Source organism: Triticum urartu, chromosome 2A, assembly GCF_056163025.1.
Source record: "Triticum urartu cultivar PI428250 chromosome 2A, HENAU_Tu73, whole genome shotgun sequence".
NCBI lineage: Eukaryota > Viridiplantae > Streptophyta > Magnoliopsida > Poales > Poaceae > Triticum > Triticum urartu.
Genome location: NC_141874.1, coordinates 722,920,039 through 722,992,127, shown reverse-complemented (window position 1 = coordinate 722,992,127; position 72,089 = coordinate 722,920,039). Strand labels below are relative to the sequence as shown.

General features: G+C 47.3%; 3 protein-coding genes across 3 annotated transcripts; all 3 read right to left on the bottom strand.

The window, feature by feature from the left end:
* Window positions 1–53,981: 53,981 nt before the first annotated feature.
* Window positions 53,982–55,295, bottom strand: LOC125540110 (uncharacterized). Its single transcript, XM_048703698.2, has one exon. It carries the CDS (start codon window positions 55,209–55,211, stop codon window positions 54,249–54,251), a length of 963 nt encoding a protein of 320 aa, XP_048559655.1. The 5' UTR covers window positions 55,212–55,295; the 3' UTR covers window positions 53,982–54,248.
* Window positions 55,296–59,891: 4,596 nt separating this feature from the next.
* LOC125534342 (putative lipid-binding protein AIR1) lies at window positions 59,892–60,517 on the bottom strand. Its single transcript, XM_048697593.2, has one exon. It carries the CDS (start codon window positions 60,465–60,467, stop codon window positions 60,072–60,074), a length of 396 nt encoding a protein of 131 aa, XP_048553550.1. The 5' UTR covers window positions 60,468–60,517; the 3' UTR covers window positions 59,892–60,071.
* Window positions 60,518–61,545: 1,028 nt separating this feature from the next.
* LOC125540109 (alpha/beta-Hydrolases superfamily protein) lies at window positions 61,546–65,980 on the bottom strand. The gene is made up of 11 exons (XM_048703697.2): window positions 65,546–65,980; window positions 65,383–65,458; window positions 64,913–64,998; window positions 64,369–64,462; window positions 64,210–64,286; window positions 63,997–64,124; window positions 63,516–63,587; window positions 63,216–63,286; window positions 62,567–62,642; window positions 62,225–62,368; window positions 61,546–61,915 (listed from the first exon to the last, which is right to left on the bottom strand). The coding sequence occupies exons 1-11, from the start codon at window positions 65,861–65,863 to the stop codon at window positions 61,873–61,875; spliced, it is 1,185 nt and encodes a 394-aa protein (XP_048559654.1). The 5' UTR covers window positions 65,864–65,980; the 3' UTR covers window positions 61,546–61,872.
* Between the last annotated feature and the right edge of the window lie 6,109 nt (window positions 65,981–72,089).

The window sequence follows — 72,089 nt, the reverse complement described above, 5'->3', positions numbered from 1 at the left end:
TCGAATCAAGAAGAAAATGCGGTGATTAGTGTAGAACCTCTTTGGTGGCGCCGATTAGGCCTCAGCTTCATCTGAGTAAACGGTGATGATGATGCTCTTACGGTGGTGCAGGTGAAGACGGTGGTGTGGGAATGGAGGTGGCGCGAAAGACGAGGGGAACGTTGGGGCAACTCCTTGGAGGTGGAGGACGGGGTGGCTGAACCGGCGGGACTATGAGATCGACGACGGATCCTCATCCGGTACGGTGGAGGAGGGACGTCGAGGTGTTGCTATGGACGACGTCGTTAGGGAAGAGGCTCCGGCTGGGTGGCGGACGGAGGAGGGTGTGGGGCTTCCCGGGTTTTCGCCGCCTCGGTGTACGAATGGGTGGGCGGATGGGATGGGAGTGGGGAACCATGGCTTAGGGACGCGCTTGTCCGAAATGTGGGGTAAGTTATGAAATTACCCCCACCGATTTGAGCTAGGCGGTTCTTTCGGTTCAAGGGTATGGGAATTTTGCGTGTCGGGATTTCACAGGAGGTGGGATTTTCCGCACGCGTTGTAATTTTGGAATAGCAATCCGCGGGTTGAGATGGAGGGAGTTGTCGGAGCACAACGAGACAAAGATATATCTTAAATATTTCGGGGTAACAAAGCATGGGTTGAAGAGGCGGGAGTTCCGCAGCACGATTGAGAGAGACGCTAGCTTGAAATTTCGGCATAACAAGGCGCGGCTTGAAATTTTGGGAGAACAAGCTTAACGTGAAGCCCAAAAAAAGAAAATTTGCACCTCATCACTAGAGAATGCTATGTCCCGTTTTACTATATTACTAGAAATGCATTCAAATACAAAAAAAGAAACAAAAAAATTAAGGACAACAAACATAACGTGTACTGTACCAAAACAATTTGCACTTCCCTCAACAATAAAAAAAGAATGTCTGTTGTCTAGCATATGGACTAAATTTGAGTACATTTTCCCTGTTCGAATGGGATTGTACTTGGCTTAGTTATACAACCATCTAAATATTATCTTCACAACACATGACATGAATATAGGAGAAGTAAATTCCTATATAAATACGAACTACATGTACATACGATCTCAAATTCAAATATATGTATAGATTTTATGTTGAATTCAAATCATAGTACATGTATGCTCTAGCTAGATGTTCGGAATCTAAACCATGTATGATATACTACATACAATGTGTTTAACAAGCACAACACACACACACACACAAACACCATTTAGACTAGTAATTAAGGTACACGTGCATTGCACGCATGAGATTTGGCAACCAAATTATGAATAAATACCACATTATAGCATGTGAGCTTTGAGTCATATATGCATGATGTAGATGTTTGTTTAATTCTTATAGTTCATTTCATTCAAAATCATCTAGTTTTTATAAGAAAGCTAATCTATTTTAAGATTCATGGAATTGTGCGTTGTCAGGCATAAAGTAAAAACAAATCATGGCAAATCATGTAGAAAAACATTTGGGCAATTATGATAAGGAAGATTATAGAACAAAGAAGAAGTGCTTGTGTTTTGAGGTTTGTGCATTATGCTTAAGTTCAACCATGGAATCTTCTAGATTGTACATGTGGCAAAATCTGGTGGAATCTAGATGATATCCAACGGCCGGTTGTGCTCAAATTTGCAATCTCTGCACCATCGGATTGGCCTCATCCAACGACCATCTTTCAAAGTAAAAGTTATCCGCACACTATATAAAAAATATATAATATAATATATATAGGGGTATAGATATAGATATGTGATGCGAAAGCCACCCATTATCTCCAATTAGAATAGTGTGTCCATGCACGGATGCAATGTGGCAAAATGATGTCTGCCATCAATATCTCAAATACAAATCAGTCTGACCTTGTTCAATGTGTATACAGTACAACATGCTTGTTTCCAAACCACACCGTGCATATCTCAGTTATTTTCATGCATGCACGGGTTTCAAACATCATGATCTCTTATTCAAATATTTGGATTCTAATTTACATTGATTATGACATCACCTAGTCTTTTACACCCACACAGTCATCTTCTCTTTATAATTGTACCACTAACTTCCTCTCGTGCATGCATGCACACACACTACCAGTCGGCATTATCCATCGCACACATGCAATCTTTTTCTTCAGGTCGGTCTCCCATGCATGCACACACACATACACCTCCCCCTCCCCATCATATCGAGCATTCTTTATCTCTCACGTGCATGCGCAACGATCGATGTTCCTCGATGCGTGTGTATATATAGCTAGGTCTTTCACAGTTTTCCACACAAATCGATCAATCTATATATCTAGTGAGGTCTCACCCTCTTTCCCATGTCCACATCGATCAATCTATACCTCTCTATATAGTATTACATAGCTAATACACCCACATTAATTATATATCCAACGCCCCCCTCTCATCATCCATGCCTCCGCTTCATCTCTCAGACGCGCGCATAGTGGCGAAGTAGGGGCAGCAAGGGCCCTGCCCCCTAACATCACTATATATCGAGGCTAATATGAATGTGATCATTAGACAATTGCTGGTAAAATGGTTTGAGTTGATGAATTGGCCCTCCTAGTAAAGGATTAGCAATGCTTGCCCCCTAGCTCATTTATTTTTCGTGGCTCCACCACTGCGCGCAACAGCGCACGTTCTCACCCCCTCTCTTCAAATTTCAATCTCGCACTTGTGCACTCCTTCATAGTCTCCCTCCAGTTGGCCCCTCGCACCATCTTCTAGCCCCCCACCGGATTTTGCCACATGTACAATCTAGCAGACTCCATGGTTAAACTTAAGCATAATGCACAAACCTCAAAACACAAGTGCTTCTCCTTTGTTCTAGAATCTTCCGTATCATAACTGCCCAAACTTTTTTTCTAGTTGAATTGCCATTATTTGATTCTACTTTATGCTTTACAATGCACAATTCCATGAATCATAAAATAGATTGAGGGCTTCTTTGATTCAAAGGATTCTCTAAGGAATTTTGGAGGATTCTAATCCCTTAGGAATTTTTCCTATCTTGGTTGTTTGATTCATAGGTTTGTAAACCATAGAAATTTTTCCATAGGATTCATTTGCACTAGATTTCATAGGAAACATCCCATCCACTCAAACCACTTTGAAAGAATCCTACATTTTTTTCTATGCACAATCAAACACTCGTACAATCCTGTAGGATTCAAGACGACATTCCACTCTAATCCCATGGTTTTCCTATTCCCGCGTTTTGGAAATCCTACGAATCAAAGAGGCCCTAGCTTTTTATAAAAACTAATTTATTTTGAATGAGATGAACTATAAAAATTAAACGAAGTCTACATCAGGCATATATGACTCAGAGCTTACATGCTATAGTGTGGTATTTATTCATAATTTGGTTGCCAAATTTGATGCGTGCAATACACGTGTACCTTACTAGTACTTCGAGTATGTGCAAACACGTAAATTAGAATTCCAATGGCACGCTACACAGTGTCTCTCTTAAAGTTCATGAAGCTACGTGGCACATGTGGAGGCGTTGTCGTGACCTCCTTGTGTGGATTGATCACAGTGACATGTTGCTGCTTCCAGAAGAATGTACTCATCCTCTCTGAGCCACACTGGCGGTACATGCACGAAGTGAAGATGTGCACGCACACCACGCACGCACTCATTCCCTCGCACGCACACGCGGGTACAAGGGGCGACGCATTTTTGTACAAAGATCCACCCCATGTTATAATTTGACACGTGTAAAGTCCTTCATTTCATTGATGGTCAATTAATACAGTGCATGCAAATTGAGTGGATGTGAGGGCGGAAGAAAGACATTACTACTTCACTACGCGCATGCGAGTAGTTAAATCATGGGGTGCCAGTACTTCCTTTGGCCTCCTTCATATTTTGTGCCAATTTTTGACCATATTTGTAAGTAACATAATATTTATGCTTGTCATAAAAAGTGGCACAAAAAAGGGGGCCAATAAACCAGGACGCATGCAGCATGATCAATTTTTGCCAGGGCTACTGTTGGTGGCCTTTGTATTTAAATATGGACAGAGTGGAGTAGTACTATCTTTATCTTAGCCTCGTAGGGCTCTCCCGGCGCCTAAGCTCGCCTCCCCGCCTCGCCCACCGGATCCCGCCATGGATAATTCCTTAGATCCCAGGATCCCGCGGGCTGCCCTCTCGTTGTGACCCGCAGCACTGCCACCTTTGAGCGAAACCCACATGTGTTTTAGAGGGGATCCATTGCTCTGGAATCACAGATCAGTGGCGCTAGAGGACATGCCAGGGCTGCGTTTCAGGTGGTGGGTAGCAAGGGCAAGTCAGATCGAGGAAGCGTCGCATCGATTGGAGAGAAGTTCCAAGGAGCTGCGCCTGGTGCAGCACAAGGCGGAGGCGCAAGTCGGTCTCAGGGGAGAGATGCTGAGGTATGTTAGCATCTGGCAGCGTCGCATTGATTTCGAGCTAGGGCTAATGGCAGAGATCATATTCACGAAGTCGACTGCGGAGGAAAGAACGCGCATGCCTGCGCAATGGCATGAGCAGCCGGTGCAAATATTCAAATGGGCGGTAGGAGAAGCCAAATCTCGGGACCAGTTGCGGTGGCGCCGCTGGGCATGCATCGTAGGAGAGGTGAGCTGCCCTCCTTCCCCGCCAACGATGCAGTGACCTAGTCAGTTGCTACTGAAGTGAACTTGCAACGCTATGTCTATTTGCAACCTTGACAATCACTCCATCTATATGTATTGTTTTCCTGTAAAAAAATACTTGGTCATTTGGAAAAAGATGGTAATTTATTTATCACTAGTTTTAGAATGCTTGGTCGTGGCAATCAACCGAAGACACAACCAGAAGTCTCCATCACGTAAGTACTTTACGTTCGGTCGGACCCACGTCTCACCGAAGGGACACACATCGGCTTGGTCTGACATGTACGACCGGTTACATCACTGACTTGTGCGACCACATTTGAGCAGTGTAGTACTCCCTCTCTCTCAGTTTACAAGTCTTGCACGTGTACCTAGGTCCTTAATTTCACCAACTTAATAAGAGGCATACATTACGAAAAATATATCATTACAAACTTCAAATATTCTATTTTTTAATGATATAATTTTTATGTTAAACAATTTATGTTCTACTAAACTCATCGGGAGTACTTGAAATTTATGTTCCACTAAACTCATCTGGAGCCATTTCGGGCCTCGAAACCAAAACCATCAATTAATCTTTACCTTGTTCCCGTCACATTCCAAAGTACTAGTGCTACAATTAAGTGCAAGCCTGCTCACACCTACCACTGCGTACCAATCCTGAACGTGTTCCCACTATGCAGGTTTTAGTACTAGTGCTAGTACTTAGGTTATAAAAAGGGGAACTACCTAACCGAAAATTACTCTACCTTCCTCCTCATAAGTCCTCCTTCTTCGTCCGTCCTTGCCATGGCCAGTGTGTAGAGCTCTAGGTCGAGAACTATCCGAACTACTCATAACAAGGGAGCGGGAACTAAGGCTGCGGAAAAAAAAAGAGGGCTTGCCGCCACGCAGAGACCTCAAAAGATCTCTCACGGGAAGGCGATGGCTCCCAGGAGCGCCCTAGCTGCGGAGGTGAACATGCCGAGCTGGCGGCGCTGGAGTCGTTATCCCTCGACGGCATGCCCGATCATCTCAATAAGCACCTCAATAAGCAGAAGGAGTTCATCAACGACTTGGTGGAGCTGCTGAAGGAGAGCCTCGACGACATGCCCACTTAGCTCAATGAGCAGGGGGAGTTGACCGCTAGCTTAGTGATGCTGCTGAAGAAGAGCATTGCCTCGGAGAAGAAGGCTACCAGCGAAATCCTGCAACTTCAGGAGGACAAGGCGAAGCTCTGCCACGAGCTCGACCTGCTGAAGGAGGAGAACGCTGGCTGGAAGAAGCTGCATGAGAATAGTAGTTCCTCGATGAAGATGCTGCAGGCCCTCGTCATGGAACAGAAGGAGGAGTTGGCGAAGCTCCGCATCGAGCACCCGGCTGCTGTCAAGGTATGTAATGCGGCCGTGGAAGAGATGATTAAGGCTCGCATCGGGAAATCCCGCGTCATGGACACAATGAAGAAGATGGCGGAGGAGACGCGCAAGGAGACCGACGTCGTGGAGGCGATGAAGAAGCAGTTACGACTCCGTGGCCAGCAACCCTTCATGTAGTGAGAGCAGCGCCCCAGACTTGCGTGTGCGTCTTCCTTCTTTTTTTGGGGGTGATAATCTTCCTTCTTCTTTTGCTCATGTGTTTCTTCTTTTTCTTCGGGTGTTTCGCCACACGTGTCACCTTCTCGGCGAGGCATGAATAGAACAATGCTAAAAATGAGATGACTAGCAAATTAGATCATTCTTTATCTCCAATAGAACAATGCCTCTTGCTAGTAATATATAATAAGAGTATAGAGTAGAGGATATGGTACTGGGTTGCCGTGTTTCATGCTCCTCCATCGTACTCCAGTGGAAAACTTGAGTATACCGCATGGTTCTTTGCTCCTCCTCAAGTCATTGGCACATTTATATGAGTAGTCAAATCACAAGGCCCCGCCTTCCAGCAGTAATGAGCCATCAAATCACAAAGGCCCTCGCCTCTCTTGAAATCGACCTAGCTAGACTACCCCGTCCTCTAGCCTTTTAGAAAATATATAATTTTGTACAGTAGTAGGATCGATGGATTGCCCCATGGAGCAAAACTAACAAGATGAAATTAAATAAAAAAGGTGGTACATATAGAGAGCGCTCGTCGCCAAATTATGCATATAGTACTATTTAAAAAGCTAGTACGTGCTTAAATGGGGTGCTAAATTCTATTAAACAAATTAGCATACCTATTTAATTCTTGGGTTCTTATTATTTATGCCACTAGTTTGTGTATTACTACTTAGTTTTTCCATTAGAAGTTACAACTACTCAAAAATGCCATCGATCCATGAGATGCCTGTTCAGAAATGCAATTAGATATCCAAAAAATGTCATCGTTAAGTTAGATGTTTGCTCAAAAATGATATTAGACATTGTGATTTTCACGTCAAAACTGTTGACCATGTTACCTGACAAAATAAGCCGATTCTCACAATGATAAGTGTGGCCCCGGTTGTCAGGAGTAACCAAGCAAACAATTTTACAGGAAAATAAGAACACTGTTGGGGTCAAGTAGGTCCCACACTTTATTTTATTGTAGTGAGATAGAGGGAGAGCTGGCATGTTGGTCCATCAGTATTTATGTCATTATAACATGCCAGAAGAGATTTGAGTCACAATAACGGTGTCCAGCAAAACACACCCCTCAAATAAAACTAAGGATCCTGAAATTCTTTGACAAAACTAAGCCCCCTGAAATTCTTTGACAACTAAACTGCTGGCTATATGATGTTGGCCATATATATTGTACGTATATAATGTGAAGAAATGAGTGGTAGTCATAGTACTATACCAAGTAAAAGATGAACTGTAAGAAATACTACTATGTACGTACTGAGGAGTTAAAGTAACAAGAAGAAGACAACATAGTTCTGTTGGGGGCTCAGCACAACACACCCCTCAAATAAAACTAAGCACACCAGAAATTAAACTAAGCAACTAATCCGGTAGACACTGCATTAGAACCACCATGAGCAACGACACTGCCACCTTCCTCGGAGTCCTCGTCCACATCCTCGACTTCGTCCTTGTCCCTCTTGCTCTTGGCCGATACTTCTTTGCTTGGACCGCACACTTGGCTCTTGCTCCTCATCCAACCCTTGTAGATACTGAAACAATGGTAGCCATCCATTGCAGCGCAGTGGATGTGGTCTATATCTAGTACATTCCAATGCCATGCATGATGAAATGTGTGTGGAGGTTTCTTCAGTTTACCGTACGAAGGATGAACCATGGCTCCTGCTAGGGTCAGCATTGAAGGCTTATCACGGGAGGACACCAGCCCATTCTTCTGGAGGTCAATGGGGTTGCCTACAACGAGGCCTATCCGACCCAAGATTTCCTTGTCGTTCCCAAAGTCTACAGTAACGAATTTGACTAGGCCACCTTTGAGAAACTTCTTAAATTCCTCGCACTCAATGTCGGCATGGCATATGTCGTAGACCAAGCATAAGTCATGCACGCAAACCTGGATCACGGCGGGCTTCTTCTTCTCTGCATCCTTTAGATTCTTCTCGCTTCCCAGGACTGTGTTGTACTCAACATCTAGCCCAGCGACCCACTCATCATTTGAGTTTTCGAACATGCGTCTGAAGCGAGCAAGGCATCCTTTCACCATTGCGAAAGAACAGGTGTAGATGATGTCGAACTCATCGCCGGTGATGGTTCTAACCTTGTACTCACCGTCGATCATGGAGATTTGGGACGCCATGGATTTGGGAGGAGGGTTAGGATTAGTGGAACTGCCGTAATGTGAAAGGACGGGGCGACTAGGAGCGAACTGTTGTAATGTTAAAGGACGTCCGGGGACGAGTACGAGCGAGAACTTCCAGTGGTTTTTGTCAAAATGCTGAGTGGGGCATGCGAACGGGAGGCTAGTGGCTTGCCTGGGGGATAAATGGATTCATGCACAGTACTATGGGGGCCCAATTAGATGTCATGTCTACTTGACACCCAATTAAATGGCTTTTGATGTCATGTCAAGCATCGGGAAAATTACAGGTGATACGAAGCTTCCGAGAGCCCTTGGATCTGAGATCGAACGGTTGCATGGCGTGATTCTAGACCTATGGGTGAATATCCTATCCTGGAGGGTTATTCTGCAAATTTTCAGCAACTTAGCGTGCGACCGTTCGATCTCAGATCCAAGGGCTGCCAGCAGCCCGTATCATGGTCACGCCTACCATGACCGTCGCCTCGCTCGCGCGGTCGCGCCCTTGGAGATTTAACATGGTGCGTTAGGCTATCTGATGTTGGCATGTCATTCATAGTCATCACTTAGTCACTCATACTACAACAAGGTTAGCTATAAGGTTTGCTGTAAGAGTATTTTTTGTTTACTTCTCTCTATCTATTTCTTTGTAGTATTTACTGCATTTGCCAAGGAGTGACCTCTTCCAATGAAATGGTGCTTAGATGAGGTGCTATGGGCATTAAATGGCTTAGCAACTCAAGTCCCCAATGCATAGGTGCTTAGTTTTTTCTTGCTAAGTTGGCTTCATCTAGGTACACGCGCTTAGCACCGTTTCTTCCTGGGGTCACCAAACTAGTCTCTCTCTTCTTAATTAACTTGCCACATCAGACTTTATGCCTATGTGGTAGGCTTAGCACCTATAGGATCAAGTACAATAGTGGGCTATAAGCCCGCTTTACATGGCATTTTTGTATATGTGGGGGAAAGAGGCAAGGAAAAAGTGGAGGAGTGGGCTCTCAAGCAAGAGCCAGCCTCTACATGGTGGAGCATCGGGAGAGGCACCTGTATGGAGGTGGTCAGGAATCGGGAGACTCACGCCGGTCGTAGCACCGCTGTTAAAATGATAATGGCAAGTCAAATCACCGGGCCCCACCTGTCCAGCAGTAACTCGCTCATCTTCTCGTGTCTCTATCGAACTGACTAGGCAGAACTGCCCCACCTACCACACGGGAAAAGCCCCACCCTCGAATTTTAAATAGTACGGTATACTAATTTTGTATCCATGGATTGCGCCATGGAGCAAAGCCTTAAGAAAACGGTGGTACACATTCACGGAGTACAGTATACAGCATGCCCGTCGAGTTCGCGTCGCACCCCAGACGGTCGATTAGTCTGGCACGCCGCTCTCCGAATGGAACGCATGTCATATTGCGTTTGCACACACATGTGGGACCGCAATTGAGAACCGACCATAGGCACACTCCCCGGCCCCGCAAGTCGGGTGAGTTAATAGAAGAGAGAGACGAGCGATAGTACTAGGGAAGTGTTGTACAGACGTTGGTGCCTGGACGATTCCTGCATGACACAGAAGATCAGTTCATCCATGCATGTGACCAGACTCCAGCAAACACGATGGATTGGCTATCGTCTACATATCATGCAGGCTCTGTTGTACAGGGCTGTAGTTCTGGTGAGAAATCTAAAAAAAGGTTTCTTGTCATCTCACAAAATTAGGTGTCATGTGCTTCGGATCACTGCAAGGGTTAAACAACGACAATTGAGTTCCTCCAAGGCGCTAGTCATGGGGGCCACATGCACGAAGACTACTCAGTTGCCATCTATGTCAAGCCGGCTATGTTAATTAGGGCATCTATCGATGGACCCCTTTTCTATGAGTTTATCTTTAATTTGAGCTTTGATCCTCGTCTAGTTTTTCCGTCGGGATTCATGTTGTCTCCTTTGGGCAGTGAGGTTATGGTTTCTTGTCATGTTATAATCTGGTGCTTCCGATCAAAATGAGGACAACTGCGCCTCCGGGGCACATGCATGAAGACAGTCATTGATGAGGTCAAGCCGGCTCTGGTAGACAAAAGAAAACTAGTAGTACTCCATTGTATAGGAAGGAGCCTCCGCGCTTGCTTGCTAGTGTTCCTCTCTTCACACTGTCTCATCCTCTCAAGATCTAAGCACGACAGCGGTGGCCACACACACTCTCTCTCCTCTCTGCTCACTGCTGGTCACAGATACAGCCGGATCCTCTCCGCCGGGGAAGGTGAGAAGGTGCAACATTCACGCGGTTGTCCTTGACGACGGCTCTTACCCCTTGTCGTTCTCTCCCAAGCACCGCTGGCTAGGGAGGTCCTCCGACCCCTTCTTCCTCACTGCCGTAGTGTGGGCAGATCCGGCCTCCCGCCTCCCACCTAGCAACATCCCGGCGACCCTCAGGTATAACTTCCTTTGAAACCGGCCTTGCTCTACTTCTCGAGCTCCTAACATCGCTGCATTGGTATCTTTTACTATTTGAATCTAGGACTTGGTCGAAAGAGGAAATAATGGGGGCGAAAAATAGCAGAGACTGGCTATCCAACTGGTCTCTAGGTCCAATAGGGAAATAAAAGGAAATGCAGCACAAACTCAATATAAACCCGATCTATTGGTTGAAAAAGGAAAGAAAGTGGGGACTGTGGGACAAGTCAACAGAGAAGGTCCAACACTAGATTTGCTAGCCTCACACAGTATAAGGTGGCTATACCGAACAAAAATGGGACCAACCCAGATATCTTGTTCTGATGTTTGTTGCCCCGAGCCACTCTTATGTAATGCCACTGGTAAAATGTAGCAGTCACACTACTAAAAGTAAGGTCACATTAAACCAATGTTGCTGGTAAAATGAAGCAATGGCACCATTAAAGTAATGTCGTATTTAACGGTTGTCATAGTTAATCCTAATACCCACACTAATATCTAGCAATGTTGCTGCTTTAGAAATTGCTACTGTCCTTGTAGGATTGCCATTCAGATAAGGAACATGCTTCTTTTCATTTGATGTATGTTTCATCACTTGTTTTTCACCCTCCTTTCCACATTTTTTGTGCAAACAAAGACATACATTTCACGCTTGATCTTAGTTGAACTGGACAAATGATATCCAAATTATAGTTGAACATTCCAGGAGCTTCACAACCAACCTTGATGTTGCTCAATTTTATTGCAACTAATGAAGAAGAAGCTCTATGGATTTCGTTTTCTGATGGAAATGGAACCGGGTCTGGAGCCCTTTTCTTAAAAAAATGAAGAAGAAGTTGCTAGCTCATGGGACATTGCTTCATTTTAGGTGAACTGCACCAAAAGGTCCCATGAATTGAATCATCCATGTTGGTGACTGGTGTCATCCCTTCTACGATGGCGTTGACTACAGACATGGTTCCCATCACGAGGTATGTTCCTTTTTGGTCTGACCATTTGCCAAAGATCCTGCATGTTGAGTCTGCTCTTGTGCTACTGTTTTGGCACTGCCATGATAAAGCAGTAATGTTATTATTTTGCACCTTAATCTAGTGGCACTATTAATTTGAGGAAATGTTTTGGCACCGCTAGTGGCACTGACTTTTTTTATATATCGAAAGAGGGGGTTTCCTCCGATTTCATTAAAGAAATCCAACCATAGAGAACCATTATCCGACAACATCTCAGTGTAAACGGGCAGTTATGCAACTACTACTAGAACGGACTGAGTACTAGCAGGAGACAAGTTCACCACATAAGCTAGGCAGGTAGGGGGACGCAGCACCAGCTCGACCAAGTTTGGATTACAACCCAAATGCTACCACAGAAACATCAAAGAGGAAGATAGGGACTGAAAGAGCCAGCTTCAGCATCCCAGTCTAAGCACCCCCGGCCTCCATCCTTGCGACGCACGGTACACCTCGTTTGCCACCTGCTCGACCCTAGTGTCACTGATAAAATGAAGTAATAATACAATTAAAATAGAGCGAGTGTCCTCTCTATCATTTCATTTCCAATGTAGATAAAGAAAGTGCTTCTCTTTGTTAGTATATGTTTCATCAACTAGTCCCATTGTTAATGTTTAAGCGTTTCTGCAAACTGGGGTGCTTAATTTTAGTTGATCTACACAAAAATAGAGATTGGAATGTCTAATGGCCCCTCCTTGTACTACCGTTGTACACTGATGTTCATCACTGGCAGAAGGTGTATCGGGGAGACTTGGGTCGATTTCCAGTATGAGGCATACCGTATGGGGTGTCGCAGGGCCCATCTCGCCCTCGCAGCATGGCATACTATGATACTATCGCAATATTTTCTTCTATTTATTAGTGTATGTTTCAGCAACTAGTGCCACTATAATGTAACCACGCCTTTTCATTGTCTGTGCTAACAGGGTTATTCAGCTGCATTTTGGTGGAACTGCACAAATGTACAGATGGAACTGACATATATGCAGATTGCGAGGTGCCAAGTAAACATTATCGACACCAACCTTAGTCCATCTAAGCATTGGCATCCACCACCATCAGTGGGATGTGTGGCGCTCACTGTGGACAGATCTTTCTCGGCAGCAAATCCTCTAACCAAATACTAGTAGCTTAGACTTCAAAAAATAATACTAGTGGCCTATATTGGCAGTTTTCTAGGGGTGTACTCTTTTCTGAAAGAAGCACCAATCTATTTTTCTTTATTTGTACACAGTGTCACAACTTTGACCCAAAGGTCCAGAGCTATTTTACGATGATTGACGTAGTAGTCGGAGACTAATTGTAAGCATGCTTTTTATTAGCTGTCACACTAATTGTAAGCATGAGCAGATGGAAGATTAGGTTAGTGCAAAGCTTACCTTAAATCCTACTGACACCGTTGAAACAAGGCGAGCATTAAGGGAACTGTGGAGAACGGTGGGGAAGCGACGTCGCGCCATCCGGCCTCCTCTTGCGGTGGGAGAACGAATAATCGTGTGGCTTCGGCTGGCTCTGCACCCTGATGAATGGCACACCGTACTCGATCGATTTGTTATCCTCTGGGTGCTCGACCTTCGACATGTACGCCCACCACCTTTGCCTGACTTTCGCCTCGGGAGAATCCGTCTGCTCCATCGCCCAAAGGAGATACTCGATGAACTCGAAGGACTGCGGCGTGACTGCCGCCGAGGAGTGCATCGCCGCCCTCATCGCCGCCGTTTCGCTCTTTCGCATACATTGCCACATGGCCCTCACCGTCCTCGAAATCTCCCACTTAATGTCAAACCAAGTAAGGATCTCCTTCAACCTGGCTAACTTTGCCTGGTCACCACCGGTGACCTGCCTGATTCGCTGCTGCATCCTCTCCATAGATGTCCTTCTGAGTGGTCCAGTGCTAGCTTTGGAAGATGGGAGGAGAGAGGAGGTGGTTTTGCAATGGAGATGATGGAGAGGAGAGGAGTTGGTTTTGGAATGGAGAAGAGGGAGAGGAGCGTGCGGTAGCGATTTAGGATTGGACGAGAGGGCCGGCGTGCTATGACTGGATCAAAATCAAAATCAATTTACCCTTCAATTAAGAAAGCGACCCCACATTAACTAGTCTCCCTTTTATTCTGGGTCATAATTGACCATGATTTTCACAAATAAAATATATGTTATACGTTGCAAAAATAATATAATTTGAAAGTACATTCAGATACGAACCAAATGATACAATTTTTGGTGACATGCATTCACATTTTTCTTGTCAAATACAATACGTGGTCAAACTTTGACCCGAAATATGCAAAACAAAAAAATACTTCCAAGACCAGTGCCGCTCCTCTCCTCTTAAACCACCGCCGCTCCTCTCCTGTTCCAATCTAAATCCAGTGCCGCTCCTCTCCTCTTCCATTTCAAAACCACCGCCCCTCCTCTCCCATTCCAATCCAAAACCAGCATCGCTCCTCTCCCATTCTAATCCAAAACCAGCGGTGCTCCTCTCCTCTTCCATTCAAAAACCACCGCCGGCGAGTGAAGGTGATGTGGAGAAGTAGATTGATGGAGGAGTGCAACTGATACGTGAGGATCACATACGGCGACCCTGTGAAGCTAGCTAGGATGTTGGAGATACAGTCTTGGTTTGACAACAAGGACCAACTAGCGGCGACGGCGACGTCCATGGCCAAATATCTGCAATAGAGCAAAAAGGCGGCGATACTCCCGAAGGGAGTCGCGCGGGAGTACATAGAGTTGCTCCTCTGGGACATGGAGCAAACAGATTCACCGAATCCGATCGTGAGGGAGCGGTGGTGGGAGTATCGATCCCAGATGGAGCATCCACCAGAGATTGAACGATCAAGCATCTACAAGGTGCCATTTGTGAGGGTGTCGTGCCAGAGCGAGCCGGTGGAGTCTTCGTCGAACGAACCTAGCTACAAGAGGAGAAAAGCAGTTGCCCCGATGATGCTTCCCCGTCTCATGGGGCGGCTGTCTACCGCCGAGGAATAGGAGGGGACTGCCCCCCCCCCCCCCGCAGCCCAATAGTCGGGCAGGTTGTGAATTGTTAGGAGGAGCTTAGGGTTGTTAGTATTTGCAGGTTGTGAATTGTGTTTTGTGTTGTGTATTTTGAGAGTACTTTCAGATATGAATGTCTTTTGAATTTCAGATTTGCAGTATTGAGCATATGAAGTATTTTATGAATTCTAGAGATCTATTTTTAGCACTTAAAAATGTAGTTTCATCGGAGTATAAAAGTGCAGACAATGTGATTCTTAGAGAAGAAACTACAAGTTTCAGTTTCAGATAAGAAACTGCAAGTACAGTTTCAGATAAGAAACTGCAACTTTCAGAGGCAGAGCATGTATATTAACACGGCCTTCTCAAGTAGGGTTAACATCATGTTCGAAGTTTTATTCATGGTTGAAAATGGAACTACCAGCCAGTTAACATCATGCCGATCAACATTCATGCATAGCACATCTTCATAAGATGCATAGTCAAAAAGATATGCTATTTTCAAAATGCCCACACAATGTCGAGTGTGTGAAAACAGAGAAAATGAGGGACAAAGTTTTGGCAAGTGTTAGACGTGGTGTGCGTAGATGACAATGGGGACCCACTTGTCAATAATGGTAGAGGCAAAAAAAATTGGAGATATTTTCCCTCCATCAGGTGGAATCGAACCCTGGCGGAACAGCTGTCGGGTAGTGTCACTTGGCCACTGGGCTAGTTCACTACTTTCGTTACAAATAAGGCATTGCCTTGGGTGGTCCGATCACCTCCTGCGCCTTTATGCGCTCGCCGCGGTGCCGTTGTCTGCCATTGTGAACATGCTGAACAAATGAGAGGAATCTGGAGAGGACTGTACGTGGAGAGGCGGACAGTCGGGACCCACCAGGTCTATGGCCGTACGCAAGCAAGTGCCTCATCAAAATAAACTTCCTCCTAATGCTATACTGACATTGGGGCCCACGGGTTTGTCAACATAGTTATATTTTTTAGGTGCTTCAACGTAGGAGATAAATTCACAACGAAGCTATGGAGCTGGCGGGTAGAATCACTTATTATCACTGGGGCAGCAAGTATCCGTTGGGTTTTGAGCTGCCCCGTCTAGGCTTTCTTTTTAACATGCGCAACCCATGACATGCCGGTTTGTATTTTTTTAGGGCAGTCATGTATCGACCGGCGTATGGACCTCCCATCCGAGGTTTTATTTTTCCTGAAACATCGGCAGCCTAATTTATGTTTTTTTTTTGAAGAAAACGCAGAGGTCTGTTCTATTTTTCTATATAAGAATAGGAATGCCTCGTCTAACTTTTGTTTCCCTTCTAACTATATAATATATATTTAAATTATTTTATATGTTATTATATATTATTGTTATTGTCATCATATATTTAACAGAAACTTACATATGTAAGAAAACAATATCCCACATCTTATTAACTTATAAAAATAATTTCTTAACAATCAAATACTGGATTTTTTTGGCAACGAAAATCCTGGTGATTGTGTACAAAAGCTTGGTATGATTTAAGGACCAATGTAATAATAAATCACTTATTATTTAAATATATTTTATAACAAAATGCTCAGCCCTTGTTTATTTTTTGATAACATTGTTGCGCCCAACCCAATATTATAATTAGAATCAGCCCAGCAAAATCGTGTATTTTGAGAAAGTGCAAATTGCCTGTAATTTTTTAGGAGAAAAATAAATGGGCCGCATGGACGCTACATTATTTGTTCACCCAACCCAGCAAATGGACTGTAATCCTAAAAAAAGAAAACAAATTGACTGTAAATTCTAAAAAAATGGGTTGAATACGTGCCACATTTTTGGAGGCTAAAATATGGGCCAATAGGTCGAAGCCAACGCAAGTCTTTTGTCAACTTAGTCAACAAATGATTCTGACATCATTAGCCGTTGGATTTACATCCAACGACCGGCATCCATCTTCAATCTCTCGTCTTCTTCCTCCAGCGCCGCCGGGGCCACCTACTCCAGCCTCCTCCTGCTAGCAGCTCTGCTTAGCACGCTTCGCTGTGAAGTGCTACCCCACCGTTGGCCAGGCCATCCCTCCACCCCTCCACACCTCCCGTTCTTCTCCACCGACTGCAGAACCACACTGCACCAGAACCAGTTAACCCTCGTACACCCCTTCGTCTATGACTCTACTCCCGCGTCTTCCCATCTCTGACTCGTTGCTGTCCGAGGCCTCGCCGGTGTCGACCACCTTGGATGCGCTCGGCGTGGAGTAGTCAACATGGTCAACGAACGACATCCATCAGAAGTAGACTACACGTGGAGAGGCTGACAGCTGGGTCCATGACCGCACGCAAGGAAATGCCTCCTTATTACGTGCAAAATAATGATTCCTCCACCTGACAGCTGGGACCCACCGAAAGGGCCTCTGCATTTCACAAAAAATCCCCCCCCCCCCGCTGACAGGTCGGACCCACCAGCTACATCTTCGCACGCAAGGAAGTGCCTCCTTATTACACACAAAAATAATGAATACCCCCTGCTAGCTGGGACCCACCATAGTGGGAGGCTAACTTGTGGGCCTACTAAGTTGACGGGGACGGAGGGCTTTGTCACCTTAGTCAATATGAACGATTCTAGCTCCAGTGATCGTACGATGTCCATCCAATGGTGGTAGTGCTTCTTCAACCTCTGGTCTTGTTGCTCCACCCGCCCAAACCAGCGTCGGTCGTGTCGCGTGCTCCTGCTTCCCATGGCCGGCTGTGATGCCGCGGAGGCCTCACCGCCCCTACTACTCCCACCGTTGGCCAGGCCCTGCGGCGACGGCAGCCTCACACCGCAGTCGAACCAGTGAACCCTCGTACTTCCCTCCGCCTGGGCATCCACTACCGCTCTTCCCCAGCTCAGCATCGTCCCCTTCCTAGGCCTCACCGTCGTCCACCACCCTGGTGCTCTCGCCGCGGTGTGGTCAACGTGGTCAAGGAACGACTTCCATCGGAAGAGTACTATACGTGGAGAGGCTGACAGCTGGGTCCACGCCGCAGCAAGGAAGTGCCTCCTTATTTCACGGAAAATAATGACTCCTCCAACTGACAGCAGGGACCCACCGGACGGGCCACCGTATTTCGTGAAAAAAAATGTTTCCCCTTAACTGCTGGGACCCAGCAGCTACATCTTCACACGCAAGGAAGTGCCTGACAGTCGGGACCCACCTGGTCGAAGCATACGTAGCGATGTCATTCTGGTCACGAATGTGTACGTACATACTGGACAATGTAGAGGCGCGCATGTGTGGTAGTAGAGGCGCGCACATGTCATGTACACTTATGTACAGCGGCCAGGGTGCATGAAAGTAAATACGGCCACGTATGTACATACGGGCGGGGTCTGGAACGCCTACTCACGCATACATATGGCCAGGGCTCGTGTACATGGCTGTGGCTGGGTCGGAACGGAGAAACTGCGTCGTCGTCGTGTTCATGGGGAGGCAACGGAATGCGTCGTGTTCATCGGGAGGCAACGGAACGCGTGTTGTTCATCGGTAGCCAGCCGGCTTGGACGGTACAGCCAAATGAAACGAGGCCTGGCGTACCGCAGAACGGAGGAAACAGCCTTGTGTTTGACCGGCCACGGTGGAAACGGAATCATGTTCATCGAGAGGGGTCTGGCGTACCGCAAAACGGAGGAAACGGACCTCCTACGGTCGAAACGAGGTCCTGTTGATCGGGAGGGGTGTGACGTACCGCAAAACCGAGGAAACTGACTTGTGTTGGAGTGCTATGGTCGAAACGGGAGTCCTGTTCATCGGGGGGTGTGGCGTACCGCAAAACAGGACTCCACGGGATATTGTTCATCTCCACCATGGACTGCCTCCACGGGCTCCCGTTCATCCACCGTCGACCTCCTCCAGCCTCCACCTGCGACTGTTCATCCACGGGCTCCTGTTCATCCAGCCTCCACCACGTGCTCCTGCACCGGCTACTGTTCAACCTGCCCTCTCCACAGGGGTCCTGTTCAACCACCCCTCCACGGGCTACTGTTCATCCAGCCCTCCACGGGCTACTGTTCATCTAGCCCTCCACCGGCTACTATTTAACCAGCCCTCCACCGGCTACTGTTCAACCAGCCCTCCATGGGGTCCTGTTGATCCACCGGCTCGATCGATCGAGGTACTATTCATCTAGCGGCAACGGCCTCTACTACCACGGGTTCCTGTTCATCCAACCCCCACCGGGAACTATTCATCCAAACCCCCAAACAACGCTCACTGTTCATCCAGAGGCAGCATCGATCGGCTTCAGTTAGTAGCAGTAGCGAAGGAATCGCTCGATTGGTTTCAGTTAACAGTAAGGGATCGATGGACCGCTCGGGTTCTGTAATGTGTAGCCTGCAGTGCAATCGCTCAGGTTCAGTTAGAGCCCAACGCCTCGCTCGGGTTCAGTTAGAGCGCAACGCCTTGCACACACGCGCATACATATGAGAGAAACGTGCATCGCTCGGCCCCGTAACCGGGAACTCCCCCCATATTTTCCTCTCCCTCGCTTCTACCATGGTTTTATCCATCATGGATGGCCCAAAGAATGTCATGCAGTTGCGTCTCTGTCCCGCCCAGGGCGAAAAGCCCATTTTCTGTCAAGATTTTTTGTCATAGAAGTAGGAGCACACCATGTCTATGATGATACCGGGTTTTGTCACAATTATCGTCATAGAAGTGTCATAAGTATGACAGAATTTTTTTCGTTCGGCCCAAAATGTCACGGATGTGTCTTTTTTTGTAGTGCTACCTTTCCCTCTTTAGGCCCTGTATACAACTTTCCCTTGTTTACAAAGTCTCAGCATGTAAAACAGCCTTGATGTTTATGGCATTATCTGTGATAGCACGTCTTGACATATAAAACAGAATATAATGGAAATAGTTTTTTCACCAACCTTTGTTCGGTCTTGGATTTGTTCCATAATCTGCATTCCTCTATGCTAAGATTGCTATATATATACATCTGGGCTATTCTGTTACGCGTAACAGAATATTATTCTATTACCCTTCTTGAACTGATGAACTCGAGCGGTTGTACTGATTCTGTCATTTCGTTGAGCTGATTGTTTTTTACTAAATGAGCAAATAAGAGCCCCCTCCCACTCTCTCCCTGTTCATCCGGCTACTCCAGCCATCGACCAAGCTGCTTGTGGCCGATCCCTCCACCCGCCCGCCTCCCTCCTGGCAACCCAGGCCCTACCCCAGCCGCGGCGATGGGCACCGGGGCGAGGGCGACGGCGACGGCGGCGGCGCTGCTGCTGGAGCTCGTATGGTCGAGAGAAGTGTGGCGTGGGCGCCTACATGCGCGAGGCCGGAGCGGAGGCACCCTGCAGCGGGCGGTGCCGGGCGAGGAGGGGCCTCGGTGACCACCAGCTGTAGAGGGCACAGTGCGCCCCAAGATCATGCGCGGAGCTGGCCGGAGGAGACGGTGGCCACGCGCGGCGCCGGCATCCGCCTCAACGCCAGCAGCACGGACGGAGCAGCTACCACCTGCAAGCAGCACCAAGCGAGAAATTAGTAGAGAGAACTCAAGCGAAGGCACAAGGATGGCTTACCCGCGTGGTGAGGGAGAGCGCGAGGGCGGAGGGGAGGCCGCCATTTCCAGCCGGGGGTCGGGTTGAGGTGGTGGTGGAGTCACCGTGTTTGGGGAGGGAGGAGGAGGGGAGCGGTGCGGAGTGGAGCGGGCCTCCACCTCCTTCCCCTTTTGTACTGGTGGCAAGGCGCCGAGCTGTGATGTGGTCGAAAGGATTGATTTTGTTTGCCTTACCATCTTGGGAAGGGAAGGGCAGAGGGCGGTGGCAGGTCCCGTCGGAGTGGGAGGGGGCGGTCGGGCCGGTGAGAGGCTCTGCTGCTCCGCTGCTTCGTGTTTGTGCCTTGGAACGAAATGAATCGAATCACCTTGTCTTTTTGTCTCGACTCATCGAATCAATCGAATCCAACAAGCGTTGACTGGCCGCGGAAGGATTTCTTGCTTTCAACACTGTGCGGGCGTTTCGATGGGATCTGGTCCAACACTAGAGACTGGGGATCGAATGAACTATGGCTCCTAGTTTGAACATCTTTTGTTTATTCAGCCGTGATGACGGCGATGAACATTGATCTGGGAGGGAGGATTGGCAGGCAGGCCTACTACTTCACATGCCAATCCTTTTCAAAGCACTCTGTATTTAGCTGGACCTGGACTCATCCGAAGTGGACTAGGAGTGTACGGTGAGAAGTTTTTAGGTTCAAGCTCTGACTTTATGCAAAGCAATGTAAGCCATAGGCGCATTTCATCAATAGATATACTCATATACCTCAGTTACCGACAGCTGTAGCCATGTTGCCCATGTGCCCATCCTTGACTGGGGGCTGAGATTACGTTGCTAATTAATTATCCTACACTATGTTGTTGCTGGTGGAGCTTACTATATTTGATCAGCGGCTAAGGATAGTTACTACTGTATTTGACATGATTTTTGGGAAACTTTCGCGGTAGGTGTGCAACAAAATTTCACAAAGAATTGTCAAATGTGAAACTTTCAAAGAGGCCAAAGATTTCAGTTCAACGTCTACGCAAAGTTATCGAAAATGTGAAATTTAGTCATGTTGAACGTTTTCTCAAATTCGCAAATGATGAAGACTAATTTGAAATACAATGAGACCCTTCGTGCTATTTTCCTGTCAGACAAAAACAGAGTACTCGTGCTGATCTCTGTGTGTGTTTGCACTGAGGAGATATTTTTCACGAAGTAATTTTGAATGGTTCTGAAAAAAAAGTACTTGAACTGATGTATGCATGTGTTCGTGCCGAGTGTGTTTTTGCAGACTAGACTTTACTCTCTTTTATTTGGTAAGGATTTTCCTCGTAAATGTTCAATGGTTTACGGTATCATAGTCCTCGAACTTGCATGGTTTATATAATTGAGCTGAATGATATCTTTCTTAAAGAAAATGTTTTGTGTGTTTCTTTTCTTCAACTCATTTTTTTGCAATGATGTTTTGAACTTCTCGCATTTTGCGACTTGAACTTTACCATTTCAATTTCCATGGGTTTTTCTTTTGTTTGAGCTTTTTCCCAAACTTATCTGAGATGTCATGTTTGAACGTACAACTTTTGTAGTTGTGAACTTGTCATTTTTCCATTTACTAAGTGCTTTCTTTCCTCTTAACTTCTACTGGTACAATTTTTTTTGCAAATTTATTGTCCCTTGAGTAAGAACTGATGCAATTTTTAATTTTAATTTTATGGTATTTATGGTACTAGAGAGTTTGTACTTCTCAAAAAATAATCACTCGATGTTCTTTTAGTTTTAGTTTTTAATTTTCTTTCTCATCCTTATCCTTACTGACGGTGTCATCACCATCGTACCATTATGATTTATATAGTTGAACAGACTTACATTTTTACCATTCCCTTCTTTTAAAAACATATGTTTTCTTCTCCAAACTTCCTACCTGACGAGAATCAGAACTTATTTATTTCTTTAAAAAAACTTATGTTTTCTTCTCCAAACTTCCTACCTGACATTTTTCCTATTTTACTTTGTTTTACCTCATCAAACAGGCGCACAACACATTTGAAGAAACAAAATACGAATCTTTGAAACACTAGGGGTATAATCTTTGAAACACTAGGGGTATAACCTAGTGCTCAACTTGGACGATGACCAGTGCTACGGAAGAGGTAGTCGTTGCTTTTTAACCATGAATGCTTCTAAAGACACTGGGAATTGCTTCAAAACTGCCTTTATACTTTTTAACATGAGGGTTCTCTCAGCTGGGCCAAGAATCAATGCATACATAATATTTTTATTCTACAAGAATGAAACACTCCAATAATTAACAACTAATCGATCAGTACATGTAGAACAATGTCAGTTTTGAGAACAAACTTCCATTAATATGTTAATCTCTCAATCTGTATAGACAGGATGGGCGCTTTTGCCATCCAGTATGGTGTCAACAAGGATGCGGTAACTCTCATCCTCGATGGGCGCCTAGTTATCGTCGAAGAGCTTGAGGGGGCGCTTCAGGACTGGCCAAACATGCTAATTGGAGAAGCTAAGAGGCTTCATGTCCTCTAGCTCCTTTCTAGTAGCATTAGCATTATTGGAAACCATGAACTTTAATGAAATGGTTCAGGGATCACTCTCAGTCAGCCCCATTGCTACTTGTGCTGCAGAGAACATGAATATAAAGCAGATGGTGACTCATCAATTTTTCTTTATGATATATAGAAACTTACATAATTTTGAAACTTGCACTAACGATATTTAGGTGATAAATCTAAAATTTACAGAATTTTGAAGAAACTCGCTGCAAATCATTACTTATTTAGGTGATATATCTGAAGTTACAGAATAATATCGAACTACAGTGGACAGATCAACAACATAAATCCTCAAGCAAAGCTCACAATCTCCATGGAAGATGCCTATGAATTCACCATGGAAGGGCCTCCCACTCCGCTGCTCTATCTGCTTCCACTCCCTGCACACACACACACACACGGAGCAGAGAGAGGATGAAAGGGAGATGACTGAGGCAGGTCAAGGACGGAGCACAGGGCGGCCTGCACGCAGCTCTTCTCGTACCGGCTGGGGAGCATGCTGTTGTACTGACAAGGCAAAGGTCCAAATATATCACCTAAATAAGTTCAAAGAATTTTACAAAAACAAGCAGGCAACAAAGAGAAAATTCACGTATGGCTAGCAGGCACAACTTCTATTTATAGGACTAGTAAGGGTCTCAGGAATCGACTACATTATTTCAGTCAACTTGATCTTCATAGACTAGCTAATGTAAGGATAGGCAGAGAACACTTAGTATTGAGCTTTCTTCCAAGTATGTATTGAACTGATATATTTTTTGCCAATGAACTGTTGTAGTATAGGTACTAGAGCTACCAACATCTTTCTATATATCATGATAAAAAGCAAAGAAACATGCATCATCTCCAGAACAGACATACTAGAGAAAATTGAACTGACAATAGAAGAAATTTAAACTTTTTGGGGACTGATATCATGTAATACCACATCCAGAAAGCATGCCAAGCGAAACATATATTTTTTTTAGTTGAAGAACTAGCAGTCTTGTAGCACAAGAGGCATGGCATGGTGCTATTAACTAACTTACAAAGATCCTTTCTGCTTTGTAGTAGTAACTGAGGTTACAAGGGTCAGAAATTTACCATTTGGCGGCCTTCACGCCACCAGCAGCGCTGGAGGTGACCTCATGTGTCCTGCTGTCGGCGGGGAACATGAGCTGGATCCACAGGGAAGAAGGTGGCAGGGGCGCCTTGTCCGTCCGATCTCTCATGGGAGGGCAGTGCTTGATGTCAAGGTGCAGGGTGGCCAAGGAGACAGTCACGCGATGAGAGGAGCAGGATGGGACAGAGGTGCTTATTGCCGACGCTCCACCCTCCGCAGGCGACCGCCCCTGCAGCGCGTCGTGTGATTAATGCCACACACATGGACAAGACAGTGTGCCAAGAAATCAAAATGCGCAAGTCAGAAAACACAAATTAACACCACGATAGCTGCTCTAGACCATGGAATGGATGGAAGCACAAGAAGATAAAATAAAATAATAATTGGCTTGAACTTAAACCAAAATGACAATTGAACTGAACTAAAATAAGATACTGGACTGAATTAAAATAAGAAACATATAGAGAAATTAAATTCTATAAACACAAGCATTTTCAGCAATCAAATTTTCCTCTTGAATATGTAGAGGGACATACCTTATTTTTTCTATCAGATTCCTACATCCAGGCAAAGAAGTGGGTATAGGACAAGGTACATCAGCCCAAGTTTGTGTACTTCTCGTTGCATTGCTTCAGTTTGGTTCCAAGAACACTATACTTCAGTTTTGGTTGCAGACCTGGTCATCACGGCGTGCGGGGAGCATGGAGGAAGAGGATTTGGAGCAGAAGCTCTCACACGATGAAGTTGTGGATGACACCGAGCACGTTGGTGGACGCATATTCGAAGAAGTTGTAAAATATCTGCAGAACTGAAGGATATGCTTTTTGTATTATCTCTGATCACAATGAACAAAGTATTTAGAACTGACGCATATATGATACTAGATCAATACTAAAATGGATAATATTTGTTAAGTTTCTCTGTATGAACCTACCAACTTTCTAAACATGAACTTCTCGCTAGGGTTATTCTTCGGTATTGAAAACTGTTTTCTGCATTAACAACAAGCACCTCAAGAGCATCATGTTTTCTGCAAGTATATATGAACTTTTGAGAGGACACTTTATTTATTTCACTGCATTTTCTCCAAAATTGGAGCGACAAATGCCATCTGTTTTTTGTAAAATGGAAGTACGAAAACATTTGTAACATGAATTTTTGCTAATGGACATGTACTGATAAAATACTGTAGTTATTCGTTGTCAAATTGTACTTAGTTTGGATAGACAGCTCAACCACTTTTGGCGCATGTATTAACATATCTAGTTGACAAGTGGTACCAATTGTATGGAACCAGAAAAAGTACAAAAGCTGAATCAACACAGTACAACTCTTTGCCCCATGCAGCAAAGTGTGAGAAGGGATGTGAACTAATGAATCCTCACCCAGCTGCGGTTGTTTTCTTTTTGGAATCCATTGAACTGAAAAAAGCCGACAATGTGTACTAAAAACTAACTATAGTGTGAAATGAAAAAAACCATACAAGTGTAGATGCGGGACTTGATCTGGAGCTTGATCCGGTACGGGGAGATGGCGGAGTTGCCGGCTGGGCTGCGGGGTGACTGAAACTAATGAAGATCCAAACTAGTATATTTATCTATCATAAGAAGACAAAATTATGAACTGATGAAAACTTATATCATGAACTGATACACATAGTATAGATATATCTTTCTCTGGACAAGAAAAAGAATTCTCTAGACAACCATCATATCGCAGAGACTAATTAAGCTGTATTTTTTGTGGCCATCCAGCCACAACATTCTTACAAACATGGTGCACACAAACTGTCATTGCGCAACAAGAAACTACAATTAATTAGCTTGCGATGCTCTAGTTCAGCTACACTGCAACAATTCATTATTTTTATGTATACCACTATCAACAATGGCACTGGCACTTAGCATCTAAAAACACATAGTGGAATGTTCAACAAACAACTAGTAAAACTACGGGTAGAAGCAGGCATGTATGCATCAGCACTGCAGCATGGGCCTACGGATTACCGCTTTCCTAGATTTTGAACGTATGATTTTTCTCTTCATGAACTTACCCATGTTTTCTAAGCAAGATGTGCACTTCCCAAAACAGAGTGTACTTACTAAGCATCAGTAATCGAACTTCAAGCATTGTGTGTGTGTAAAATATACTTTTTTTAACCCAAGTGAACCCTAGTTTGTAGGCGCACCTTTTCATGTAGATGTACAGACATGAAAAGGCTATGATGACAGAAGTGTTGTATCAAGCTCCACAAAGAAGAAGAATCTTCTTTGTCAAATGAATCATACAAAATATTAACCAAAAATCATTAGTACACATATTATCCAGATAGATAAGCCATTTTGTGTACAATGTCATTATCAAGCACAAGTGCTATAGGAAAGAAGATTGAAACACTAAATAAATTGGACTTACCAATGGGAAGTCGATGAACTGAAAAGCATATAGAAGATGAATTTGTCAATCTAGCTTTTTTATGCATCCTGCAAGAATAGAACAAATATGAGACATGAGGTTTGCTAGGGGGTTGCTGGTGGAAGGAGTAGTCCAACGAAGGAATAGGCTCGTAGAGATGGTTGGCGCAGACGCATCCAGAGAGGGAACCGAAAACATGCTGCAGGGAGGCCGGCGGCGACACTCGGGATAGAGAAACCAGCCGAGGTCCATGCGAGGTCGGAGGTTGTGGATCCCAGGAGCGCGGCAGTGGGTGGAGATCGGAGCCGGTGGATGCTCGAGCATGGCAAAATCCTTGAACTTGGCATGCACCACTAGTAGAACTTACAGATTCTCCGCTACCTAAAATGCAGAACACATGGAAAATTCTCAAGTAATGCAATCTACAACAATTTCCCATGTTGAACTTCATACTCTGACCTTTGAACTCTCCCAACTGGCGATGCTTCTCTCAGGACAAAGCCCAGGACCGGTGATGCTTCTCTCAAGCAATGGCGAGAAGAACCTGCCACAGCCGCACACGATAGTAGTTTTCCTGGCATCATACCAAAAGCCAACCAAAATATTGTTGTTTGTTAATCAACAATTGCCAAGAGTGACCAATATGAAAAGTTTAAATCACTTAGTATATGTCAAAACTTGAATGGCAGATGTACCATGTGCACCTTACCAAGATTTTCAAACCAAGATTCTATAAATGTCATAGAAACATTGGATCAATACAGATGTTAGTTTACTTTGGTATGAGCAAATCTCCAAACTCATGATAGATATGTTTTAACTGTATAAAGCATCAGGAAATAATGGTACTGGTTATTAGCATTTACTGGATCACTATCATAAATGGATTAATAATTATGCAATAGTGCTTTTTGTTCCAAACAAACTTTTGGGCAAGAACATGTCCTGGCTAATGTATCACAGAAATAATATATTTTGTCTTGAACAACAAATGTTTTAGTTTAGGGAGAATTGTAATGTTCGACAAACCTCCTGCATATATATTTTTGAACTGATTGTTTTTCTATCATTGTACTATTTTTGTGTAGAGGGAATTGAACAGATAATACACGGTACCAAGTCTCATGAACTATTCAACAATGCGGGCGAACTACACAGTGTCTCTCCTGCACCAACGGAGAGTAGGGGAGGTGGAAGATGGAAGATGGAGGCATACCTGCCTATCTTGCCGGTGGCTTCCTGCTGGAGCACCTCCTGTGAGTAGCCATGGTGGGGCACGGCGGCGTACAGGGGTAAATGGGGCAATGATCAAATATCTGAAGATTATCCTTCATTTTTCAAAGCAATGGAAGTTTCTGTTTCTCCAAAATAAATGCAATCTAAACTAACAGAAAACTGAGCATTTAAGTTCTCTAGAACTTTGCAAAATACCATATGTAACATCCCTCGTGTCAATTTTTATACAGAGCTTACACGGAACATGGAGAGTTCTTAATATAGTTGAGTTACCAGGGGACTACATAAGTTAAATATATAGAGGAGTCAGCAATATAATGATAGGTTAAAGGTTCAAAGACTGGTGATTTTACAAGGCCTCTCAAGTCTGAACTTATATGAACTCCTTTTTGCCGAGCTACTAATTATATATATAGCCAGCTATTTTTTTGAACACACATATTGAACCATTTCTGGGGTTCTTAATGAGCTGATGATAGAAAACATGTTGAACTAAACTTTAGGTTTAAAGAACTACTGAATGTTTTTGGGTTCTTCTATGTACCTTTTTGTTATCTTTTTTCTGAACTCAAAGTCACAATTATAATCACGATACACACATGTACTACAGAACAATGTGCATTTGTACTGTCCATAACAATGAATTAACCAAAAACAAATAATTTATGAAGGAAACAACTTTCAAACTTGGTTTGAGCTTTGTTTCTTCATATTTTTGAACTTGTGCAGTAGGTATACCTGAACTTGTATGAATGACAAACATGACATATAGTTTTTTAATGCTTTTTTTAAGATGAATTGAAAAAACATAAAATGGTGAACCTCCAGGGAGCCTCTCGACGAATTGAAGCTCGTGCGTACCTAGAGGGAGGAGGAGCAGCTGATGGAGGATCTCGAAGACATGGTGCAGCCGGATTTGCGCCGTCCAGGGGGCGCTCGGTGATGCACTGGGAGAGGGGGGCGGCGGTGGCGCGCTGGGAGAGGGGGCCAGCGATGGCGCGCTGGGGGAGGGGCCGGTCGGCGACACCCTAGGGAAGGGCCGGGCGGCGGGGCGCTGGGGGAGGAGGTGGCTGGTGAGGCGACGGGGTGGTGGCCCGCTGGGGAAGGAGGGTGTCTGGCGAGGCGACGGGGCGGCGGCGCAGAAGGAGGAGGCTGGCTGGGCGGCGAAGGACGGCGGCGACAGCGTGTCGTAGGGAGGGGCAGGCGGCCGGCGGCCGGCGGCGGCAACGCGTGGGTATGGAGGGGCAGGCGGCCGGCGCCGGAAGCGTGTGGGTACGGAGGGCGGCGCTGTGCGAGGAAGGACCTGGGTGCGCGTCGGTTGATTGATGGGGTTAGAGGGTGGGCTTTGTTTTCTTATCGAGCCGTGTGGTTGGTTTGTCTAGATCAGGCCTATATATGGTGGAGGGGTAACAAAATATTATTCTGTTACTAGTAACAAAATAGTCCAGCCCTATATATATATATATATATATATCTTACAAGATGAATATCAAACGGAATGATGATGTAACGCCCCAGATACACTTTCCATATTTGTATCCAACTCTTGCCGTTTCCAGCGCTAACTTATATTTATTTCTCGGGTTCGGGTCTTTGTCTCCGTGTGTTGTTTTCGTTTTCGTGCATCTCATATCATGTCATCTCATGCATTGCATTTGCATACATGTTCATCTCATGCATCCGAGCATTTTCCCCGTTGTCCGTTTTGCATTCCGGCGCTTCGTTCTCCTCCGGTGGCCATTTCTAGCTTTCTTTTGTGTGTGGGGTTCAAACATTTCCGGATTGGACCGGGACTTGCCATGCGGCCTTGGTTTACTACTGGTAGACCACCTGTCAAGTTTCGGGTCATTTGGACTTTGTTTGATACTCCTACGGTTAACCGAGGGACCGAAAAGGCCTCGTGTGTGTTGCAGCCCAACACCCCCCAAATTTGGCCCAAAACCCACCAAACTCTGCTCCATGTCCTAGATCGTTCGATCACGATCGCGTGGGCGAAAACCGCACCTCTTTTGGACTCTCCTAACTCCACTTATGCCTATTTAAAGGCCCCCCATTTTCGGATCTCGTCTTCCTCCCCGTCCTCCTCCTAAAAAAAACATCAGATCCCGCGCGCCGCCGGACACTTCGCCCGCCGACGGACATTGTCCGCCCGATCCGTCCGGGCCAATCCCGCGCTGCCACGTGGGCAAGCGCGCCCACTTCGCCGCCGCCGTCCACCGCGGCCCGCCGAGCCCGCGAGGGGCCCTCCCCGGCCCGTCGGCGCCCGCCGCCGCATCGCCTCACCGCCGCTACCTTCCCCGACGCCGGCATCGCCCGCCATCGCAGGCCCTAGCGCCGACCACCGCCGCGCCATTGCCGGAGCTTCGCCCCGCCGCCGTCGGTAGCCGCCGCGACCGCCGCCGCCCGCCCGCGACCTCCGCCGCCGTGCGCCGCCCCCCCCCCCCCTTGGCCGGAGCATCGCCGGCCCGCTGCCGCCCCTCGCCGGAGTGCTCAGGCTCGCCAGAGCTTCGCCGGCCCGATCCGATCCGGTTGGACCAGATCCACCGGGTCAGCGATCCAAACACGCCTCGCCGCGCCTGAACCACTCCATCCCGCTCCACCTCGTCCCGCGTTGACTTTTTCGCGGAGGTAAAAATTCGTCTAAGTCCCCAAATCTCAGATCCATGATGCCCTGTTCGAGGCCTCGTAACTCTGTAACCGTAGCTCCGTTTTGGGCATATGATATATCAAAATCTTCGTATCGACATGTACATCATTTCACTCCATTGCATCATTTGCATTTGAGGTCATCTTGTTGACCAAAATGCTGTTAGAAGGAGGCTTCGTGAGTTAAATTGCAGATCCGTTAGTTCATCATGCACTTTTGTCGTTTTTGCCATGTTTAATTCGTGCATGATATGCCTGTGCCCCTTTGGGATGAATTGTTAAGCATTTTGTCTTCTTTCCAGAGGTGCCACCCATGCATTTTTAGGATGTGTGTGTTGTCTTGTGCAAGCTTGCGAAGAGAGGTACCTGAGATTGCTGATTTCAGGGACTTAGTGATTTTCACAAAGTCTGGGATATTTTAGTTCTTGGTGCTATATGTCCAGCTTGTTTCCTAGTGATCCGTGCCTCTTTTGAGGATGATCAGTAGGGGAGTTTTGATATTTATGTTATGCTCTATCCATCCATGTCTTTGTTTGCATATGTGGAGTGCTCTAGGTTGACTCAATCGAGCTCTACTTTTGCTTCGTTGTTAATCTGGGCAGATCGTCAACTTGTTTGCGATTTTGCCGATGCTATTGTTAGTGATCCATGCATGCTATGCCATTGTTCTTGCCATTTGTAGCTAGAATATTGTGCCTTATTGCTGGATATATGCTTGCCTTGCCATGACATGCACCGTAGTGAGTGCATCGAGCTCGTTTACATGCCTTCGTGAGTTATAATTTCTGCATGTCTCAGTTTTCACTAAGTCTGAAAACTGATTGTGTTCGAGCTATGTTCGTGAGCTAGGTAGAGTATTTTGTGAACCCTTTTGGCCCCAGGTCACTTTGGGTGTTTTGTTAAGATTGTTGAGTAGCTCCATGCCATGTTCTTACTTGTCATGTTCAGGTTTCGTTTCATGTTGTTTTGCTGCTCCGAAGAGGGCTTCGTGATCTGAAATTTCAGGCTAGTGTTAATTTCACTAAGTCTGGAATCTGTTTTGCGTTTGCATTTTTGCCAAGCTTGTTTGAACCTCTTAATGGATGAATTTGCCTATGGCTCAGTGCTAGTGTTTTGTTAACCATCTTGTGTACATCACTGCCATGTATTTTATTTTCATGATTGGTGGCTGTAGCATGTTCATTTCGTTGCATTTAGGAGCCTACTTGCTGTATATCGCAGATCGGTTCGTTTCGTAAAACGCTCGCCATTTCCAAACCGTAGCTCCGATTCCTATGATCTTTATATCGTTTTCAGGTGATTTCTTCCCCTCCATCCAGTGGCACACTTGGTTTTCCAAGTTGAGGCCAAGTTCATGCATTTTCTGTAACGTCTTGCATTTTGCATCCCGCATCGCATCCCGCATAGCATACCGTCTTTGCATATTATTGTTGCCCTTGCACGTGGTTGATTGTATTCTTGTTGCTTGTTTGTGTTGTTGGGTAGAGCCGGGAGACGAGTTTGCTAACGAGGAGCCCGTTGAGTGTGCTTTTGAGGATCCAGTCAACACTGACAGCTTTGCAGGCAAGATGATCATACTCTCGAAATCACTACTATCTTTGCTATGCTAGTTTGCTCGCTCTTTTGCTTTGCCACTGCTACGATGCCTACCACTTGCTTGTCAGCCTCCCAATTGCATGATTGAACCTCTAACCTACCATTGTCCTAGCAAACCGTTGATTGGCTATGTTACCGCTTTGCTCAGCCCTTCTTATAGTGTTGTTAGTTGCAGGTGAAGATTGGAGCCGTTCCTTGTTGGAACATTTATTTACTTGCTGGGATATCATTATATTGCTATGTTATCTTAATGTATCTATATACTTGGTAAAGGGTGGAAGGCTCGGCCTCTCGCCTAGTGTTTTGTTCCACTCTTGCCGCCCTAGTTTCCGTCATATCGGTGTTATGTTCCCGGATTGTTGCGTCCCTTACGCGGTTGGGCTATAATGGGAACCCCTTGATAGTTCGCCTTGATTAAAGCTTTTCCAGCAATGCCCAACATTGGTTTTATCATTTGCCGCCTACCCCCTTTTCCCTTGGGTTTCCGGAGCCCGAGGGTCATCTTTATTTTAGCCCCCCACGGGCCAGTGCTCCTCTGAGTGTTGGTCCGAACTAGAGCCCTGTGCAGCGCCACCTCGGGGAAACTCAAGGGCTGGTTTTAGTTGTACGGATTGCTCATCTGAGTGTGCCCTGAGAAAGAGATATGTGCAGCTCCTATCGGGATTTGTCGGCACATTCGGGCGGTGTTGCTGGACTTGTTTTAACCTGTCGAATCATCTTGTTGTACCGAGATACCGAGTCTGATCGGTGTGTCTTGGGTGGAGGTCTATTCCTTCGTTGACCGTGAGAGCTTGTTATGGGCTAAGTTGGGACTCCCTTGCAGGGATTGATCTTTCGAAAGCCGTGCCCGCGGTTATGGGCAGATAGGAATTTGTTAATGTCCGGTTGTAGATAACTTTAACTAAACTTAATTAAAATGAATCAACCGTGTGTGTTACCGTGATGGCCCCTTCTCGGCGGAGTCCGGGAAGTGGGCACGGTGTTGGAGTTATGCTTGCGCAGGATGTTCCTTTAGCTTCTCGCTCATGCTTCTCCTTCTCTTCTCGCTCTCATTTGCGTATAAGTTAGCCACCATATATGCTAGTCGCTTGCTGCAACTCCACTTATATTGTCGTACCTGTCCTATAAGCTTAAATAGTCTTGATCGCGTGGGTGTGAGATTGCTGAGTCCCTGTGGCTCACAGATACTACAACTCCATATGCAGGTCCAGGTGTTTTTGCTCCGGTTGACGATTACGAGCTCAAGTGGGAGTTCGACAAGGACTCTCAGCGATACTACGTGTCTTTTCCGGATGATCAGTAGTGGTGCCTAGTTGGGGTTATCGATTCAGGGCCTTGTCGCATGTTGGGGGTCTTTTCTATTTTGGCACCGTAGTCGGGCCATGAGTGATTTGTATGATGGATGTTATTTATGTACTTTGATGTGACGTGGCGAGTGTAAGCCAACTACGTTTCTCCCCTTTATATTATTTATGTACATGGGATGTGTAATGATTTCCCGACTTGCGACATTGCTTTCAATGCGGTTATGCCTCTAAGTCGTGCCTCGACACGTGGGAGATATAGCCGCATCGAGGGCGTTACAGATGATGACTCATAAATAAATAAATATCGCACTAAATGAACAAACCGGAAGCGAGTGGCTTCATCGACTGAACAACAACCTTGAATTCAAACTTGTAGCTTATATTAGGGGTCGAAATGTGGGAGCAGCTTGTGAACAATGAAGAACAAGCTGCGAACAACGAGGGAGAAGCTGGGGCCATGAATGAAGAAGCCGTGAACCAAGACCGGCGACGAAGAGGAGGATTTGGTCGAGGAAGAAGCGGGCGCAAGTCATGCGCAAGGTCCGGCCAGGGACGTGGCGATGGAGAACGAGCTCGACAACGAGCTGACGGGCGATGCCCTGGATGACTATGACATCAACGTCGCCAATGATGATAACGAGCTGCAAATGCCAGTACCTGAGCCTTGCAGAGATATAGGTATCTTAAAAGCTTTAGGTGGAAGGAGAATAGCCTCAGGCCACTTCCATCGCGTGACCCTATCCTGTCTGGCCCCGTCCGTTTGGGGTAAAACGGACAAACGAGGCGGCCTAGCGCGGGGGAGCAAACGGACTTTTGTCCGTTTTGTGCCCGCTTTCGACCCATCCGCGGCCCAAGTTTGCGTTGCTTTTGGGGTGAAACGGACACCACGCGGGCGCGCGGGTCTTCTGCGCGTGTCCTCCCCTGGCCCGCTCGTCGGTGGCACAGGGCGGGCCTTTTTCTATCCGCCCCCCTCCCTCCCTCCAGCCGCACCCCCTCCACTCTTCCCCTCGCTGCCGCCACCGTCGCCGCTGCCATTGAGCCGTGCAGTTCGGACGCGAGCTCGCCCAGCCCCTTCCCCTCGGTGCCGCCGAGCTACCCAACCACGGCCACCTGGTGTGCGCACCCGCCGGCCGAATTTGGGGCGGATCCGGTCGGTCTTGAGCTCAGCCGGCTGTGGGAGGCCGGGCCGCGCGATGGACTAGCCGGGCACCTCGCCGGAAGGCCCTGGCAGGGCCGCAAGGCCACATGCAGGCAGTAGCTCCTCCTCTAGTCGCTCGGATCTGCACCGTCGGTGGTCCGCCGACAGATACACGAATGGCGATCGGTCGAGCTCGGTGCTTGCCCAAAAGCTTGCCGGCGCACCGTTGCCCCTCATTAAGAGCGACCACTGCCCAAGGATGGTCGTGCGCCGCGTGTCTACAACGCCGGAACATCCCGGATGGCTGTTCATCAAGTGCTTAAACGACGGGGTATGCGCTTTTTTAGCTTTGGTCTGTGCTCTAGATTTGACTAGTTGTGCTAACTTCAAATTTTGTTGTGTAGAATGGATGCAAGTTTTGGTATTGGGAAGAAGAGTACATCGATATATTGATAGAGCGAAATTTAGTACATGTTCGTGCATTTTTAGCTAGCATAGAGGGTGTAAATGAGACAAGTGCACTTGTTGCTAGATTAGAGGCTAGACACGAGACTAGGTCTGAGGAAACAACATCTACTTCTGCCTTGAAGAAGAAAGAAGGATGCCAGATCGAGCCTCCTCCACAGATCAACAATGAGTGCATCACGAAGGCCCTAACCCAACTCAAGGGGGCAGTTATGGAAGTTGGCTATCTTCTAAAATGTATTCTTGTTGTTCTTATTTTCTTTGGCCTTGCTTTACTAGTCAAAATGTGATGATGTATTGTCATGTACCAAAAATGAATGATAAAAAAAAGTTAAGGATTTGCAAAGAAAAATGCACGCGGACAGGATGCGGCCGGGATGCGTCCGTGCGCTGAGCGCACGGCCACCGCATCCCCGGACACGACCCCAAATCCCTATCCAAACGGACAGAATCCGGACAAAACGGACGTCCGTTTGGGGTCGCGCGGTGGAGTTGGCCTCAGCCCGGGAGTTCGTTTGCTTGGTAGGGTTCGATCTGTACATATGAATATGGTGCTACCTTTTGTGAGCTACGTGACACGTCAAAACCTGTTACTGTCGTGCCGAGGAAATTAATTTATGGACCGCATCTCACTATATTACAAGTTCCTTTTCTACTGTAAAGCTTGGTTACATATCGAGAACGGGATTAGTCAACTGGGGCTTAAGAGCAACTCCAACGGGCCGACCTAAACGGACGGCGATTTTGTCTGTTTGGGTCGGCCGCCCACCCGGCGTCTGCCCTGTTTTTCATATGGGTCGGCAGCGCGTCCAACACGCCGACCCATATGTGCAGGCATGGCCGGCTGGCCGCCCGCCCGGCTTCTGCCCTGTTTTTCATATGGGTCGGCAGCGCGCCCAACACGCCGACCCATATGTGCAGGCGTGGTCGGCTGGCCGTCCAATTTTGCATTGCATTCAACATATTGTGAAATGAAAATTTAACAAACAAAATAGTCTGCCCAGATAAATAGTATAGTTTACAGGCCAAATAAAAATAAAAATGTTTCACATAGTTTTGCAAACGAATAAAAAAAGATACATCTATTGGTTGCGAACATGAGTCCACATATGCTCAACCAAATCATTTTGCAGTTGCACGTGAGTTTCCCAATCACGCATGTCTTCATGAAACTGAGTGAACTGCTCAAATGTTGTCGCTACTTCATGCTCAGGCACAACATTCTCACCCTGAAACTGAAAGCCTTGATCATACAGACATTCCGGGCGCTCGTCTTCTACGATCATATTGTGCATGATCACACAAGAAGTCATCACCTCTCATAGTTTTTGCATGCTCCGAGTATTAGCAGGATACCGAACGATGCCCCATCGAGATTGCAATACACCAAAGCCACGCTCGACATCCTTTCTAGCACTCTCTTGCTCTTGGGCAAATCTTTTCCTTTTCTCTCCGATAGGGTTGGGTATTGTCTTTACAATAGTGGTCCAGTGAGGATAGATACCGTCACCCAAATAGTACCCTTTGTCGTAGTTGTGGCCGTTGACAGTAAAGTTCACCGGTGGGCTGTTGCCTTCGGCAAGCCTAGCAAACACCGGAGAGCGCTGAAGCACGTTGATATCATTGTGTGATCCAGCCATGCCAAAGAAAGAGTGCCAGATACAGAGATCTTGAGACGCCATGGGCTCTAGTATGACAGTGCAAGCCCTGACATGTACCTTATATTGCCCTTGCCAAGCAGAAGGGCAGTTCTTCCACTCCCAGTGCATGCAGTCTATGCTGCCAAGCATCCCCGGGAAGCCCCTGCTAGCATTCATCGCCAACAAACGGGTTGTATCTGCAGTTGTTGTCTCTCTCAAGTACTCAGGGCCAAACACAGCAATCACAGCCTTGTAGAACTTATACAGGGACCCTAGGCATGTAGACTCGCTCATACGGACGTACTCGTCAATGAGATCACCGGGCACTCCGTATGCAAGCATTCGGATGGCGGCAGGGCATTTCTGATAAGAGGAGAAACCAATCTTGCCGACGGCATCCTCTTTGCACTCGAAGTAGTCATCATAGCCGACCACTCCCTCTCTAATACGGTTGAAAACATGTGTACTCATACGGAACCGGCGGCGGAATTTGTGATGTTTGAACAACGGGTGACGGTGTCCTGGACTAGGGGGTACTCACCACATCGTCTCCCGGTCTGTTAGATTGGGCCGAGGACCCCCATGGCCGTATACTCATGGGCCAGTTCGGACAGCTGCCGCATACATGGAAGATTCCACAAGACTTGGTGATCAAGACAAGGACTCCTCCCCACCGGCGTATTCGGCTAGGACTCTTGTTATCCTAGGCCTCTCGTGCATTATATAAACTGAGGTTAGGCTAGTCGATAGATCATATACAACAAACATACTGTAGGCTAGCTTCTAGGGTTTAGCCTCTACGATCTCATGGTATATCAACTCTTGTAATACTCATATCATCATTATCAATCAAGCAGGACGTAGGGTATTACCTCCATCAAGAGGGTCCGAACCTGGGTAAACATCGTGTCCCCTGCCTCCTGTTACCATCGATCCTAGACGCACAGTTCGGGACCCCCTACCTGAGATCCGCCGGTTTTGACACCGACATTGGTGCTTTCATTGAGAGTCCCGTTGTGTGATCGGCAAAAGGATCGATGGCTCGTCTGCAGATTAACTGCGATGTCGACATCTTCGTCACCAGCTCGACTGGTCACCTTGGCTTGACCGAGGACTGTGCCCTGCCTCCGATCGCCATGTTCGGACGAGGGCCTTCATCAACATCAACTCCGATCTCTATCAAGATCATGAAGGAATTATCCATGGAGCTCGGGGGCTCAACGTCAGCATTGCCCTCAGGCGACCGTGCTGTTTTTCCGAACAGCGAACTTGTATTCACTGCCACCACCTCTTTGAGCATCGCTTTGACAATCCCTTTGGTGGAATTATGTGGTATTAAGTCTACAACAACCGTGCAAAATTTCATCGAGTTCCGATGGAGGAATCTCTGGCAATCTATGATATATCGGAGCCCTGTCAAATCTGGACGGGAATCTGGACGAGTTTAGGGCGTAGTCTGCAGAGCCCAGCTCGGAGGTCCTTTGCAAGATCCAACCGTTCATCTACTGTGGAATTCCCATATCTACCACCCCTCCAAATTTCAACTCGCTCCGACGGTTCAAACTCTGGGAACCTTCCGATGAGTGGACAAATTTTCGGATCTGTTTTTTGCGCGAATACGGATCCGACCCGAATTCATGTTTCTTTATGAACGTGATATTGGACAACATTTTTAGAGGAGTTCTCTTCTAGGGTATTGTGCGTCATTTTTAAACACGTTCCCGTAAAATTTTAAGCCTCTCCTGAGGTCATCTTCATCATCATGCTGGTGTCAAACCAGTCCGGCAATATTGCTCCAAGGTTGCCGACCTGCGCTAGACACGTCGTCACTTTGTTGAGCCAAGCTCAGCTTCTTCGGATCATCATCTCAGCGAGCGAACAAGAGTTCGGAATCACCAAGGATAAATCATCACCAACATCGCCGCCCCACGGATTACACGGAGCGGGAGCACAGGCATCGCCGCATGGTCACTTCATCAAACCAGCATTGACCGCGTCACAAGTTACGACCTGCGTCGGCATGGCCGCACTATTGCTTCTTCAAGCCGATGTCCGTCACTCCGAACTACTTCAACACCTCGGCTGACACGGCAGTTACAACGTCTCCTTACCGACCTGCTCCGTCTTCTCGGCTAGACCAAGGGCTTCACCACCTCTTCATCAACTTACTTCGGAGATTTTGGCGTCACCAGCTGACCAACTTCATCACATTAGCTGGACCACAGGCTATTCCTCGGCGAGCCAACCTTTGCCAGCATCGCCATGCCACCGCTTCATCACCCATCAGGCAATGGGTGTGCGGATCGAGTCCCATGTCTGGGAGTAACTTTTCTTCAGATTGCTACAACAGACAAATCGGGTGCTATTAAACCTAGTTTTTTTTCTTGCATGGGTTTATTTTTCCCAAGGAATTATTACTCCAGTTTGTTTCATCATCTATACACAGGTCTATCAAATGGTGGCCGCATTAACAACGGTGGCATAGCGGTTTGGTCAGTTTCCGTATACAGTTCGGTGAATGCCGCATCCGGAACTCACATCGGCCTGCGAATTCGGGCTTGGCCACGCCTTTGCTGCGTCACGCCGACGCCCTGCATCGACATGACTTCGGCGCCAGGCCACATCTCTTTCAATAAATTATTTTTTGCGAAAAGCAATTATCCTTTTTTGGACCGCACTATTTTATGTGTGTAGGTGATCGACTTCGACTGCGTCACGTGGTCTCTTCGGCAAGTCGACGCCGTCGTCCCAATCGGCGTAAATCGGCTCGCGTGATCACCTTGTTCGTCGTGTTGCCATACCGACGTGTACGGTTGCCTCGGGGACTTCGGCATCGCCGAGAGAGCTCTACCTCATTGAGTGTTCGGCGCACAGGCCATATTTCTTTTATTACTCACTTTGCGTAAATTACTAATTATGCAAGAATTTTTTTTAATTATTATTATTACTATTATCTCCGGTTTGCACTATTTTTTGTGCACAGGAAAATGATCCGGGTTGGGCAGTATCGTCAACTCGGCATACTGACATACCACGTCACCTCGGCTGGACGGGGGGCTTTGTCAACACTTCATTACCCCATGTCAGGGACTTCGGCATCACTCTATCGGCCCGCATTGACCGTGCTATGTCACCACTTCGGAGTGCCGAGCTCTTTGCTCCGCCACCTTGGGACCGGCTTGGGGGATGGAACCTTGTCCCGCATCAAGCTCGGGCCGCGTCATCAATACCGAACACATTAACCAGCTAAGTTGCCTTCATGCTCAAAGTTTTAAATTTTTAACTTGTGTTCGGTTCGACCAAGCATTATACCTTTTTGAAAAAAAGTTGCTTGTAGAGAATCTCCTTGTCAAAACTTTGTTTGTGACACACAAATTCGAATACCCCTTTTACTTGGGGGCTCCCTTGATGGAGTTTTTCCTCTTGCATATGATTATACTTGTACGGCTTCGTTCCTTGTTCGTGTATTACGCCACAATATGCACCATATTGACCTAAGCGATTATATACAACAATCATACCATAGGCTAGCTTCTAGAGTTTAGCCTCTACGGTCTCGTGGTAGACCAACTCTTGTAATACTCATATCATCATTATCAATCAAGCAGGACGTAGGGTATTACGTCCATCAAGAGGGCCCGAACCTGGGTAAACATCATGTCCCCTGCCTCATGTTACCATCGATCCTAGACGCACAGTTCGGGACCCCTACCCGAGATCCGCCGGTTTTGACACCGACAACAGGTTTGTTATATCAAAGTAGTCCTTCCAGAGAAGGAAATGTCCGCTCTCCCGGTTACAATTCAACGCCGGAAAGTGGCCCGGAATGGAGCCATGGAACAACAGCCGCTGGTTGTTGAGGTGGTGATGGACCAACACGGCAGCCAATATCTCCTCCTCCTCGTCAGACGATGAATCGTCGGAGTCGCAAATGAAATTGTGGAAAAAGAACTCATCGGCGGAGTCCATTTTCGTACCTTGGCAAACTGTCGAACAGCTTGCGGGCGTCGAAGGAGACGGCCGGCGAGGGGAGACGCGGCGCCCACAGACCAGCTAGCTGCCCTGCCGGAGTCCGACGAGTGTAACGGCGTCCGACGAGCGTGCCGGTCGTATGAGGCGGGGGCGGCGAGGCGTCTTCTATTGGGGAATGTAGTAATTTCAAAATTTTCTACGCACACGCAAGATCATGGTGATGCATAGCAACGAGAGGGGAGAGTGTTGTCTACGTACCCTCATAGACCGGAAGAGCAAGCGTTAGCACAACGCGGTTGATGTAGTCGTACGTCTTCACGGACCGACCGATCAAGCACCGAAACTACGGCACCTCCGAGTTCTAGCACACGTTCAGCTCAATGACGATCCCCGGACTCCGATCCAGCAGAATGTCGGGGAAGAGTTCCGTCAGCATGATGGCGTGGTGACGATCTTGATGTTCTACCGTCGCAGGGCTTCGCCTAAGCACCGCTACAATATTATCGAGGATTATGGTGGAGGAGGGCACCGCACACAGCTAATAGACCTCAAGGATCAATAGTTGTGTCTAGAGGTGCCCCCCTGCCCCCGTATATAATGGAGCAAGGGGGAGGGGCGGCCGGCCAGGAGGAGGCGCGCCAGGGAGGAGTCCTACTCCTACCAGGAGTAGGACTCCCTCCTTTCATTGTCCAACTAGGAGAGGGGGAAGGAAGGGAGAGAGGAGAGAAAGGAAAGGGGGCGCCGCCCCTCCCTCCTTGTCCAATTCGGACTAGAGGGGGAGGGGGCGCGCAGCCTGCCCTGGCCGCCCCTCCTCTGCTCCACTTTGGGCCCATGAGGCCCATTAACCCCCGGGGGGTTCGGGTAACCCCCGGTACTCTGTTTTATATCCGATAACTCCCGGAACCATTCCTATGTCTGAATATAGTCATCCAATATATCAATTTTTATGTCTCGACTATTTCGAGACTCCTCGTTATGTCCGTGATCACATCCGGGACTCCGAACATCCTTCGGTACATCAAAATATATAAACTCATAATGAAACTGTCATCGTAACGTTAAGCGTGCGGACCCTACGGGTTCGAGCACAATGTAGACATGACCGAGACACGTCTCTGGTCAATAACCAATAGCGGAACCTGGATGCTCATATTGGCTCCTACATATTCTACGAAGATCTTTTATCGGTCAGACCGCATAACAACATACGTTGTTCCCTTTGTCATTGGTATGTTACTTGCCCGAGATTTGATCGTCGGTATCTCAATACCTAGTTCAATCTCATTACCGGCAAGTCCCTTTACTCGTTCCGTAATACATCATCCCGCAACTAACTTATTAGTTGCAATGCTTGCAAGGCTTATGTGATGTGCATTACCGAGAGGGCCCAGAGATACCTCTCCGACAATCGGAGTAACAAATCCTAATCTCGAAATACACCAACCCAACAAGTACCTTCGGAGACACCTGTAGAGCACCTTTATAATCACCCAGTTACGTTGTGACGCTTGGTAGCACACAAAGTGTTCCTCCGATAAACGGGAGTTGCATAATCTCATAGTCATAGGAACATGTATAAGTCATGAAGAAAGCAATAGCAACAAACTAAACGATCAAGTGCTAAGCTACCAAAATGGGTCAAGTCAATCACATCATTCTCCTAATGATGTGATCCCGTTAATCAAATGACAACTCATGTCTATGGTTAGGAAACATAACCATCTTTGATCAACGAGCTAGTCAAGTAGAGGCATACTAGTGACACTATGTTTGTCTATGTATTCACACATGTATTATGTTTCCGGTTAATACAATTCTAGCATGAATAATAAACATTTATCATGATATAAGAAAATAAATAATAACTTTATTATTGCCTCTAGGGCATATTTCCTTCAGTCTCCCACTTGCACTAGAGTCAATAATCTAGATTACACAGTAATGATTCTAACACCCATGGAGCCTTGGTGCCGATCATGTTTTGCTCGTGGAAGAGGCTTAGACAGCGGGTCTGCAACATTCAGATCCGTATGTATCTTGCAAATTTCTATGTCTCCCACTTGGACTAAATCCCGAATGGAATTGAAGCGTCTCTTGATGTGCTTGGTTCTCTTGTGAAATCTGGATTCCTTTGCCAAGGCAATTGCACCAGTTTTGTCACAAAAGATTTTCATTGGACCCGATGCACTAGGTATGACACCTAGATTGGATATGAACTCCTTCATCCAGACTCCTTCATTTGCTGCTTCCGAAGCAGCTATGTACTCTGCTTCACATGTAGATCCCGCCACGACGATTTGTTTAGAACTGCACCAGCTGACAGCTCCACCGTTCAGTAAAAACATGTATCCGGTTTGCAATTTAGAATCGTCCAGATCAGTATCAAAGCTTGCATCAACGTAACCATTTACGATGACCTCTTTGTCACCTCCATATACGAGAAACATATCCTTAGTCCTTTTCAGGTATTTCAGGATGTTCTTGTAGCGACCCGACCCGAATGGGTCAAGTCTCTGTGCTTAAGTGCCATCCCTGGATCGGTATGCTGACACACACAGTACTCGAAGGATTTATAACAGAGGTAAATCACATGTATAAAGTAACGTAAATACTATTACCTCAATCCATATAGCGGAAGCAACAAGGTTGTGGATTCCCATCAACACCAACGGCAAAGTTGAGTGTAGAAATCGTAACCCTAACGTATCACTTACTCGTCGTAAGATAATCCTGCAACATGAGATGTTGCAGCCCGAAACGGGTCAGTACATTGAATGTACTGGCAAATTCACACCATAGAGAAAAATGATGAACAATGGCTATCACTACATGCATATTTGGCTGGTGGAAAAGCTCTATGGTTATAAGGTTTTTGCATAAAGCCAATTTTTCCCTACTGCAAAGGAATAAATTTATTTAACTATCATGGTGGTTGTTGAACATTGAGAATGGTTGACAGCATTCTCAATCCCAATTAAGTAACATCATTAAACCCAACAATATTCATTTAAAGTAACGTGATGAGATCAACAGGATAATCCAAGAACTAGATACTCAAGATGTCCATAACCGGGGACACGGCTAATCATGATTAGTTTATACACTCTACAGAGGTTTGCGCACTTTTCCCCACATGACTCGATCGCCTCCGTTTGTTTTCTCGCACTACATGGTGTTTGAGAAACGGATGACCGAGACATAGTCTTTCAGAAGCGCTAGCACCTTACATGTGGGGTAGACCGTACCACCTACAACCCCTACATCTGCTAGTCCACCCCGTAAGAGTTCGCACAACTTAGTCAACTATGCCAGAGCCCATAGTAGCATGTGGCTGCACACGGAAGTTTCTAGCATGAATTATCTTATGATCCCTTTGAGCCTGGGTGGCGGTCCAAAATAAAACAGGCAAGTCCTGATAGACATCAGGTGCCTCAATCCACCCAGATGTGTGTTTAAGTTGCCACCTTAGATAAACCATTAAAATTAATAAACTCACATCTGTCATGGATATCACTCACCCAATCCACGTCTACTAGCATAGCATGGCATAATAAGCAAACGTAGAAGTAACTCCCAAAGGTTTCATAATAATACAGGTGATAGGTACTACCTCATCTACTTCCCATTTCATAATTTAATTAGATCCTAATCATGCAATGTGTGAGGATGGATCTAATGCAATAAAACTGGGTTGTAGAAAAGGTATGATCAAAGTGTGAACTTGCCTGCAATGTTGATGAAGATGATTCGCACTCAAAACTCTTGATAGTTCTACTCGTCACACTCCGGTCAATCTATCGTAAGCAAGCAATAATAACCACACATAAGCAATCACTCAAAAGATCAGAAAGATCGAAGAAGACGATCCGGAAACATCAAAACCAAGCAAATAACTCTTGCAACATAAAACAATTTCTAACAGTACCAAAAAAAATTATGTGAATTTGGCCTTATTAGAATGTTTAGGTCAAGAGCTTCGATTTGCAAAAAGAATCAACTCAAACGGAGTTACGGATAAAAAGATATGATCAAAAGAAGTTTGAATTCAAATCTGATTTAATTCAAATTTTAAAATTTTAAAAAACATGTTTGGGTTGGATTACTGGATAGAGGACATCATAACGAAGACGTGGGCGTTGGTTTCGTTGGATTTGGTCAAACGAGTAAAAAAATTATGGCTATTTGAAAAATCAGGGCCAAGCTATTTTACGGAAGAGAGAAAAAAAAATAGCTACGGGCTAGGGTCTAATGTATAAGTACGTAGACTAATTAATAATCTAATTATTCTATCGTATTAGTCTAAAAATAATAAACTACGGAAGTATAAGAAGAAAAATAAATAAAGAAAGATACCTTTATAAGGCAGAGAAAAGATGACTTTGGAGAGAAGAGAAAATTTCTAGAAGTCGCGCCGGAGAGTAGAAATATATTTTTCCTAAATGAATCTAGTCAAACCAAAATATTGATTTAACCCGAATCAGATGATTTTTAGGGGCTCTATGGGTCTATATTTATTGGTGGAAAAGAGACTTAGGAATTAAAGGCTAGGCAATGTGGGACTAAACATAGATGTAATTAAATGAAACACAGGAGAAAAAGGCTAACGCCTCGCACGGGCCTAAAGCCCATCGGCCGGCCGCGCGCGTACGTGCTGCAGTTTTTCTTTTTTGAGAAATTCGGCCTAAGAAAAAAAAACTGAAAAGACTGGCTGGGCCTGGCCCATATAGGATAAATAAAAAAAATAGGACGCTCGCTGGTACTATGATGTGTACCCAGGCGACAGTTAGATTCAGGCGCGCACGCAGTTTTTTTTTAAAAAACAGAATGCGATAAACTGAAAAACGAAAATAAAATAAAACTTTATATAGGCATATTATATATCAAAATTTTCAGAAAAATATTTTCTACAACATGAACATTTTTCTAGCATTAAGTAAAATACACACAAATTCTAATAATTCAAAGAGTGCTACTGGTCTATTAAAATCCAACTAAAATCATTTTAAAAATACCAAAATGATTTCAAACTAATTTTTCTCCAATTTTTTAATGTAGGGAATCATGTTACCCTAATTTCCATATATTTTATTTTTGGAGAAAAATAATTTGAATAAAACTCAAATAACTCCAAATTGAAAATAAATTCAAAAGAACTTTGAATTTGATTCTTTGAAACTTCCAACTCATATTTCATATGATTTGAAGAAGTCATTTTATCTTCTCTCATGAAAATCATTGAGCTGCATGAAGTTTATGAATTGAAATATTTCCAAATGAAATTCAATTATTTTCAAATACCCTTTCATTTAATTTTTTTAAATGGAAGAAGTCATATCATCTTCGCTCAAGGGTTTTGTATTTGAAAATAATTTGAATTCATAGAGATCAGAAAGCAAATATGAAAGTTCGGGAAAGTCCTTTTATTCCCTCTCATTTAACTTTCAAAAAGTTTCGAATTCACTCACTTTCAAACAATCAATCAAATCTATCTATTTATTATAACATTCCAAAATTTAGAATTTTGGGATGTTACAGTTCTTGACCGCTGTCCAGTGATCCACTCCTGGATTACTTTGGTACCTCCCTGCTAGACTTATAGCAAGGCACACATCAGGTCTGGTACACAGCATTGCATACATGATAGAGCCTATGGCTGAAGCATGGGGAACATCTTTCATTTTCTCTCTATCTTCTGCGGTGGTCGGACATTGAGTCTTACTCAACTTCACACCTTGTAACACAGGCAAGAACCCTTTCTTTGCTTGATCCATTTTGAACTTCTTCAAAACCTTGTCAAGGTATGTGCTTTGTGAAAGTCCAATTAAGCGTCTTGATCTATCTCTATAGATCTTAATCCCAATATGTAAGCAGCTTCACCGAGGTCTTTCATTGAAAAACTCTTATTCAAGTATCCCTTTATGCTATCCAGAAATTCTATATCATTTCCAATCAATAATATGTCATCCACATATAATATCAGAAATGCTACAGAGCTCCCACTCACTTTCTTGTAAATACAGACTTCTCCAAAAGTTTGTACAAAACCAAATGCTTGGATCACACTATCAAAGCGTTTATTCCAACTCCGAGAGGCTTGCACCAGTCCATAAATGGATCGCTGGAGCTTGCACACTTTGTTAGCTCCCTTTGGATCGACAAAACCTTCTGGTTGCATCATATACAACTCTTCTTCCAGAAATCCATTCAGGAATGCAGTTTTGACATCCATTTGCCAAATTTCATAATCATAAAATGTGGCAATTACTAACATGATTCGGACAGACTTAAGCATTGCTACGGGTGAGAAGGTCTCATCGTAGTCAATCCCTTGAACTTGTCAAAAACCTTTTGCAACAAGTCGAGCTTTATAGACAGTAACATTACCGTCAGCGTCAGTCTTCTTCTTGAAGATCCATTTATTCTCAATTGCTTGCCGATCAATGGGCAAGTCAACCAAAGTCCACACTTTGTTCTCATACATGGATCCCATCTCAAATTTCATGGCTTCTAGCCATTTTGCGGAATCTGGGCTCACCATCGCTTCTTCATAGTTCGTAGGTTCATCATGATCTAGTAGCATGACTTCCAGAACAGGATTACCGTACCACTCTGGTGCGGATCTTATTCTGGTTGATCTATGAGGTTCGGTAGTAACTTGATCTGAAGTTTCATGATCATTATCCTTAGCTTCCTCACTAATTGGTGTAGGGGTCACAGAAACCGGTTTCTGTGATGTACTACTTTCCAATAAGGGAGCAGGTACAATTACCTCATCAAGTTCTACTTTTCTCCCACTCATTTCTTTCGAGAGAAACTCCTTCTCTAGAAAAACTCTGAATTTAGCAACAAAAGTCTTGCCTTCGGATCTGTGATAGAAGGTGTACCCAACAGTCTCCTTTGGGTATCCTATGAAGACACATTTCTCCGATTTGGGTTCGAGCTTACCAGGTTGAAGCTTTTTCACATAAGCATCGCAGCCCCAAACTTTCAGAAACGACAACTTTGGTTTCTTGCCAAACCACAATTCATAAGGAGTCGTCTCAACAGATTTCGATGGTGTCCTATTTAACGTGAATGCAGCCATCTCTAAAGCATAACCCCAAAATGATAACGGTAAATCAGTAAGAGTCATCATAGATCGTACCATATCTAATAAAGTACGATTACGACGTTTGGACACACCATTACGCTGTGGTGTTCCGGGTGGCGTGAGTTGCGAAACTATTCCGCATTGTTTCAAATGTAGACCAAACTCGTAACTCAAATATTCTCCTCCACGATCAGATCGTAGAAACTTTATTTTCTTGTTACGATGATTTTCAACTTCACTCTGAAATTCTTTGAATTTTTCAAATGTTTCAGACTTATGTTTCATTAAGTAGATATACCCATATCTTCTTAAATCATCTGCGAAGGTGAGAAAATAACGATATCCGCCACGAGCCTCAACATTCATTGGACCACATACATCTGTATGTATGATTTCCAACAAATCCGTTGCTCTCTCCATAGTACCGGAGAACGGCGTTTTAGTCATCTTACCCATGAGGCACGGTTCGCAAGTACCAAGTGATTCATAATCAAGTGGTTCCAAAAGTCCATCAGTATGGAGTTTCTTCATGCGCTTTACACCGATATGACCTAAACGGCAGTGCCACAAATAAGTGGCACTATCATTATCAACTCTGCATCTTTTGATTTCAACATTATGAATATGTGTATCACTACTATCGAGATTCATCAAAAATAGAGCACTCTTCAAGGGTGCATGACCATAAAAGATATTACTCATATAAATAGAACAACCATTATTCTCTGATTTAAATGAATAAACGTCTCGCATCAACCAAGATCCAGATATAATGTTTATGCTCAACCCTGGCACCAAATAAAAATTATTTAGGTCTAATACTAATCCCGAAGGTAGATGTAGAGGTAGCGTGCCGACCGCGATCACATCGACTTTGGAACCATTTCCCACACGCATCGTCGCCTCGTCCTTAGCCAATCTTCGCTTAATCCGTAGCCCCTGTTTCGAGTTGCAAATGTTAGCAACAGAACCAGTATCAAATACCCAGGTGCTACTGCGAGCATTAGTAAGGTACACATCAATAACATGTATATCACATATACCTTTGTTCACTTTGTCATCCTTCTTATCCGCCAAATACTTGGGGCAGTTCCGCTTCCAGTGACCAGTTTGCTTGCAGTAGAAGCACTTAGTCTCAGGCTTAGGTCCAGACTTGGGTTTCTTCTCCTGAGCAGCAACTTGTTTGCTGTTCTTCTTGAAGTTCCCTTTCTTCTTCCCTTTGCCTTTTTTCTTGAAACTGGTGGTCTTATTGACCATCAACACTTGATGCTCCTTCTTGATTTCTACCTCCGCGGCTTTTAGCATTGCGAAGAGCTCAGGAATAGTCTTATTCATCCCTTGCATATTATAGTTCATCACGAAGCTTTTGTAGCTTGGTGGCAGTGATTGAAGAACTCTATCAATGACACTATCAACAGGAAGATTAACCCCCAGTTGAGTCAAGTGATTATGATAACCAGACATTTTGAGTATATGTTCACTGACAGAACTATTCTCCTCCATCTTGCAGCTATAGAACTTATTGGAGACTTCATATCTCTTAATCCGGGCATTTGCTTGAAATATTAACTTCAACTCCTGGAACATCTCATATGCTCCATGACGTTCAAAACGTCGTTGAAGACCCGGTTCTAAGCCGTAAAGCATGGCACACTGAGCTATCGAGTAGTCATTAGCTTTGCTCTGCCAGACGTTCATAACATCTGGTGTTGCTCCTGCAGCAGGCTTGGCACTTAGCGGTGCTTCCAGGACGTAATTCTTCTGTGCAGCAATGAGGATAATCCTCAAGTTACGGACCCAGTCCGTGTAATTGCTACCATCATCTTTCAACTTTGCTTTCTCAAGGAACGCATTAAAATTCAACGGAACAACAGCACGAGTCATCTATCTACAATCAAACATCGACAAGCAAGATACTATCAGGTACTAAGTTCGTGATAAATTTAAGTTCAATTAATCATATTAATTAAGAACTCCCACTTAGAAAGATATCCCTCTAATCCTCTAAGTGATCATGTGATCCAAATCAACTAAACCATGTCCGATCATCACGTGAGATGGAGTAGTATCAATGGTGAACATCAATATGTTGATCATATCTACTATATGATTCACGCTCGACCTTTCGATCTCCGTGTTCCGAGGCCATATCTGTTATATGCTAGGCTCGTCAAGTTAAACCTGAGTATTCCGCGTGTGCAACTGTTTTGCACCCGTTGTATTTGAACGTAGAGCCTATCACACCCGATCATCACGTGGTGTCTCAGCACGAAGAACTTTCACAACGGTGCATACTCAGGGAGAACACTTATACTTTGATAATTTAGTGAGGGATCATCTTATAATGCTACCGTCAATCAAAGCAAGATAAGATGCATAAAAGATAGACATCACATGCAATCAATATAAGTGATATGATATGGCCATCATCATCTTGTGCTTGTGATCTCCATCTTCGAAGCACCGTCATGATCACCATCGTCACCGGCGCGACACCTTGATCACCATCGTAGCATCGTTGTCGTCTCGCCAATCTTATGCTGCCACGACTATCGCTACCGCTTAGTGATAAAGTAAAGCATTACAGCGCAATTGCATTGCATACAATAAAGCAACAACCATATGGCTCCTGCCAGTTGCCGATAACTCGGTTACAAAACATGATCATCTCATACAATAAAATTTAGTATCATGTCTTGACCATATCACATCACAACATGCCGTGCAAAAACAAGTTAGACGTCCTCTACTTTGTTGTTGCAAGTTTTACGTGGCTGCTACGGGCTTAGCAAGAACCGTTCTTACCTATGCATCAAAACCACAACGATAGTTTGTCAAGTTGGTGTTGTTTTAACCTTCGCAAGGACCGGGCGTAGCCACACTTGGTTCAACTAAAGTTGGAGAAACTGACACCCGCCAGCCACCTATGTGCAAAGCACGTCGGTAGAACCAGTCTCGCGTAAGCGTACGCGTAATGTCGGTCCGGGCCGCTTCATCCAACAATACCGCCGAACCAAAGTATGACATGCTGGTAAGCAGTATGACTTATATCGCCCACAACTCACTTGTGTTCTACTCGTGCACAACATCAACGCATAAAACCTAGGCTCGGATGCCACTGTTGGGGAACGTAGTAATTTCAAAATTTTCTACGCACACGCAAGATCATGGCGATGCATAGCAACAAGAGGGGAGAGTGTTGTCTACGTACCCTCGTAGACCGGAAGCATAAGCGTTAGCACAACGCGGTTGATGTAGTCGTACGTCTTCACGGCCCGACCGATCAAACACCGAAACTACGGCACCTCCGAGTTCTAGCACACGTTTAGCTCGATGACGATCCCCGGACTCCGATCCAGCAGAATGTCGGGGAAGAGTTCTGTCAGCACGACGGCGTGGTGAAGATCTTGATGTTCTACCGTCGCAGGGCTTCGCCTAAGCACCGCTACAATATTATCGAGGATTATGGTGGAGGAGGGCACCGCACACGGCTAATAGATCTCAAGGATCAATTGTTGTGTCTAGAGGTGCCCCCTGCCCCCGTATATAAAGGAGCAAGGGGGAGGGGAGGCCGGCCAGGAGGAGGCGCGCCAGGGAGGAGTCCTAATCCTACCGGGAGTAGGACTCCCTCCTTTCCTTGTCCAACTAGGAGAGGGGGAAGGAAGGGAGAGAGGAGAGAAAGGAAAGGGGGGGGCGCCGCCCCTCCCTCTTTGTCCAATTCGGACTAGAGGGGGAGGGGGCGCGCAGCCTGCCCTGGCCGCCCCTCCTCTGCTCCACTTTGGGCCCATGAGGCCCATTAACCCCCGGGGGGTTCCAGTAACCCCCGGTACTCCGTTTTATATCCGATAACTTCCGGAACCATTCCTGTGTCCGAATATAGTCGTACAATATATCAATCTTTATGTCTCTACTATTTCGAGACTCCTCGTTATGTCCGTGATCACATCCGGGACTCCGAACAACCTTCGGTACATCAAAATATATAAACTCATAATGAAACTGTCATCGTAACGTTAAGCGTGCGGACCCTACGGGTTCGAGAACAATGTAGACATGACCGAGACACGTCTCCGGTCAATAACCAATAGCGGAACCTGGATGCTCATATTGGCTTCTACATATTCTACGAAGATAGGCAAAGCGGGATACAGCTCGTTTATTACCTCAAAGAAAACAAGAAACAGGTCTTTTCTAATCACGGAACACGAGAATAGCATGCACGGGAGAAGGATTTAGGGAAAGGTACACGCTGCTTTTTCGGAGTCTATAGGCCCTTGAATAGTAAGCCCCGGAATTACTAAATTGTATGGTTGTTTTCCGCGTGGTGAGCAGGATCCAACCCATCGAGCGGTGGCCCTATCCAACGGTTGGTTCTTGTTATAATGGTTGGGGAGACCTTTGATTGTGAATACCAAGTGGAACAAGCGAGTAAAGAGGGAAGGCAGTCTAAGTTTTCAATCCAGTGTCCTAAGCGCCCTTATCTTTTGACTTTTCTAAGGATAGCCGAGTAGATATACTAGAATGGGATGAATCGAGCACGAGAAATCACTAGGCACAGGGGAGCCGTAAGGAAGAGGAGATCTTTTATCGGTCAGACCGCATAACAACATACGCTGTTCCCTTTGTCATCGGTATGTTACTTGCCCGAGATTTGATCATCGGTATCTCAATACCTAGTTCAATCTCGTTACCGGCAAGTCTCTTTACTCGTTCCGTAATACATCATCCCGCAACTAACTTATTAGTTGCAATGCTTGCAAGGCTTATGTGATGTGCATTACCGAGAGGGCCCAGAGATACCTCTCCGACAATCGGAGTGACAAACCCTAATCTCGAAATACGCCAACCCAACAAGTACCTTCGGAGACACCTGTAGAGCACCTTTATAATCACCCAGTTACGTTGTGACGTTTGGTAGCACACAAAGTGTTCCTCCGGTAAACGGGAGTTGCATAATCTCATAGTCATAGGAACATGTATAAGTCATGAAGAAAGCAATAGCAACAAACTAAACGATCAAGTGCTAAGCTAACGAAATGGGTCAAGTCAATCACATCATTCTCCTAATGATGTGATCCCGTTAATCAAATGACAACTCATGTCTATGGTTAGGAAACATAACCATCTTTGATCAACGAGCTAATCAAGTAGAGGCATACTAGTGACACTATGTTTGTCTATGTATTCACACATGTATTATGTTTCCGGTTAATACAATTCTAGCATGAATAATAAACATTTATCATGATATAAGGAAATAAATAATAACTTTATTATTGCCTCTAGGGCATATTTCCTTCATCTTCTTGGTCGCTGGCGGCTGGGCGGTGGGGGAAGCGGCGGCGGGAACCAACTTGCTCCCCGGCGGCAAAATGGCGGCGGCGGGCGAGTGGGGGCAAGGGCAGCGTTGTTGGGCGGATGTGGAGGCGGCGGCAGCTGGAAGAGTCGCCGGAAAAATGGGCGGCGGCGTTGGTGACGGAGGAGGCAGGGGCGAGGGTTGCTTGTTGGCCGGGGGGAGGGGAGGCCAATGTGCCACAGACAAGCGGGCCCGAGGAAAGGAGTAGGCGAGCGCGCGTCCGTCTCGCGTCTGCGCCGACACAAATCAGGCTCAAAAATGGGTCGGGAATGGGTCGTCCACGGACGAAAAACGGACGCGGGTCCGTTTCGGTCGGCGCGTTGGGCCGCCTTTTCTGTCCGCGCCGACCCGAACGGACGGCCGCGGACGAAATGGGTCGCCCCATTAAAGTTGCTCTAACCGATGCTATATTCGTAGGATATAACGTTGAGGTCCGTGCGATTTTTTTAATTATTCTTTTTTCTTGACTTGATTATAAATTTTAGTCGACTGATACGTAGACACATCCTATTGAGAAATACTACTCTCTCTACCGTAATATTTGTCGTTGAAGCCGCTGACAAATATTACGGTACAGAAGGAGTGGTACATAATTTTATATAGGGATAAATACCATTGTTCCCCTAAAGAGGGGAAAGGGGGGAAGGGGGGGGGTGTTAAAAAATGTTGTCAGAATACCGAGAGCCGCTCGGTAGGTTTACTGAACCACGCCATCTGTTGTAACCGTTTTTGTACCATGTTCTCTGTTATTTTGAAGGTTTCATTTATTTGGAAAAAAAAATCACAAGTACATAAGGATGTATGATTAGATTTTAAGATGTGAGCTCCATGAAAACAGCAAGTTCGTGGATATTGATAGTGAGCAGCGTATCTGCTAAAAATCCATGAATTTGTTTTTTTCTGTGTGTAGCTCACATCTTAAATAACCCATGGAGTATCAATGTATCACAGTGAAAATTTACACACATGTAGATGTACATGTAGCCTTTTTTGAAACTTGATTTTTTTTTTCGAGTTTTAGAAAAATGGGGCTCCATGCAGGTTGGAGGCTTGGATTACCTTTTGAAATCAGTAGAAAAATGAAGTTGTTCAAGGGAGCATCATGGACGAGAATGGAATTACATCACCAGGATAAATAGTTTGAGGTTGGTACACAATACAATTACACCTTCCATAGGAACCGGATATACAAATCTTACAAGATGAATATCAAACGGAAAGATGGTAATAATAGTAATAATAATAATAAAATAAATTGTAGTAGTACTAAATGAACAAACAAGAAGCGAGTGGCTTCATCGACCGAACAACAACCTTGATTTCAAACTTGTGGCTTAAATTTTGCGCGTCGGATGTGGAACGGACGGACGGATCAGGCGCAGGTGTAGCCCGGGGGCACGGCGCAGCCGCAGTCGTTGACGAGCAGCTGGAGGGCGAGCGGCACGTAGAGGGCGAGGTTGAGCACCTTGGCCTTGATGGCCGTGCAGAGGCACGCCGCGGCGGTGAGCCCGGCGATGCCCTCCACGAGCGGGCAGCACTTGACGCTGGCGTCGCCGATGTGCAGCTCGTTGCCGAGCAGGTCCAGGCACACGCCCAGCTTCAGCGTGTCGATCGGGCACGTGTCGGAGGAGGGCGTGGGGCTAGGCGTGGGCGTCGGCGGAGTCGGCGCCGGGGTCGGGGGAGACGGGGTGGGGGTCGGGGGCGAGGGAGGACACGCCTTGCGTCCGCCGTGGCGGGTCTTGGGGGACGGGGAGCCCCCGATGATGGGAGCCACGACGCCGATGACGGGAGTGACAACTCCCCCGACGACGGGGACGCCGCCAACCACGCCGCCTACGGTGCCGACGACTGGAGAGACCACGCCACCGGCGGCAGGGACGGCGCCGCTGACGACGGGGACTTTGCCGACGACGCCGCCTACGGTGCCGACAACAGGAGCAACCACGCCGCCGGCGACTGGGGTGACTTTGCCGACGACACCGCCCACGGTGGGGACGGCGCCGCCGACGACTGGGGTGACTTTGCCGACGACACCGCCCACGGTGGGGACGGCGCCGCCGACGACTGGGGTGACTTTGCCGACGACACCGCCGATGACCGGGGTGACTTTGCCGACGACACCGCCGACGGTGGGGACGGCGCCGCCGATGATCGGAGTGACGGTGCCAACGATACCGCCGACCGGGGGTATGCTGACGCCGCCGGCCGAGGGCGTGCCGCTCGACGGGGTGCCGCTGCCGCACCCGGAGGCGGGGGAGCACGCGAGCACGACGGTGGGCGAGGAGAGCGCCAGCATGGCGAGCACCAGCAGCGCGGAGATCTTCGTGGACTCCATTGCAGCTACCTCTCCGAGCTCAGGCGGCGATCGACCGGGTCCGTGTTACGTGGGGTGCTGCTGTGCCTGTGTCTCCGGCCGAGCACGCTTTTATAGGCGCGCGCGCGTGACGGGGGCCGGGCGTGGGGCACGCACGGGAATTATTGCAGCGCGCGCGATGCCATTGGTGTGCGGTGGCAATGGCATGCAATGCGGATGGCTGGCGGAGCCAACCCAACCGGCCGGCTGGCCGGACCGGTCACGTGGAGGCGCAGCGGCGGTGGGGGGTGGGGGATCGCCAGTGCAGCTGGCCGGCTTGGCTGGTTGCCGAAGCGGCCAAAAGAGGCGCGGCCGGCGTGTGACTCGCCCTTGTCCGCGCCCGTCCGCGCGCTGCATGATTGCAGCCTAGGTGAGCTAGCGTGATGCGCCTTCCGAGCTACGTAACGTACCTAGTTGCTTCCATGGTTGGGCCTAGGATTAGGGCTAGATATGTGTGATGTACGCGTAATCAATCGGTCGGTACTGTGTTTGATGTGCTATGTGTTCGTCTTCCTCGCGCCCTGGGTTCAGTTTCAGACGTCCTGCACTTTCAGTTCAGCAAGAACAGCGCGGAAACCATGAGGCGGATTGAAGTTTCTGGTTTTGTTGCAGTGGAATTTAGGAGCTATGCGCAGTCCATGTGGCATATGTTCATCTCAACCCGCACTTTCAGCGAGATATGTGTGGTGTACGTGTAATTGATAGGCACCACTGTCTAGTGTCCTGTGTTCATTCATCTCGCCCGGCCGCTGGGTTTAGTTCCAGTTAAACTTCAACGTAGTGCAGATTCTGCAAGAAAAGCGCAGAAACGATGGGTGAGATTGAAGTTTCTGGTTTTGTTGCAGTTGAGTTGAGGAGCTATGAGGAAAAGCAGTTCATGTGTACTATGTTCATTTGAACCTGCGCTTTCAGCAAGAAGGGTGCAGGAGAGGAAACCGTGGGTGACACTGAAGGAAGTTTCTGGCGTTATTAATTGCAGTGCAATTGAGGAGCCATGGGCAGTTCATCAGTTGAGGTACATATCGGATCCTCCCTTGAGATATATACCTTGCTTACATGCAGAGAGAGGGCTGGCCAGGCCAGTTGGGTCGGCGTCCATGTCTGCTTCACAGTAAGAAAGCTGTTTCCCTCCAGCGTTGCGTTTGGAGCTGTCCGGCCAGTACTCCAATCATCTCGACCTGTAGCCAGCTGATACACTGAGCGAAGACCCCCTCAGCATCTGCTGGGTAGCTCGATCCCAATGCCTCGATCGGTCGGTTCAGCATTGCAATTTGCATGCATGCATGCATGTGAGCGACTGTGCAACCCCAAAGCAAGCAATCAATCAAGCAACACCTTTTGCATCGATCTACTAGCTAGCTAATAAGCCCGGCTAAAATGTTCCATCGGCCGGTCTAGTCAGTAGTCACACACATCTCATCTCACACTACTAACCTACATCCACACACGCATACCGACCGGCGCGCAGAGGCCAGAGGCCAGCCAGCAGCACACGCCATCGATCGAGATCGTGCATGCTCATGTGACGGGGACGTACGTGGCCGCGCTCATCCGACAGGATCGAGCGAGGCCAGTTCAGCGCGATGGGACGTACGTACGCAAGGCGCCTCGTGATTCCCCTTCCACCCGATCGACCGGCGCCAGGATCATCGACGTGCCTGGCTGACACCGCCGCCGCGTTTGGCCTCACGCATCGTTTCGGCAACCAGGCCCGGCCCTAGCTAGCTAGACAGCAAGCGAAGTTTGTGGCGACGACGTGAGCTCCAGCCGGGTCGTCTTGGCGAGCGGCATGGGCGGGTATTTGGTCGCATGCGTATTCAGAGAGAGACAGGCAGGGCAGAGATCTCGTGTAGCTGTCTTTCATGGGATTTTGTAAGTACGCATGCGAGATTAATTACCCCATGGTTATTTCGGCTTGAGATTTCATCGATCAGGAACTGCGCGTCGGCGTGGTACACACACAAGTCGCAGCCACGGCGCCGCAGAGGTAGCAGCCTACGGCTTGGGAAGAGGATGGAGCCATGGAGGAACGGCGAGGAGGCTGTGGAGCGTCCCGGACGGAAATGCACCGTTGGTGGTGTGGCCACGCTGTTCGGACATGGCCGGAGTGAGCTTGAGCTGCTAGTGCATTTCATCAAACATGTGCTGTGCGTACTCAAGGATGGCATACATGGCAGGCAAGGCAACAGGACCAGCTATGGTCGTATGACAGAAATAGAAGGAGGACCGTGTCTTCGTGGCAACTCATCCATCATCCAATAATAACGACGATAAAAGTGGAACTATCGTTGCACCGTGGACGTCAAATAGAACAACTCAGTAGATGGAAAAATATGATCATTTGCACGAGAAACATAAACTAGTCCGAAGTACTCGTCATGCCTCGTATGTGATGTATAAATGCATAACCCACCTTTTCCTATTAGCTTGAGCTTTTGGGTGAACTGGCTTGTGCGTATAGTTCTACATCGTACGCCCATGGTCATGTCTTTGCCACACCTGTCTGAAGCCAAAATTTTGATATCTTTATGCATCTGGCTGCAGAACCAGGCCAACCCGACACATTTTTTTAACACGTTTAAATTGTATAATTTTAATCATAGTATTTGAATTCAATCTTGGTAGCATTTCATACATGTGCCAAACATTCAATTGTTTCAAATGCAATGTTTACAAAATTTGTTCCTGTCATTTTTATCTAATTTCATTTATCTTTGTGACACTGAAAAAAATTGTTCATTTTAATGAATTGTTTCAGTGACATTTCATCGTTTCAAAAAAGTCTGAAATACATTTCATAAATAACCACACAAACTTCAATAATTTTAGTCATATTTCAATCCATTTAAGAAACATTTCACAGATATCACATAAATTTCAATTGTGTCAGTCACACTTCAATCTAACTGAGAAACATCTCATGCACGTGCTAAATATTTCTTTGTTTCAAAAAAAGTATCAATATATTTCAGAAGCATATAAATATGCACGCAAATCTCAATTGTTTGAGTCATATTTCAGTCATTTTCATTGTACATGTACTAAACATTACTCTAAATATTTTGCTTGTTTCATAAGTATATGTTAGGTTACGTGCGTTGGCAACGAGGAGACTCCACTGCATAGTGGTTCCTTTAGAAACCCAGTAATATCTCTCTCTCTACAAAAGAAACTTTCACCAGGCCATGCACGTACCATTTTAATCACAATATTTTACATCAATGTTGGTAATATTTCATATGTGTGCCAAACCATTTTAGTTGTTTCAAACGAAATGTTTGCAAAATAATGTTCCTGTCATTTTTATCTAATTTCATTTATCTTTGTGACACTAAACAACATTTTGTTTCATTTTTATGAATTTGTTCAGTGCCATTTTATCGTTCGAAAAAAGTTTGAAATGTATTTCATAAATAACCACACAAACTTCAATAAGTTTAGTTGTATTTTAACCAATTTTAGAAACATTTCACGGATATCACAAAAATTTCAATTGTGTCAATCATACTTCAGTCAAATTCTGAACATCTCATGCACGTTACTAAATATTTCTTTCAAAAACAAGTATCAATATAATTTAGAAATACATAAATATGCACACAAATCTCAATTGTTTAAGTCATATTTCCGTCAATTCCATTATACAAGTACTAAATATTTCATTGTTTCGTAAGTATGTTAGGTGTACGTTACATGTGTTGGCAATGAGGAGACTCCACTAGAAATGAGTCCGCACTGCTTGAAAAATGGCCGTTGCCGTGTTTCTTTATCTTTGCCGAGAGCTGAACTCGGCAAACTCTCTGCCGACTGGGGATCGGCTTTCACCGAGTTTTTCACGCGCTCAGGAAATATGAAAATTGCGGTAGGGCTCCCCCATCTCTCTCTCTCTCTCTCTCTCTAAAAAACTCTCACCAAATACAAGCCTTTCAGCAGGCCATGCACGTAACCGAACAGTGTCACAATGCAAGGTTTACAAGCCAACGAAGATTATATTTTGGCCTGAGCGCATGTCCACCGCCCGATGCCCCCACTGGAACTGTACAGAGCAGTATGCATAACGAGATAACACGAGGTGTGGTCTACGTGAAGAATCCGGCACTCCAAAAAGAAAAAAGACCCCAACCAAATTCGATACTGCACCACTCACTCCGATCCACGCTAATTATCGTGTATCTCGCAGGTTCCATATATAACGTGCAAACTTTCTGATTAATCGATCGGCACCATAGCTCTCCAGTACCATCAGGGCCAGTGGTCATGGTCATTTCCTGCCACACTTCCAATCTGCCTCGAGTCGTACACAAGTTTGGTGCACCGTCACATCAAAACGAGCCGGTGAAAGATCGACCGACGGGGTCCAGGGTCATGGGGATCAATGTACGATCGACCTGATGCATGTGATGACCATCCCGTTTCGTACTCCATCCGTCCCGCCATATACCGCGCGTCAATGTTTACAAATTTGACCACTAATCTTTGTGAAAGTGTATTGAGTTTAGCATGTAAAAATGGTATGGTTCTGCCTAGCTTGTAAATACTTTCACATCGTGTGTTTTTCACGCTAGTTCTGTAAGCATTCTATATGTGAGATTTGTAGTCAAAAGTATTCCTCACCAAAAAAAAATTTTGTAAACCCCGGCCTCTCCTTCGTGGAAAGCAAAATAAATAAACTGACGATGATTCATGTATAGTTGACGCAAACATGCAATTACGTTTGCATACACCGGGAAGTGAAACAAAATGTCTACAAGTCGAAGAAGAAAGCAGTTTTTTCACTTTGACAGACAGCACTGCTCAAATGCATGGGCACTCGCTTCCACCAGACGAAACAACATCAACATGTCACACGCACTTGAAGCCGTCGGGGATCTCCGTCTTGCAGGCGCTGGCGAGGAGCTCGACGCCGACGGACCACTCGGCGGAGACGAGGCCGAGCACGCCCTCCTTGGCGGCGACGCAGAGGCACGCGGCGGCCTCCGTCGCGGCGAGACTGCCCACGAGCTGGCAGCACTCGCTCCCGAGCTGCGCGCCGGCCTGCGCGTCCGCGAGGCCGAGCACCGCCGCGCACGCGCCGAACTTGACGGCCTCCCACGGGCAGAACGGGTCGGCCGGGACGCCCTTGCTCCACAGCACCCTACGTGGCGCGCCGCCGGCCGTGGGTAAACCGGCGGCTGAGGAGAACGTCGCCGCTGCGAGGAGGAGTGCGAGGACTGACGCGGTGATGCCGAGGCGGGCCATTCTTGCGCGCTAGCTAGCTGTAGCTTAATTTGGAGCCGTTGCCACGCGTGTGTTACGTGCATTTTTATACTGACATCATTGCCACCGTATTGTCCAGGTATACGTTCGCTGCAGCAGATCAAGGGTGTGCCGTGATCGCGAAAAAGTAAAGCGAGATGTACACACGATTCCGCAATTCCCGATTGGTTTACTTTTACGGTGTGCATGAGTGTGTTCGGCATTGCACGATGCTGCCTTCCAGGCTGTGTTGGACATTGCATGATGTGTGACTGGTAAGGATGACACGGCACGATGGCAGCTCCGGCCGGCCGGCTGGTGGTCCATCCATGGCCTTGTGCGTCCCGGGCGATAGTACTTGAGCCAACCAGCGAATGCCGTATGGGGTATGGGCATTTTCTCCATGAATGCGCTCCGTACGCTACGTACGTTGGGAGCTCATGTGACGATGGGATGGCTTCGTCGAAGGGAACAAGGCATGCACAGGGAGACGGCGGGGCCGCATGCATGCATGCATGCCGCCAATGGCGCCAGGGTCGCCTTAGCTAGCTAGCTAGCGTGTTGCTTCAGCCTTTGGTCAGGATCTCCTCCACACAGCAGCTTAGAATTTATGTAGATCTGTAGTTTTTCTGTGGAGTAGGGCAGAAGAGTTGGGATCGATAGGGATACGATCTGCTCGTCCATGGCTCCATGCGTGCCCGCCCATGTGCTAGGCCAGCAGCTGGTGATAGCTCCAGCGGCTGGCGCTACGACCAAGGTCAGTCCATGTCCATGACAGTAAGCAACGCCAGCAGAGGGTAGCTGGTCGCGCCAGCCACCCCCGGTCCACCTTGCAGACAGCTAGCCTGCCAAGTTCAACTTGGGAGCCTGCCTCGGCCGGGGTCGGTTCACGATGCTACACACACTGGAGTGCCCTTCCTTCTGCCAGCGGAGACCACTGCGCTGCGCTCACGGCCACCGGCCGGCAGACCAGAACCGGGGTCGAACCAAGTAAATAACTGCACAGCTGGGTAACTGAAGATCATGCCGTCCGTCGCATACATACATTTACTCGCATGATCTTCAACCCTTTCATTTACAGTGCGAGTAAATGTACCATGTGCGTGTAATCAACTCTTGTATATACACGCAAGTTGTCCTCAACCGCCCTTCATCTACACAATGTGCATCTGAACTGTACAGTTTCATATATATACCAACTGATCAACCACAGCTTTAACCTTGTATGATGACCTCCTTCAATAATAGACTAACAACGCTGCTACACACACGATAGGATCTGGACGATTTCTGCACGATGCAGCAGATCATGCCATCCATGCGTAGTGGACAACTGGGTATGACCTTTCGATCCTCCATCGTCCATAGTTCGTCCACACCAAGTCGTCCGCATAGTAGTTCCGATAGACTAATACAGGAAGGAATTCAGGGCCGTCACCACCTTCTCTGGCCTGCATAGCACAAACCTCGCCAGTGATCAGCACAAGCATACAATCTCGTATAACGCGTCTAGACTAGACTAGACTACACTAGACTGAATGTTAGAACACAGTGTATGGTACACACGTACTGTGATTTTCAGAAACTGGGTAATAATCTACATGAATAATACTTGTGGCGCGGGTGCATCCTTTTCCACCGGGATGGTTTTCTTGTTTTCGTTCCGAAAAAGAAGTACATGAATAATACTGTAATAAGGTGCAGGTGGAGGAGCAGGACACAAATCGACTGAATTTACTCTGCCACACAGAAGAAATTACCAGTCCTCTTGCGGCATGTGACCAGCTCCTTCGATGGGTTTCAGTTTCACCACTGATGGATTGTTTTTCTTGAACTCCTCGGCTATCGAGAGCGGTAGGTACTTGTCCGACTCCCCCCATGCCAGCAATATTGGTTTGTCCCAGCTGCAGGAAATTGCCCACAAGATGGTTTCAGCACAGCAAAAACATTCGATAAGTAATTTGCCTGTTTGATAGTAGTAATATTGGGTGCATGTGTTGACTTCAGAATGACTAGTGAGTGACACTAGAGCTTACTACACCAAGCCTTGCATAAAGACACAGCCTGCCTGTTTTAATTAATTGTTTGGAGGATAAGTCTACCTGTCGGATGAAAATCCAGCCGAAATTCTGCTTAATACATCTTGAAAATTGGCCTTCCTGGCAGCTTCAAGTAATGCTAAAAAAAAGATATAGAAGAGTGAGATGTTAAGATTGCCAACTGAAAAAGTAATTTGGAAGTCTAACTAATCTTATTCAAGAAAAAAAAGGCAAGCCAACTGAAACATTATAATATAATCAGTGTAAGATTTTCCATCAAGTGGGGTTCTATTTGATTTTTTTTCCAATGAGGCACATCCTTCAATGAAAACACATATGCAATTGTATGAAACACAAATGCATAGGCAAAGAGGAAAGTACTTGGACAAGAAAGTCTCGAAGAGCGAAAGTATGACTCTTTCCTTAGATAAGATAGCAGGATAGTTAGGTCAATATGCATAGATATATCGTGAAGACAATTTCCCGAGGGGAAGGCATGAGTATATATAGTTATGACTTATGATGATGCATGGGTTCAGGTGATTTAAAGTTACCAAAGCATGTTAAATAATGTGTGACATCCCATGTAAAACTTGCATTCCTTTTCTTAGCAAAAATAGATTCTTGGTTTGGTAATTTAAATTTCCTTTCATGCCTAGAGATAATAGAAAGTGAACGTAAGAAAACCAGTAGACTGCGAGTAAGGACAAACCAAATCCAGGTGCTCCACTTGATAGATACGGCAATCTGTATACGTCGGCCTTCTCTGACTTCAGCACATACCTGTCAAACAAAATGGGGTTCAGATGCAAATTTCTCACCTGGAGGTACTGATGGTACACTGCTACAGAGGTACTGATGGTATGAACACAAAATAGCATCATTTGGGGGAATAAACGGAAGTTATTCCCTTGTTTCAAGCAGCATGCGCTTCCGCAGGAAACAAAGAGTGCTAGTGCTAACAAAACTGGCATGGTATAATAAACAGAGTTTCTGCGACAAGGATACATACGGGCTACCTGCTTCAATGAATCTCTCAGCCAGGATAGCATTTTGGCAGGTAAATTCGCCCACAAGTGGAAACCTGCATTAAAATTGATTCCCTCAGTTCACATACATAAGTACAAACTTAGAGGAAAAAAAAGAATATTAACTAAAATATTAGTGAAAAATAAGAAAAATCTAGGTGAAATAAACATCTATAACACCACCAGCTTGCCAAAAATATATTTTGGATTGAAAAGCGAAACCACTGGGCGAATAAATATCATCACACTGTACCCAAAATAAGACGCAATAGATGAAAGAGTTCTGTTAAAAAACAAAAAAGATATGGCAGCAATAAAGCATATATGTGTGTTCCAAGTCAATTTAGTTGTGGATTTCAGCTGTTTAAATGTTTGGAGTCATGGTTTTGAAATCTACCGAAGCACGCTGGTTGAATTTACAACGTAGAACAACTAGAATTAAGGAACAAAGAGAAGCATGCTGACCTGAGCTGCTTAAAGACTCCAGGCACTGGAGAAGAAACAGTAAGTGGGCTGTTAAGGATTGCTACCTTAAGAAGTTTGTTCGAGTTCTTCAATGCCCATGTCAGACCATAAGAACCCACAAGAAATCCCTACAAAGAAATGAATGAAATGATTCAGACGTCCATATGAGAACTTCCATGGCAAGGATTTTCTGTAATCTTCCAAAATGTGTACCTGGACAACTAAGAAGAATGGTTCAGTGATATTTAGAGTAACAAGAAGTTCATCAAATGCCTTGTGGAACTCCTCTTCTACAAATGGTAGAACATACATGTGTCTTTGGTTAGTTTTATAGACACATTTGTACCAGGAATTTCACAGACATTTCATCACCTTTGAAATCGAATCCATATCCAGGCTGTGGCATCTCACTGAACCCAAATCCTATCCAGTCAGGAGCAAAGCAATGGTAGCCAGCATCTGCCATCTAGTAAGGTCAATAGCTTCTTAGAGGCTGGAATGGTCGGTTGCAACAAAAGCATAAATGTGTATATTCACATCATAATTTTAAGCCTTTTGAACGTGTTATTCAAAAATGATTAAAATTAAACCCCAGTTATTTTATCAATCGCCAATTGAAGGTCATTTATCACATCTGGTTCCCAAAACAACAGTCAAGTTCGAGGTTGTTAATCTGCGTCAAGGCACGATTCAGATAAAGTATGGCTCTAAACTTTGTAACCAAATATAGTTATCAAGATAGAAGAAACCCATTTTTTTATTGTGTAATACAACGGTAAATGATTACTTAAAAACATGTAGCTATCTTTATAAGTAACCAGTTCAAATATTATTAATGTTGTTTTTAAGTAAGGCAAAATAAGAACAGCTAGTTGTTTCATACTAAGGTATAAAATATGCGGTCAATAAAGCTAACCTGAGCCATAACCGTGCGATAACTAAATGACTGAGTTGGAGCACCGTGAAGAAACATAATAGTCCCACGCCGTGAATCAGGAGAACCTACAATTGCATTGCAAATTGTATGAAAACTAACAATTACATGAGGGCTGTGTTTGCAGAACATGGAACACATATTCTGATGATCCTTATAAGTGAGGAACACAACGCAGCGCACACCCATCGATTTTATAGCAGCAACAAGCTTTGTTTTCGCGATTACTATCAAAAGTGAGGATACATCATACTGCAATAAAAATATCCAACACTTGTTTCGAGAGAGTTTCAGTTCCACCAAGGTCTGCCACACTTTTTCATAAATATAAAATGTGGTTTTATTCTTGCAAACCAATTGGCATTCACAGTCGCACACTACGTACCCCCGTCAAAAACAATGGTGCCGCACGAAAATCATCTCAGCAGCCCGAAGATGAAGAAGCAAATTACCTGTTTGCCTCACGAACCATCGAAACTCCCCTGATCTCACGCTCTTGCCGTACTCCCTCCCTTTGTCCTCCGTCCTCTGCACGCGACAAGGTACGATCAGTCATCAGCAGCTCAAAAGCACAGCAACAAGGATCAAACAAGAGGAAGTGGAGGTCGGCATTACGTAGAGCATCTGGCCGACATTGCCGTCCTGGGCGGGCGACGCGGGCAGCTGGATGGCGCTGCGGCTGGACGGGTTGTCCGTGACGAACCCGAACGGGTTGAACGCCGGCTCCCCCTCCTCCTCCTCCCCCGCCTCGGCCTTCTCGTCCTTGCTGCCGCTGCTCGCCGCGACTATCGCGCGCGCGCCTCTCCGTGGGCCGCGCGAGGAGGAGAAGGCGACGGTGCTGCGCCTGGAAGCGGCGGGGACGGAGCTGGAAGGGGGCAGGAGGGAGAGTGGAGAGGAGGCGGAGGCGGAGGTGGAGCAGGGGCAGCCGGACATGGCGGCGGCGGCGGTGGCTGATGCCTGGATCGGTGGGGGTGCCAGCGGGTGGTGGAGTCCGGCGGAATGTGGCCGCGAGGCGAAATGCTTCGGTTGGCTCAGCGGCGCCGCGGCCCGCGAGCCACGGGAGCGAAGATTCTCCGGATTACCGTGGGCCCGCCTGTCGGTAGGGACCGCCCCTCCATTTCTTTTTCAAATCATAAAAGTCTGACGTCGGCGTGTGCTGTCCGAACGGCTGCGAGAATCTTGATGCACTGGGCCTTTCCTCTCAACCGCTCAATATCCAGCACCAATTTCCCAGTCTACGACCACCAAACTAGTGAAAAATAGTAACGCTATTTTGAACAAGAGGGCGCCGCTACGCGTCCATCGGGCGGATGTGTTAGAAACATCCGTCGTCCGGAGAGTCGTTGGATTAGACACCTGACCGCCGTCGGATGCAACCATCACGCGCCATTGACCAGGCCATTACTTCCTGCAACGGTCGTTCTGTTTCAGAAACAGAATCCCCTGTCCGCCGTCCAGGCAAACATGCGCGCAGTGCGGCTCTAGTCCCCACCACCGCAAAATCACTGCCGCCGGCGCGGGCCAGCTAGTCCTGCAACGCAAAAACCTGCAACAACATGGCGCATCACATCACGAGGCATATGCTAGGATCCGATGCAGATCGAGCTTGCCGGGGGCCGCTGCTTCGAGGATAGCCGCGACCAACGTTCTCAGATCTGACCACCGCCGAGGGGGTTCCTGCGCGAGCTGCAGTATCATCCTGGTTCACAACCCCCCGGATTGTGTTTCCTAAAACAACTTCCACCAGATCACATTAGGATAGCTGGGTGAGTTCCTCACTCTAAAAACATGAACACTTGTCTGTCTCCGAAACTCATGAAAAACCTGTGTATCAGAAACATATATAGAATTCCTAGTTGTTTCATGTGTGTGGCAGCTAGAAAATCAATTTTGTTTCATGTGCGTGAGTGGAACCAAAGCACATCCCCACACACCTGTCCGCTTCTTCTATCTCTGCAACATGATCCCCTCTGTTACCTGATATTTATCAACCTATTTGATGAAGAAAGCAATATATCTATCGGTGTACAAAAGTAAGGGCTCTTTTTTTGACCCCTTTACTTGTGCACGGGCAGTCAGAGCTGCGCGCCACGACAACACTTAGTAGGGTAGAGGAGGGAAGCCGGAGAGAAGCCGAAGCACGAGGCAACCAAGGCAACGCCAAGACCAGAAGAGCAGGAGAGCAAGAGGGCGAGCTGGACTCCCTCGGCAAGATCCTTGCCGAGGCAGCCTCCGCAGCCCTGGCAAGAGCCTTGTCGGGGCAACTTGCCCGATGCCAGTGGAGTGAGCTACCCTTGAGCCCACAGGCTCCAACCCAACCAACTATATTGGAACCAAGGCTCGGGAGGCGCCTCTGTGGTGGCATGCAAATCTTCTTCAAGATCATAAACATATGAGATCAGATGAGGACCAGAAGACGGCGAACCTCAGCGGGATCCTAGCCGAGGAAATCCACAAGACCCCCAGCAAGACCCTTGTCGGGGACGACTGCAACGCCACATCAGCACGCTTGCCGAGCCCCCGGCAAGACCCTTGCCGAGGGCATCAGCAGGGCCACTGCCAGGCCCGCGCCAGCCAAGACTCCACAATCGTCCCCAAGCAGCTGCTAGCTCAACCAGATGGGCAGGCACCTGCGTGGCGACGGACGACCTCTACACCGACTCAGCAAGCACCTGCGTGGCAGCATGCGACCCTTCATGAAGGCTCCACCACCGTGCTAGCCCAGCAGCCAGCCAACGTGGCGCCATGATGCCTCATCAGCTCGGACGCGTGTCGAGGCTAGGCGAGGCGGCGACAGCTGGGACGTTCTTCCCTGGCGTCCCCGATAAAGCAAGGAGGGCACGTCGGCAGCGCATTAAATGCGTTTGTCCGTCAGTCCCAGAGGATAGCTTGTCGACTGTAGACCTTTCCACCTCCTGTGTGCCACTGTGGCAACCGCTTTTTCCTATAAAAGGAGGCCCGAGGCGACCAGGAGAGGGGATTCGGCTCTTTTGGGCAAAGTTGCACCCCATAGCTAGCTCAAGAACACAAGAACACTCAAATACATCCACCAAAGCAGGACTAGGGTATTACGCATCTTCGCGGCCCGAACCTGGGTAAACGATCCGTGTGCTTCTTGTCAGATCCGCTCTTCGCACAACCTCGCGCCCGCCAACCGTAGAAGGGATCCCAGTGACCCCATAGGTGTCGTTTCCACCGACATCTCTGGCGCGCCAGGTAGGGGGCGCAGTCGTGAGAATCTGGTCTGATCGGGGCAGCGGTTTCATCGTGGCCGTCGTTCTAAGGAAGAAGACGACCGAGCTTGGCGGCACCATCTGCGGATGCGGTGGATGCCTGTGCAACGACAGAAAATCTAAGTCATGTGAAACTTTGGGCAATTTCTTTTTATATATATGATTATTATCCTTGAAGGTCCTGACCTGTGTATGGAAAACCCGCACGCAAAGGGGCCCTTCCGCAATTGGCAACACCCTTGTTCTGTTTCGAGTCCGCTCAACAGCTCAAGCGGCCGCGTCGAGAGTGGCAGGGTAGCCTTCTGCAATTGGCAACGCTCTCGATTCTGACTCGAGTCAAGCTCGACAGTTCGAGCGGTCGCGTTGAGAGCGGTAAGGTGGTTCACCTGGCAGCGAGCATACCCGGCAGGCTATTGGGGATCCGTCCTTAAGGCGACGTGGCCTGGGTTACGCACCGGCAAGCCTACCCGATTAACGTAGGGTGGACATACAAAGGAGGATCAAATAGGACAATAACATGCATCGTTTTCAAAAGTACTGCAGAGTTATATTACATCAATTGTTGCTGCGGTTTTAACTAAAGATATAAATTGGCTTGGCCATGAACCTGCAGAGGCAATGAGAAACGGGGTGCCTAATCCCGGCGCTGGTCCTCCAACCTCTCGATTCCGCCGATGCGGCTGATGATGGGCTTGATACGCTCCTTGAGCGCCGTGAGGTCTGCATCCTCCGGCAAGCTCTCCAGCGTGGCGTCGAAGTCAAGGTTGGGGTTCCAGTTCGCCACCTTAGTGAGAACCTTGGTCATGGCACCCCGGCAAAGCCTCCGGGACTCATCGGCCAGAGAGGCCGCCCGATTGGAGTCGAGCTGCTCCAGGGCCCCGAGGACTCCCTCGAAGAAGATGGTCAGCTTGGCGTTGGGACTTGCGTTGCACTCCGGGGTATACCTCACATTTGGCATCCCCATGGTAGCCAGCCGCGTGGTGATCCTGCCGGCAACGCCTTCGAGGCGCCCGATCCAGCGGTTCTCGCGTTCCACAAAATCCTTGTGGTTGGCGGCTTCGTTCTTCCGCAGCTGCCTCTCAGCCTCCAGATCCTTGGCCAGGATCTCCTCCCGGGCTTTGGCCTCTGAGAGCATCCCCTCGAGACCCTCCAGCTTCAGCTTGAGGTCTCTGATGGAGTTATTGGCCTCGGAGAGCTGCCCAGCCTTGTCGAGGACTACGCCCTGCGCCTCAACCAGGGCACCGTTGAGCATGTCCTTCTCCTTGGACAGCTTCAGGACCTGGTCCTTCAGCCCGTCCTGCTCCACCTCCAGCTCCTTCACCCTGCCGGCGTGAACCAGAGCCTGGGCATTCAGTGCGTCCTTGTGCCTCTGCTCCAACTCCTGGGTCCGTTGCATGACGAGCTTCTCCACCTCCTCGTCCTTGCCACGAAGCGTTGCGGCAAGCTTCTCCTCACGTGCGGCAAGGTCCTCCTCCTGGGAGTTCAGCACGGCCTGGTGCTGGGTTCGAGCGACCTCGGCTTCGGCGACCAGGTTCTTCACCGTCTCCTGGGCCTTCTCGATGTCGCCCTGCTTCATGGTGAGCTCCACCTCGCGCTTGGCCAGCTCTCCCTGGGCGGCCTTCAGCTCCTCACAAGCTTGGCGGAACCAAGTTTGCGCCTCGACGACGCGTCCCTTGAGGTCCGCCCCGCCTTATCCACCGTTGCCATCCTGAACTTGACCTTGTCCAGGCAGGCGCGGTGGAGCGCCTGGAGCTTTCGAAACTGGCGCCCATGGCCTGGAGAAGCCTCTCCTTCGGAGAACCGTCGCCACCGGCGCTTGGCTCGTCGACGACCTCGAGCCCGGCGGCGGCAAGCACCTCCTCGTCGAACACCTCTCCCTCGATGGGCGCCCTGGAGCTCGACGCCCCTGGAAGGTGGACGAAAAGATCATCGTTCACCTTCAGATACCTGCCGGAGCCAGAGGCAGCAGAGGAGGAAGGCTAGTCATCGACCACCTCCTCCTCGGCAGCGGACTTGCCGGCCTCCTCGGCAGTAGCCATACCGGGCTCCCCGGCAGGCCCCTTGGCGGCGTCCTCAGCAGCGCCCTTGGCGGCCTCCTTGGCGGCGATCTTCTCGGCCTCCGCCTTGGTGGCCTTGGCGACATCCTCGATGGCGGTGTCTATATCCTCCTAGCCTGCCGATGGAGGATCTGGATATCGAGAAGGGGATGAAGCGAAGCCAAGACCAAGATTCAGAAAGAAGAGAAAAAGAAAAGGGATGGGAGGAGAGTGGCTTACCCGTGCCGGCCTGGGAAGAAGAGGCCCCATCCCCGCCAACATCCGGCGCCGAGGTGTGGCCACCAGTGCCCAAGCTTGCCTCCTCCTCCTCTGTGTGCATGGGCTCGGTGCTTGGCGCCCTTGCCGAGGACACCCCTCAGGGCGGCGTGGTTGACGGAGGTGGCGTGTTGGGGGTAGCCCTCAGTGGCTCCTCCTGCTGCTATCCTCCTCCTGCGATCACGGCAAGTTCAGTACCAAGAATCGTACCCCCGACACACGTTGACGAGGGGCGGGTGATGAGCTTACGCTGGGGGTTGTGCCGGGGGCTGCTGTCCAGACTGCTCAACACCACCAGCGGTGTACCGGAAGTGCCTGCCAGGGGCTGGCTGCCCGTCGAGGACCTGGCCCTCTTCACCCTCTGGGCCAGTGTCTCCACATCACTGCCAAGATGAAGACAAGTCAAGAAAAGAAGCACGGTCCGAAGGGACGGAGATGAAAAAAGTGGAGGCACTTACTCATCCTCCGCTTCTTCTTCCGCTGTCTTCCTCTTCCTCCTCGGGCTAAGAGACCCGAGGTCGAAGAAGACCTCCATGTCATCACCTGTAGGAGGAGGGGAAGCAGGTGGAGTTGGGCAACGCTTGGACGAAGAAGAGGCAGATGATTTCTTCTTTGCCACCGCGGCCTTCACCAATTTATTCGCCGCCGCGGCCCTCGTTTGGTGCGCGGACGTCTCCTGGGCATGTCAGGGTTGCACGGCCCTGCCGGGCTGAACCGGCTCGCTGGAGCTGGCCCGCTGCAGGACTCGCTCTCTCCCCGTGGCTGGAGGGTCGACGGCCTCGGCCTCCTCCTCCTCTTCCTCCTCCTCCTTCGACGGCTCGTTGTCATCGTCTTCAATAAGAGGGGCCCCGGTGCCAGCGCTGCTGGCCTCCCCAGTAGACTACGCTCACTGGGCGAGCTCCCTCTCCTCTTTGGCCGCCACGGCTTTGTCCTCCACGCCGCTGGCGCTGCCGGCCTCCTTGGCGAGCTCCGCCTCTGCCGCCCTGGCGGCGATGTAGTCCAGCTCCGCCTGGGTGGTGTCCTAGATGAGCCGCGGCTCGTCGCGGACGTACTTCTCCTCCAGGGTGTCAAAGAACTCCTACACTTGATCCTTCGGTGGCTCAGCCCAATTTGGGACGAGGCTGTGCACGTTGAACTCCGGCATCATGGCGATGATGTCGTTTCGGCGCGAGTTATTGCTTAGTGGGACCACCCCACCGGCAACCCAAACAAGGGCCCCTTGGTGAACTTGCCGGGCTTCGTGGCCTTGCCAGACCTCTCAGCCTTGCCGTCGCGGTTCACGTCAAGCTGGAAGAGCCGTTGGCATAAGTGGGCGTGCTCCATCACCGTGAGGTTGTGGTCGAGGCCGGGGCCGGGGCGAAGCCTCATGATATCGGCCGCATTCGTGAAGAGCCATGCCGACCTCCCCTTGTTATGCAGCGGAGCGATTCGGCGGCGGATGAAATCCGCCCCGATCATCTCAAGGGTGAGCCCGACCTTGGTGAGGTGAAGAATCCTGGTGGTGGTGACCGTGAGCTTCGCGCCGTCGGCATCGACATTGCTCTAGTTTTTTTCACAAACCGAAGGCGCTTGGCGAACCCGGCAGAATTCTTGTGGATCCTCCTCTTCAATCCA

What these genes read in the sequence shown, in the direction of transcription:
- LOC125540110 (XM_048703698.2), bottom strand. Translation starts at nt 55,211, where the DNA reads ATGGAGTCCACGAAGATCTCCGCGCTGCTGGTGCTCGCCATGCTGGCG.
- LOC125534342 (XM_048697593.2), bottom strand. Translation starts at nt 60,467, where the DNA reads ATGGCCCGCCTCGGCATCACCGCGTCAGTCCTCGCACTCCTCCTCGCA.
- LOC125540109 (XM_048703697.2), bottom strand. Translation starts at nt 65,863, where the DNA reads ATGTCCGGCTGCCCCTGCTCCACCTCCGCCTCCGCCTCCTCTCCACTC. An exon ending in ATATGGATTCGATTTCAAAG is followed by an intron (nt 64,287 to 64,368) that starts GTGATGAAATGT and finishes TACCATTTGTAG; the next exon opens with AAGAGGAGTTCCACAAGGCA. An exon ending in TTCATTGAAGCAGGTAGCCC is followed by an intron (nt 63,287 to 63,515) that starts GTATGTATCCTT and finishes TTTGTTTGACAG; the next exon opens with GTATGTGCTGAAGTCAGAGA.